Source organism: Euleptes europaea, chromosome 6 (genome assembly GCF_029931775.1).
Source record: "Euleptes europaea isolate rEulEur1 chromosome 6, rEulEur1.hap1, whole genome shotgun sequence".
Lineage (NCBI taxonomy): Eukaryota > Metazoa > Chordata > Lepidosauria > Squamata > Sphaerodactylidae > Euleptes > Euleptes europaea.
Window position 1 is genome coordinate 63,958,163 of NC_079317.1, and position 72,089 is coordinate 64,030,251.

Here is a 72,089-nt window from a genome sequence, read left to right on the forward strand (position 1 = left end):
CTGGCACTCCCAGGAAGAGTAAAACCAGTGTCAGGCTCTGCTCAATGCAGTATCTCCATTGCTATGATTGGAGTCAGAGGCCTGGTCCCTGCCTGAATGCAACAATCTTGCTCAGGTTTTGCAAAACTGATGGGTATGGCTTCTTTTATAGAGTCAATCCATCTCATGTTGGTAGGGTTGCCAACCTCCAGGTAATTGTAAACAAAATAGAATTCTTATACCAATTCAAACTGTATTGTTAAATAACAATATAAGCTTTGATACACATATTTCTACAATTTCCAATATGACAATAAATATTCCTATGTCTAATACAATGATTACTCTACAAAGCCACTATGCTCTGACAACTTGATATAAACGGCTGTAATGATGTCTACAAACCACACTTGTAACTAAAGTCTCCCATCAAATTGCTGAAGTTACCAAATGACTGCCAAGAGTGATATTATAATTTGTTTAATGCAACGTACAAGGAGCTAGATGTAAAAGGTGTGACGTCCCTGAAGTTGAAAATAAGCCAAACACTAGCCTCCATTGCACCTCGCATGCACCAACCAAGTTGTGAGGTATGCGCCTCCTTCTCAATGTTGTATGCACCCCGTGTGTGCCGTTTCTATTGAATGAATTTGCTAATAAAAAATGTAGGGAGGTATACAAAATGATAAGCCTCCTACCAGATGCTGAAAGCACTCAATTCGTACATTTGACAATAGGGCTGTTGAATTAAAAAAAAAATTGGTATAGTTCGGATTTGGCTGAATTTGGCCCGTTTAGATTCGGGATATGCTGAAGTCAGAACTCCCCCACTTCGGGTCCATGCAATTCGGCGGGAATTCTAAGTTCGGGGAAAAAATTCGGCCGAATAAAGCCATTAAAAACACAACTGCGCCTTTCCGTGGCTCTGGGGGGGCATTTTTTGGGGTAGAAATCCCAAACTTTCAGCGGAGCTTCAAAGGACCCTTCTTGCCAGACCCCCCACGTTTTGTAAAGATTGGGTCAGGGGGGGCTGAGATATTGGCCCCGAAAGGGGTCCCCCCACCCTTAATGTGCATCTCTGAGCAGAGCTTGCCGCCCACACACAAAGCTCCCAGCCCCGACAAACAGCTGATGAGAGCAAGGGCAGGGCAGGTGCTAAGAAGTTTGCAAAGCAACACAACTGCAAAGCAACACTGCAAAGCAACACAACTGCAAAGCAACACCTTTGCAAACATGCAAAGGGCGGGGCAGGTGCTAAGAAGTTTGCAAAGCAACACAACTGCAAAGCAACACAACCCTGCAAAGCAACACCTTTGCAACCGTGCAAAGCATGGAAAGGGACAGAGGCAGCTAGCTATGCATAAGGAGCAGGAGGGGGTGGAATTTCCCCTTTTGCATCAGACTGGGACCAGGCAAATGCATTCTTTAAGTCACCATTTGAAAACCGGTTTTGAGCAAGTATAAAATAGACCTAACCGATCTTATGAATGAGGGAAAACCTGAGGACACACTGAAGCCCCCCCCCTCAAACCAGGGAGAGAGAGACTCGAGGGGGCACACACCCCCAGGCAGAATGGGCGAAAGCCTCCTTTGGCTTCCCCCCCCCACCCACAGAAACTGCTCCCTCCCCACACACACACAGACTCTGCTTTCCCCCCCACACACACACACACAGGAGAAAAAGTATACATTAAAGCCCCCAAAGGGGTCTTACTGTGGCTGTCTTCTGTTCCATCAGGAGGGGCTGGGAGGAGGACTGGGTAATCCAAGACGATTCCATTTAAGCACAGGACGTTTTGCCTTGGATTTGCCACTCTGGAGATGCATACGGGATCGGGTGATCCATTCATCCCAATAGGGAAAAGGGGAAAGCCCATATCTCGGGACCCCCTGACCCAATGTTTACAAAACTTGGGGGGTCTCTTAAGAAGGCTTGTCTGAGCCTATGCTGAATGTTTGGGGGCTGCACCCCCAAAAATGTGCCCCCTATAGCCACGGAAAGAGAAAAGGGGGGAGCCCATATTTCTGCCCCCACTGAACCCATCTTTACAAAACTTGGGGGGTCTCTTAAGAAGGCTCGACTGAAGCTATGCTGAAAGTTTGGGGGCTGCACCCCCAAAAAAGCGCCCCCTGCAGCCATGGAAATGGAAATGGGGGAGGGAAAAGGGGTGGAGCCCATATCTCGGGACTCCCTGACCCAATGTTTACAAAACTTGGGGGGTCTCTTAAGAAGGCTCGTCTGAAGCTCCGCTGAAAGTTTGGGGTCTCTACCCCTAAAAATGCGTCCCCTGCAGCCACGGAAAGGAGCAAATGTGCACACGCACCCCCCCCCCACGAGGATTTCTCTCTCTCTCTCTCTGGCCAGGCCGCGCAGCAGCTGATTCCTCCAATACTCAATCCTGACTGATTGGCCAGAAGAAGACCCAGCTTGGCCACCGATTGGCCGGGGGAGAATGCTGCTTACTGATGGTTATGCTGCTGCGCCCTGAATTTGCCGAATTTATTCGTGAACTCCCGAACTCACTGAATTCGGCTCCCCTGTTTTCCCGCCATTTTTGAGTTCGGTTCATCTCAAACTAAAAACTGCTGAATCAGGGGAAATTCGTCTGTTTTTCGGTTCGGACCGAACCGAATCGACAGCCCTACTGGACATATCCCAGTCTGGTGTCTCAGCTGTGACCATTCCGCCTTGAGTGATTCTGCTAGGAGTTTAGCCTCTTAGTACAGTCTAGACCCCTTAAGGTATTGCTCCCAGCTTTGCTGACACACACAAACCCCCTCACCATCTTAAGGTATGCTTCCAAAAGGGGGATTTTTTAAAACAAAATTCTGGATAGCATGCATTTATCTTGCTTTCTCTAAAGTTGGCAGTTTTTTTTTTCATATCAGCAAATATGAAGCTGAAAAGTGAGTTGGCAATTTACACTTCTTTTGTTGTAGTTAAGTAGAAGTAATGTCAAATGATTTTTGTAAACTGCCCAGAAGTGTTGTGCATATTTTCAAGTCCTGGAACTCAGTCCAGAACACAAGATGTGGCTTTGACTTCCTTTGTTTCTGGCAAGGATAAGAGGTGAATTGTTCATTCAAGAGTGGACTAAAGGTTGCTATTTCTCTTTCGAAGCATTGCAAAAATATTTCTTTTCTTTTTAGCTCTTGAAGAATACTGAGGCCATACATGCTTGAGACAAGCCTGGGATCATATGCTTGTGAGAATTTCGGGAAACAGCTGAAGTATATTTGAGAGTAGAAGAACTTGTTATCATCTGTACTGTTGAACCTTGATAGCTGAACTATAAATTCCAACTATTTTTCAATACCAAAAATCCAGATGAGCATTGTTAGTAGAACTTGCAGTTCTCAAAACTTAAGTCCGTATAAATGCAAATTATATTGAATTTTGGTACTTTTCAAAATTTGTCAAATTTTATTTAATATGCAGAACAGATATCATATTTCAATTCAATCTTCTATCAAGTAGGTCCATTTGTTTGTAAAACTGACCATTATTCTCCACAAGAAATTATTGAAGGCAAGATTTTCTTTTGAAATAGTTATCAGATAGAATCATAGTGAGAGAGATCAATGTAGTGGTATCCCCAAAGGTGGCTTGTTCCATTTTTCCAACATGTATAAAGGATTCTTTCACAATTCCTAGCACTATAGATCATTGAATTGAGTAATCCTCCTTATCTTTTGTGTCCTGCAGAGAGAAGGACTAGAACAAAATTGAAGAACTCATTCAATCTCTCTCTCTTACGTACGCGCGCGCACACACGCACACACAGTAATTTTGTCAGAGATCTCTCTCTCTCCCCCCCAATATTCTTGCTTTGCTCTAAACATTTGACTGTTCAAATAAATGGGAGTCAGACAAATGTGAAATATGCACCCTTTGAGGAGGCTCGTTTTACAGGCTGCATTGATTCTCATTAAAAGTGATTTTAAAATCCCATACACTGTGTTGCTGGCTTAATCAGCTACAGGGTGCAATCCACTGTACAACTGCTGAACAGTATTTCAAAGAGTCATGTACAGGCCTGAGTTTAAAAACACACACACAATGCAATCAAAGTGAAATAATCTTTAGAATGGCTTCCATACTTATAGAAATCTACATGCTTCTGTTGAACCTGCTGTACATTCATTAACTGCTCTGAATTTTTCAGCAAAATAATGACTTGTGAGTGCAAAACATGCTCCTCAGATAAAAAGAAACACAGAGAGCAGTTTCATAGCAACTCATATTACCCCAAACCAAATACAATTTCTCCAATGGAGAGATTCAATGGAGCTTTCATGTTCAAAAGCATATGTTTTCAATTAACAAAATTAATTAGTTGAAAGGTAACAGCAGAATGTTCATCTTCATTATATCTGTCTCTGTGTTTCTCAGGGTTCTCCAGCTGACTTCTTATCCAGTAAAATCTGTATGTTCATAAGTGCTTGTTAAGCGGATGGGAAATTTAGTGCCATCCTTGAACATTATTGGTGTTTCACATTATGCTGCATCTCCCAGCTGCAATAGGCAACTAAAAGGGTGATGGAACCAGATGGATTCCCATATATATTAGGACATCAAAGCCATGTGCCTTATCTATTCCTGGCTCAAACAGTTGTGGAATGACTTTTGATATAGTTTGCTAGTGATGGTGCAATTGGGGGGGGAGGAGTTCAGTTCAAACCAGTTCATATTAATGTCTCCAAATGTAGTTTCTGTGAGAAGAGAGACAGCAAGGAAATACTAGTCTATGTGTGAACACTCTGTATCGCTCCAAATATATGCACGCATGCAGTGGCATCAGAAGAAGATTTTTAAAAATCCATAAACCGTACTCTAAAGAGCTGTGAATTATCTAAAGAGCTGGTTGATCTTCAGTCCAGTCCTAAGAACTTAACACTGATACTTCATCACCAATGTCAGTGTGGCACCAGCACCACTTGTTGGTATCCTATGCCTGTTCTGCTGGAGGGAAATATGTGGCAAATACCCTTAAAACAAGTGCTGGGGGTATAACATTTCCATTGGAGTCTATCACAACTCTGTAGTTTTAGCAGAGGGCTGGCTTTGGAATTTTAACATCATCAGGCAACTCTGTCTTCTCCTGAATGCACAGTAGTGAACCTATCTGAAAGAACAATGTTGCATTCACCCCAGGACTTTGAGAGGATGAAGATCACAGTGATCTAATTTGAAGGGGATGACTATACAGTGCCCATCCTTGACACCTGTGAAGATAATGCCACCAGTGATGTCAAGACAAGGAACCAACTTAAAATCATTGCTACCTCTATGTCATCCATTTTATTACTCTAGGTACAGCATCTAGTAATTTTCCACACACACAGGCCCAATTTTCTCTCAAAACACCAGTTGCTGGACTATCAACATCAGACTGAGTTTCAAGGGCCTTTTATATAGGGACGTTTCCTCACGGTCAGCCCCACCAACTGCTTTGGGGCTTCCTTTTGATTATGCATGCCTTTTCCACCCATCAGAGGTTGTCTCACTCTCCCTGCACATTTTCCCCATGTTTTCCAGATGCTGTTTTAGCCAGAATCTGGAAAATGCGGGCAAAATGCGCGGATAGAGCAAGGCAACTTCTGATGGGTGGAAAAGGCATGCATAATCAAAAAGAAGCCCTGAAGCAGTCGGCAGGGGTGACCATGGGGAAATGCCCCTACATAAAAGGCCCAGGTCTCTCTCACACCATCCTTAATTGGACTATGAGAAACATCTGTGGGATGAGATGGGAGGGGTGAGACCACTCATTTCTCCTGGGAACCTTATTCCAGCACAAACCGGTCCAAAGCGCCTAGAGCACTGGTTCCCAACCGGGGGTCCGTGGACCCCCAGGGGTCCGCGAGAACTAAATTAAGGTCCGCGAAACAAAGTTATAAACCCATAATAAATTAATATTTTCAATTAAAAGTTCTCTATTATAAAAATATGTATTCAAATATTATTCGAAGTTTAATGTTTAACTAACAGCTATGATTAAGGTTTATTTTCAAATTCTCGGAATTTTTATTTTGAACCTTGGGGTCCCTGCACCGAACAAAAAAGTCCTAGTGGTCCCTGGTCGAAAAAAAGGTTGGGAACCACTGGCCTAGAGAGTCCTCCCTCTCTACTATGATTGGAAGTTAAGGGCCACCTGTTCATGGCCTGCTTTCCCATAAGTTTCAGTAGTCACTCTGTCGTTCTGAACCAGGCTTTGCTGATCAAGTCCACATGAACACATGAAGCTGCCTTATACTGAATCAGACCCTTGGTCCATCAAAGTCAGTATTGTCTACTCAGACTGGCAGTGGCTCTCCAAGATCTCAGGCAGAGGTCTTTCACATCATCTATTTGCCTAATCCCTTTAACTGTAGATGCTGAGGCTTGAACCTGGGACCTTCTGCATGCCATGCAGATGCTCTACACTGAGCCACATCCCCTCCTCAATAGCTTTAAGAATCAGCTTTTATTATGTAACATCTATAGTAAGTATTTAACTAGCTAGACTTCTTTGTTTTATTGTTGCATATGCCAATGACCTTGTAACTTGCATTTTAATACCTTTTTGACTATTTTCTTTCAATAAAGCTTTTAAGATAATATTGGTGAATTTACTGACCAAACCTAGGACCGCTCAGTCATGATATCAGCAAGAAAACAGGGTCTCTGTTTTCACATATGGCATCTGTATAGAGTATATACTTCAAGCTTTGCCCAGAAAGATAGGTTTGATTATTATCACACATCTGGTAGAATGCAACTATGCACATTTACTCTTGATCAGTCCCTTTGAACCTATCTGTACTCTGCAAGAGTATGACTCCCAGGTGATTTGCAAACTCCATCAACATATCTAATTCTCAATGTGGCCGTATCTGTGGACACTTAAAATCCAGAGATTGGGACCATGGTCAGACAAGAGATATCTTTCTACAAACCTAAGAAAACCCCAGGTTTTCAGGAAAAAAACATTCTGAAATCTAGAAAAAAGAAACACTGGAGTTTGTGTGTGTGTGTGTGTGTGTGTGTAAGGTGCTGTCAGGTCATAGCCAACTTATAGAACCCCCCTGGTGGGGTTTTCAAGACAAGTGATTAAGCAGAGGTGGTTGTCATTGCCTTCCTCTGCAGAGTCTTCCTTCGAGGTCTCCCTTCCAAGTACTGACCCAGTTTAGCTTCCAAGATTTGATGAGATTGGGCTATATACTATGCCATTCCACATCCCTTGTTTTTTGTTTAAAGATTTTAGATTTTTATGCAAACCTGGAGCCCTTTTCTGGTTTGTAGAAAGCTCTATCTTGCCTTTCTGCAGCTCCAGTCACTGGATTTACATATCTTCAGATCTGTCTGACTTTGTATTAGTATGTAGATATGATGATAGGCAACATTTGCTCATCAGTTCTCAAACAAGCTGTGAGAACACATAATGTTCTATGAATCCCTGCAGGATTAACAGACAGTTCAACAGCAGCTGCTGTTGTAATTCCTCACAGGTTGCTGCTTTGGCCTCCTGCTCCAAAAACACAACTGCCATGGCAGCACTGCCAGTCATGCCTCATCCTTTAATTGTCAACGGAGAGCATACTTCTATTTATACAGCAGCTCTGACACGAAGCAAGTGTAGAGCTACTGCAAAAGCAACACAACTGAGTGTATTTTAAAAAGCAAAGCAAGCAATGGGTGCTCAGCTTCTAGTGCTCTTTACATGCTTCTAAAAGTGGCTAACTTGTGACAAGTATGTGATGCTAAAACAGCAGAAATCAGAAATCCAGATATTTCCTTTGCTTTGCTACAGGCTACAGCTAATCACTGGATCGACTCCTTTTCTGCACTTGACGGTTCTCACTGACACATGCTGTCAATCCAAGATTGTGACTGGATTTTCTGAGGTCTTGTGGCGAGTAAATGTTACTTGGAATATAATTTCACTAGGCACTGTCCATACAACTCACTTGGAACATATGGCATGGTAATCACTTATCTGGCCCATATCAAGATAGGCTTGAATTAGAAAGGCCCTGGTAATCTATGACTGATTGGAGAACTCTTGCAGGAAAACAAAAATGACCAAGAGTTCTTCAGCTGTTCATAATCCTCCAGCCGTCTTACTGAGCTTCCAACTCTTCCCAGCCCCAAACATTTCTGACTCCTGCCACCCCACTTACATTGTGACTGCCATCACTATGGCCTGTTGATGGTGGTACCTTGTCATGTGGTTGGTCTACCAATCAGTCACCTTAGGAAGAGTCGGTAGACAGAGAGAGTGCTTTCATCCCTCTGTCTCTTCTCCTTCTCTCCATTTCCTCTGCAGCTCAGATGCTGTTTTGGCAACATCCAAGATACAATTTGGAAATTTAATCTCCAGGATACCTTAAATAAGCAATCCAAGTAATCTGAACTTCAGTGGCAACTCTAATGTAAGAGGTTTTCAGAGGGTAGCTGTGTTGGTCTGTAGTAGAACAGCTAGATTTGAGTCCAGTAGCACCTTAGAGACCAACAGGATTTTGTGGGTATAAGCTTTCGAGAGTCAATACTAGCTTTGGCAGATACGAAAGGAGCTTTGACTCACAAAAGCTTATACCCCCAAAATCTTGTTGGTCTCTAAAGCACTACTGGACTTGAATCTAGCTGTGCTAATGTAAGAAGTATCATTTTGTAGTCCCCACACAGTTCCACTGAGGTTCACCCAAGCACTTTTGTCACTCAGTGATAACACTATCAAGCAGTGACATGTATATAGAGCAAACTTTTCAGGTCAAACACATTTGGAAAATTGCCAAAATTCTCTTTGATGACCTTCTTTTACTAAGCTTTTTTTTTAAAACCCTTACAATCTGTAATGCTTCTTCATTTAACTTATATGGATATTGTTTTATCAGCAACACAAGGCAAGACCCACAAAGGTTCTTATTATAAGTCTCTTTAGCATTCCTTGGCCCCAATCCGAGACCACGTTCAATTAGCACGTTCTCCAGTTATAACTTCATTGTCATTCATCAGCGCCTTCACAACCCATTTTGTTAATGGAAGTTTAATTATGAAATCTCAAAATAGTTGAGTTTTTCTGAGAGGGTAATGAAAAACAGGGATTCCCCACCACCACACACAACTTTATTGCTTTTTCCCAGGAAAGAAAGTGCTCTAAATGGGAACAAAATGTTGAAAGTAGTAGGGCAAAGAATATGTTTCTTTGCTAATCAACACCCTTGAGGCTCTGTTCCTTTGCACCTTTTCATCTGTGTGAGAGACCTGTGATATGGATATGAGAAGCAGTTTGGAATGTCTGAAAGAAAGAACCTCCCCCTATGTTGTGATTAATATTTGATCTCATAGTTAAAAATTTAGAAAAAGATGAGAGTCTAACAACATGGATAGTTCTCCATTTTGCCACCAAAGTGCAGGAACAAGCTGCTCGAGCCTGATAGGTGTTTTTTCTCCATTAGCAAGGTCTTTTTTCTGTCTGACAAGTCTGTGCCATGTATGCAGAGCTTATGTTAACAATAAAACCTCCTTTTCCGTTTGGGAAATGCACAAAAAGAGTCTAAGGGCTACAATAAAAAGGGCAGCTGCAGCAAGTCCAAAAACGGTAGCAACGTTACATATAAAGCTTACATTGTTGAGGGTACTTGCAAATTACAAATGGTTTTCCATTGGTTACAGGGGATGACAGGAAAAAAAGTTCATCTCTTTTATTTTAATTGCGAGAATCTAGACATACTGTATGAAGAATACTAACAATCTCAACACTATTGAGAGGTTCCATAGTGTGATCTTTGCAATGTATCTCAATGGAGAAGCCGGGCTTTAAGCGGGGGTGGGGGGAAGTTCACCGGATAAATTTTTATCTGGATAAAGTGTATCTCTATGGAGGCACGGGGTTGAGTAACCAAAATGAGCTCCATGAGCATCCATGCTTTAGGAGTGAACAGCAGGTCGATTGGAATGAATGAGCATGTGCATTCAAAACCAAATAATTGACGCGGAAGCGTTTAATTTTTTTTATTAAGATTACCCAGTATTGTTGTGGCCATGCTAGAGGCATTTATGCTTGATGTGGGGTATGTGAGTAAATGGAGGGGGGGAGAACAATGCTGCTAATTACTGGCATGGGGAAAATACAACTTCATGACCCTTTGCTAAACTGTGCCTGTATTGAATTGTATATGTGAGAAAGCCAATCATGCATGTGTGCATGCATACTGTTAGGCCAAACTTGCAGCTGTCTAGTGAGTACCCGATCCAATAATAAATCAGTGCATATTTGCAACTGGCGACTATGATGTGATCCAAACACACAGGAGTTTGAGCATCCATACTTGCTGCTGCTGTGGTAGAAAAGTAACCTCAGGCAGAGAATGGCCTTCCACTTGTACCTGATATCCTTGAATTGGAGGTGGTAGGAATTGAGCTCAAGACCATCTGCATGACTACCAGGTGTTCTGCTGCTGAGTCCACAGCCTCTCTCAAGAAACATAGTCCCCAATTGCACTGGAAGAAGAAGAGTTGGTTTTATATGCCAACTTTCTCTACCACTTAAGGAAGAATCAAACCAGCTTACAATCACCTTCCCTTCCCCTCCCCTCCCTACAACAGACACCCTGTGAGGTAGGTGGGGCTGAGAGAGCTCTAAGAGAGCTGTGGCTAGGCCAAGGTCACCCAGCTGGCTTCATGTGGAGGAGTGAGGAAACCAACTCTGCAACATGTTCTTTCTTCTCAAATACCTCTGGAGTGTAGAACTTTTTTTTAGCCACAGCTTGAGACTGATGCACATTTCAGAAGCAGCTTTTCAAAGACGGGCTGGGGGAGAGAGAAAGAAACATGAATATTTCATGTTATTCGTAACACTTAATCAGTAGATTTATTAATCAAGGTTCACATTTTCTACAGTTTCCCTTGGGCTGACAGGTGTGTTCACAGGGATACTAATGAGGGTCAGATTGCGTGTCCCTCATCAGGATGTTCATAAATAATTTTCTCCTGCTCAGCTAAAAATGTTTGCTCTCAATGGCAGAAGCAAGTTGTTGCACATTTCAGACCTGCTGTTCTAGAGGGTGGGATCTAATCATTATAATAGAATCTATCAGGTTTTTTTATACTCAAGCTCATTTCCCTTGCTTAGCTCCAAATAGGCTAGGAGGAATTTTATTGATTCATGCAAAGTTATCTCACCATGACAGTGTATTCACAGTGATATGCCTCTACATTGACAAGATCAGAGTCAACTGAAATACCCAACTTATATTCACCAACTTGTATTTATATGCCTCCATGAGAAAATTGCAAGAATCAAATGTAAGAATGGACACTTACAACATCCTCTGCATACAATTATGAATGGAGCACAGGATTCACATGGGGCTCAAATGAATCTTATACCCTCCCTTTCTTTCCCAGTTTTGCTAGGAATAAGCGCCTGGCAGCCAGTCATTATATGTTAAGAGCTGAAATTCTAGGTCTTTCCCTTCCTTCACTGTGATGCACACAGCCTACTTACTTTATACTTCAAGGGTATGCAGAAGGATGAATCATGCCCCATATATCTTTATATGACCTACATATTCCCAACAATCACTCTTTTTCACTTGATACATGTCCAGTGTTTTAATTGTTGTTTTTATGTCTTTGTATGTATTTTAACTTTAGTTTTAATTGTTTTGATGAATTTGTTGGTTTTAAGGGTTTTAAAATATGACTTCATTATGTCTGTTTTAATTTATCCACCTTGGTGGCTGTTGTGAGAGCAGAAAGGTGGGAGGGGGCATGGCTCAATGGTAGAGCAACTGCTTGGCAAGCAGAAGGTCCCAGGTTCAATCCCTAGCATCTCCAGTTAAAGGGATTAGGCAAGTAGGTTATGTGAAAGACCCCTGCCTGAGACCCTGGAGAGCAGCTGCTGGTCTGAGTAGACAATACTGACTTCGATGGGCCAAGGGTCTGATTCAGTATAAGGCAGCTTCATGGGATATAAATTTTGTAAAATGAAATAAATGCATTAATAAATATACCTATTGGCCATATCATCAAACAATGTGAATCAGAATCATAATGTGGTTAATTTGCAATATCTTATGCAGTAAAAAAAAATTCCCCAAGCAACTGAGATTGACTCTTACAAAGAGTTAGTTCTCATATATATACTCATCACAAGATAACTATATTTGGTGATGTGTAAGCAAATGAGCTATCAGAGATCAAATCCCAAACATGTGTAAGCGAATGGGCTTGCCAATCTCCAGGACTGGTCATGGCAACCCAAACAGATGCGTGCCACCACTGTTCCAGCCGCACATCTAGCCCCTAAACGTTACGGGGAAGGCTTTTGCATGTGAGTGAAACTGACACGGCCGCTCCTGTGTATCCTGAGTCACTAGCAGTTGAGAAACGGAGGCAAGGTCAACCTCTCCAGTGAGCCAGAGGGACTCCATATTTCTCTGACCCAGTATCAAGAAGGCTGTCATTTGCAAGACATGTCCAGTTACGCACGCAATCCTCTTTCCCCACTCCCCTTTGCATCATCAGCAATGATCAACCAGCCATCGACAGACATTGAGACAACAATGAAGAATCGTTATCACACCTTTGTGTTAGCTTGCTAATCTCATCAACCAGAGATGCAGGTTTCTCCTGGGGTTGCACAAGTCACTGGCATTAGAATAGATTTCCAAATTCGAATCTCCCCACCCAGGAAGCCGGCCATTAAGGGCTCTGCCACCTTTTGTTTTACCACCTGGATGATCCAGACAGCCCCCACCCCCTGAAAGAGTATAACTGAATCCTGAAAGTCCATATGATCCCTACCTTAGGACTGGCCTTTTCATACAGACTGCCACTCTCTGCCAGAGTGAGCAGCCATGATGGAGCATGCAGGGGACAACCCCTGCCCTCTTTTTACCCCAGACCACCCCGGCTGCCTTTTTGTCCATTTTTGATCCTATGGAACTCTGGACTACTGGAAAGGTATCGTATATCCCATGAAAATATTCCTGCCACCTGGCAAAAGTCTCTTCCTATTACCTTTTATTCCTAGATTCTCTGTATGTTTGTGTTACACCATTTGAATGAAAGAAAACATAAACACTATTTAATTTGGAATCCTTTTGCCTCTGTCTTGATTTCAAAGGTCACAGTTAATGGGCTCAAGTATACATAGGTTGATCTCGCTATATAAAATATTAGAGTTACCGATCTGCTCAGCTAATTCCCCATTCAAAGAGCATTTCGGGTTAACACATGCTACTTTCATATTCCCCCACATCATCTCAGACACAGTGGTTTTCAGCAGAACCAGTTCATGAATTCAGCTCCAAGGCATCTGATGCTGAGTAATCTATTGCTGAGAAACAATTTATGTGGACCCCAGGCAGATACAGATTGCACAAGATGGACCTTTGCTAAATAATGTAATTACAACAAATGCATTTTGAAGGCTATTTCTCAACCAGATATGGTTTCATAAAGCTATTTGTTATGTTATGCTTGTTTTTTTTGTATTTTACAAAATTTATGTCCTGCCTTTCTGCCCTCATAAGGGCCACCGAGGCAGTTAACAAATTAAAAACCTACAGAATAAAATCACATCTTAAAAAACCATTAAATCACAAAAACACATCATTAAAACAAAACCAGATCTGAAATACATATAAAACATTTAAAATGAAAAAAAATTAAAATTTCGAAGTAAGGAGAGATCACTGAGGAAGCACCAATGAATCAAAAACATCTTCCTCTGCTGACAGAAGATGGCAACAGAATGGGACAAAAGAGCCTCCCTGAGGAGTGTTCCTGAGTTTTGGTGCCATCACTGAGAAGGCCCCCTCCTGGGTGGCCACCCTCCAGATCTCAGAAGGTGGGTATACCTGGAGTAAGGCATCAGCAGATGACTATAGTGGTCAGGCAGGTTCATAAGAGAGTAGGCAGTCCTTCAGGTATGTTGGAACCAAACCATATAGGGCTTTGAAGGTCAACACCAGTATCTTGAATTATGTCTGGAAACAGATTGAGAGCTAGTGTAGATGGGCCAGGACTAGAGTGATAGGGTCCCTACAACCCACTCCAGTCAACATCCTGACTACACCAATCTGCACCAATTGATGTTTCCAAACCCTTTTCAAGGGCACCCCCACATAGAGTGCATTGCAGTAATCGAAGTATATCGCAGTATATATTGGAGATGTTCCTATTTAAATTCCATGACATGTTTCTGCTATTAAAGGAGAAAATTATTTTTAATGCCTCATTTAATGGAAATGAATCAGTCAGTCAGATATACCCAGGATAATAGGAGTGCTGCAATTACAAAGACTGTATCAGGGTGTGTGTGTTTTTTTTAAACACAACTTAATCGGAGCATTCTTTCCTCAGTGTGGATTTTCAATTACCCTGCATTGATGTGGTATGTCATGCATACACATTTTTTTTTTATTGAGGAGAGGATTTCCCCCTCCTCAGGCTGATGAAATGCAATGGATTACAGAATTGTCAGATCTGATATGCAAAAGGTGATTCTTCAAGAGGTTAGTTAACATAAGCTAATTTAGAGTCTCAATGAAAGTTTAATTTTACAGTGTTTATATATGGCATAGTCCAATCAGTGGGACTTATATGATTATTTTGAGGCTGGCTCATATTTAAAAGCAACTTGAGAAGGGACTTTGCCCAGGGGTTACCAAATATAGGCCTTTCAGGCCTTGTGAATTTCTCATATACCATAGCACTGTCAATTATCACATTCTAGAAATGTTGAATTGTAATCCTCACAAATACTCCTTTCTCAAGATAACTGTAGGCATTGAAGTGCATGTTACTAGCTTCTTTATGTAAATAACAAGAAATACCAAGCAGGACCCAAGTGAGGGGCTGAGATTCAGGGGGGGATGTCAGTTGATCTCTAACCCACTGTGGTTGACATACTATGGCATATTTGTGACATTTGAGAAATAGAATATTGACTTCCGGGCGGAGACCGAGCTCGCCAGACGCGAGCTTTTTCACGGCTTCCCAACCGCTTCCGTGGAGACCCCCCCCAGGCCTGGGGGGAGTGGGCCATATAGGAGGGATCCTCCATAAAGCCCCCTGGTCCATTTCCGGGGGTCCAACTGCCAGCAAAACGCCCGATGTGCGTCTGGTGAAGAAGGAAGCAGCTGGGGGTGAGTCCACTGAGACCATGGCGGCCGTCCGCCCAAACCTTCCCTCCCCCCCACTTCCGTTTTTTTTAAGAACTCTTTTAGAACTCTTTTAGAACTACAACAATCTTAGAACCCATCTTAAAATTGAACCAAGTTTGAATACCTGTTGAATACCCGTTGGAGGGGGCTGCATTTGAGCGAAGACAACCGGACAAGAGAAGAGAGGAGGGGGGGGGAATTTCCTGCGGCTGTATATCCCAAGCTGGAAACGGCTGAGACCTTCCCTCTGTGTGTCTGTGCCTGGAATTCATCGCAGGTCTCTGTGCGGCTGCCCTGGTCCTGTTGGCCCACCCGGGTGCGGGTGGGCGGATAGGGACAGAGCGGGCTGTAGGAGACCGGGCAAAGAGGCGGCAGCGGCAGCGTGGTGGCTCAGCGGTGGCTCCGGCCAGATACCTCGGCTTCCTCCCTGCTTTCTTCCTGATCCCCCCCCAAAATCGCAACGCTTTTACAGGATTTAGCTCCGCGCCCCCAGCATCATTTTTTCTTTTTCTTTTCTGCTGTAAGGCTTTTGACTCGGATTGGACTTGGAACAGTTCAAAGGAAAAAAAGGAAAAAAATGGAGTCTGATTGTTAAAATTAACTTTCGTTTCTCCTTCCGAAAGAACCAATGAACGCTTTGCTGCCCTCCTGTGGTTTTTGGATCAACTGCAGTTAACCTCTCCATCCATATACCTGACTGAGACCCTGTTTTTTTTGTTTTTAACTCTTCAATGATAAATTAACTTTTAAAATAAAATATTACTGACAATCATATTTTGAACTCCAAAGGGAGATAGAAAATGAATTGTTATTGACTTTTTTTACACGAATTCACTTAACCTCCTTTTTAAAATATACTGACTAATTTTACTGCTGATATTTAATTAAATCAATTTTATTTTTGAAATCATATAAATTAATTAGGTGATTTGATCAAGTATATTGAGTCCATAGTAAAGTAATTAATTGTCAGATTTAAATATATTTGCTCTTTATGCTTTGTGGGAGGGAGAGTGGAGAGAATAATCACAATTTTTAATGTGTGTAACTTGAATTGACATTCTTTCAGGTTCTTCTTAATTACTATGAGGAAGAGATTTACAAGCTTCGCACATCGACAATCTCAGAAGTTGAAAGGCAAACAATAACAAAATTTTTTAGAAGAATTTGTAGTTTCCGAAGAAGAAGAACAAGAGGTTAACGTTGCAAAATTTAAGCCTACATTAGAGACTCCACAGGACGATAAAAATAAAAGTTCGGTCATGGCCAAAGAAAGTCAGGATTTTTTTCTGCGTACACAGGAGATGATATTCTTCACTACAGAAATATGAAAACTTCACTACAGAAATCAATACAAGACTCGGAGCAGAAGGTGCTTCAAAGTATTTCTAAGGTTGAAGAGAAACGAACTTAATTCTCAAGAAATTGTTAAAATTAAACAGAAGCAAGACGAAATAGAGACTTCAGTAACACAACACACTACAGAGCTTCTGGAACAATCGAAAATAATTCAAGATCTTTCAACCAAAGCTGATGCTCACGAAGTGAAGCTTAGGGACAAAAATATTAAATTTCGCGGGATTCCTGAACACTTTGGGAAAGAGAGCCTAGAATCAGATATCAGGACACTACTCCATGATAATTACGATTTTGAAGACGACGATACTCTTTTGGAATTCTGTTACAGAATAAACTCACTCTACGCCACCAAGTATAAAAAACCAAGAGATATATTGGTGAGATTTGTCCATAAAAGAACCAGAGACCTGCTGCTTAAGACACAAAGAGACGATCCACTGATCTGGGAAGGGAATTCAATACAAATCCTATCTGATCTTCCAAGAAGCGTTTTAACCAAAAGAAAAGAGTATAATGACTTGAAGCAAGAATTGGCTAAGCGACAAATTAGGTTTCGTTGGCTTATTCCATATTCTTTAGAGATCTCTTTGCAGCAAGGGAAAAGAACAATTCACAATCATCTTCAAGCAAAAGATTTACTTGAAGAAATAAAAACTTTGGAAGATACTGCTTCAAAAGATTCCGAAGATACCCCAGAAGAAGGCCCTAGTAAATCTCAACCGACTGAGAAGGCAAAAAAACAACCGCTTGAGAAGCGAGAACTCAGAAAACACAAGAAGACTTCAGAAGGAGACAAATTAGATCAAGCAGCTGCATTGTAGATTTGAATCTTAATTTCATCATGAATCATCTACAGATAACATCACTGAATATTAACGGTCTTAATTCTCCTAATAAAAGAAAGAGAGTTTTTCACAGTTTAAAAAAACAAAAGAAAGACATTGTTTGTCTTCAAGAAACCCATATTAAAAAAATCATGAGAAAATCCTACATATAAATCATCTTGGAACTCCCTATCTCGCATCGGCTCAAGTGAAGAAGAGAGGCCTAGCCACTTACATTAATGAGAAAGTTCTGACAGTAAAAACTCACATAGCAGACCCAGATGGACGCTATCAGATTTTAATCCTTTTTGGATCAGATGGAATTTGTTTTACAATAGCACATATCTATGCCCCGAATGCTGCCAAAGAAACTTTCTATGAAACACTGTTCAAGAATCTTGCAGAATGCCATCAAGGAGAAATTATAATTTTAGGAGATTTCAATGCAGTTGTGAATCCCACGATTGATAAGACCCACAGCAGCACATCCGGGAAGTTGCCGAAGAGTGTTTTCAAACTAATGAAATAATTTAATTTGATTGATATGTGGAGAATGAAAAATCCAAGAACAAAAGATTACACCTTTTATTCAAATCGTCATGGATCACACTCAAGAATTGATATGTGCTGGGCCTCCAGATCAATGATAACAAGTGTGGAGAGGATACACATTGCACCCAGGATACTGTCAGACCATAACCCAATTGAACTGACCTTGCTAAGAGGTAAAATAGGGATCAGAAGATGGCGGTTGAATGATCAAATACTGCGGAATATGCAAACACTTGAACAATGCAAGCATGATCTGAAAGAGTTTTTTACTTTAAATAAGACTGAAGACATGTCTGATTTTGTCATATGGGACGCTAGCAAAGCTTTTATAAGAGGGAAAATGATAGCCCTGAATTCCAAAAAGAAAAAAGATAGACAGAAGAAACTTAAAGAATTACAAGATCAATTAAGAAAACTGGAAAAGATAGTCCAAATTAAGCCAGATAAAACTATCCTACATGATATTAAGATGACCAAGCACCAAATTGAGTTGATAGAAACAGAAGAAATCAAAATAAAAGTCAAATATGCCAAGCAGAGGTTTTTTGAAAGAGCAAACAAACCAGGTCGTTTTTTAGCCAACCAACTTCGACAACAAGAGAAGAAAAGGAAGATAATTGGTGCCAAAGCTAACGGGATAACTTACAACAAACAAGAGGAAATCGAAAAAATATTTGTGGAGTACTACAAGCAACTTTATTTGAAAGATGATCTGCAAGAACATGGACTTTCAACTTATTTAGCAGATGCACAATTACCTAAGTTATTAGAAGAACAAGAGAGTCTTAACCAGAAGATAACAACTCAAGAAATTGTAGATGCCATTAATAATTTGAAACCAGACAAGGCACCTGGTCCGGATGGTATAACACCACAATTCTACAAGTTGTTTGAACAACAACTAACTCTGGTTTTACTCTCTTTATAACGAGGTTGTCGCGCACAGCTTGTCTGGACTTCAGGAGTTTACCTGGTAGCAACTTCACACCACGCAGTTCTGCTATGTACAGTTTATTTACAATATCTACACAGAGTCCTTTGGCTGTTAACATTCACAGCTCTGAGCAACAGCATGCTCCGCCAGCATATATATTTCAGGCAATAGGTAACTCACATTCACTATACAGACTTATATACACATTTATGACCAATCACAGTTCACCTGAGATGAGTCATTCTGGAAATCCCCATTCCTGGCTGTACAAACTGGATCAGACCAGCCTCATCACATGACTTAGCTGTCACTCTGATCAGTATGATCTGTTTAGCAAACTGCAGACTAGGCATAACTTTGACATATGTTGACACGCCTCCCTAGTCAAACGTTTGTTAAACACAGCCACTACTTTAAGTATTGAAACCTTTCAGTATTCAAACATTTCAGTCTCCTGGCTTAGTGCACACCAACCATTCTCATTTCTGGAGACTTGCACCCCTAGGTAATTCTTTATTGGTCCTAGATGTTTCCTGTCCGACCACCTGCGTAAATCCCCTCGCAACTAATCTTGCCTTATATTTAACATTTCCATTTGGCAAGGTTTTGAGTCTGTATATCCAACGGCAACTCAGAGTTTTCTTATCTGCTGGCAATTCAGATAAGGAAAATACTTCATTTGACACCAATGAGTTATATTCCGCCTCCATGGCTTGCAGCCAAGCATTTCTCTCTTCTGAGGCTAAACTTAACACTTCATTGTAATCAGTTGGAACTTTAACATACACATGGTTAGCAGTTACACCATACCTTTGAGGTGTAATACCTTTTGTAGATCTAGAGGACACTCTTGGCACTACTCTCTGATCTGCACTTTGCACACTCTCAGAGTCTGCATGTATTGGTGACTGCACCTCCTGTTTCACTTCTGGCGTATTTTCAGAATTATCATCCATAGGTAACATTGCTGTAGATGGTAATTGGTTTGCATGTATTTTAGGCCAATTAGCATCCTCACAGAATGAAGCTGAATGACTGAAACTTAATGCATTTTGGTTATTTACAAAACGGTAAGATTTCATTCCTGTCTGATACCCCAGGAATGTCAACTTTTTTGCTCTTTCACCACCTTTCCTACGTTGTTTCAGTGGTATATTAACCCATGCTTTACTGCCAAATATCCTGATATGATCCAAACTGGGATCTTTCCCATACAAAGCCTTGTATGGAATATTATTTGTGGCACTTGTCCAAATTCTATTTGAAATATAAGAAGCATTTTTTGCCGCTTCTGCCCAGAACATTTTTGGCAATCCAGCATCAAGTAGCATTGATTTTATCATTGTTTGCAGTACTCCTGCCTTTCTCTCTGCAACACCATTTTCCTGACTCATGGATACATTTGCAATTCTGTGTTCAATACCTTGAGTCTTAAATCAATGAGCCATTTCACCAGACATGTACTCGCCCCCAAAATCACTTTGGAACTTACAAATTTTATGCCCCAATTGCCTTTGCACATTGTTAGCCCACATCTTTATAGTATCACACACCTCTGACTTCTTTGCTATGGGCTACACCCATGTGAACCTTGTGGCATCATCTATCAAAAGAAGAAGATATTTTCTTTTAGATATACTGTCTGGGAAAGGGCCTACCAGATCACTATGTACAAGATATAGAGGGGTTTTTGTCACTCTGTCACTCCTTGGTGCAACTGGGTGTGCTTTAGATTTACTTTGCTTGCACACATCACAATCCAGATATGTTTTGCACCCTTCAGCCTTCTCTTTGCCCAGCATGGCAAGAGTTTTATTCAAGGTACCCCAACCCACATGGCCAAGTTTTCTATGTAGCAAATGTATACACTTATGGTGTGGGTTTTTATTTAACACTGTTTGTGCCTTACCTGCCATGTTCTCTAGCACATACACATTATCCTTCAAATTCCCCACTGCCATAATTTTATCACCTTTGAGAATATTACAGCACTTATTTCTGAAAATCACACTGAATCCAGCAGAATCTAGTGCACTTATACTTAATAAGTTTCTCTCAAGAGAGGGTATACAAAGCACATCATTGAATGTATGGTGTAAACTTCCAAACATTACACTTCCTTCACAGGAAACAGTTGCAGAACGTCCATCTGCCAAACTTACATGACCTAACGCCGATTGATGTGAGTTCATTAGTAGCCTTTCCTCCCTCACAAATATTTGTGAAGCTCCTGAGTCAATTATCCAAGAGTCATTCAGGGAGTCTGGACTCACTCTCACCAGCGTAGCTTGTTGTTTGGTCACAAATTGAGTCCTTTTTCCTTCTTTGTATTTTCTTGCAGCAGGGCAAAATCTTTGAATGTGTCCCTCTTTCCCACATCTGAAACATCTCCTCACAGGTATAGATTTGCTTGCTTCACTGACATTCGCACAGCTGAGGCTTGTATCCTTCCTTATCTCTTGCTTGGCACAGCTCCCGGTCTGGCCGGCTGCCAACTCCTGCTGCATATATCTCGTCTCCTCTGATAATAACCTGCCCGTGATGTACTGCAAGGTCAACTTAGCTGCATCCACAGATTCAAGGGCTGAGATAAGTGGGTCGAAACGCTCCGTCAGGGAACTTAAAACTATAAACACCTGGTCCTGGTCAGAAATCTGTTTTCCCCTCTGAGCCAGCAGTTGAAAATACGTGGCTAAGGTATTCAAATGAGCTCTAACACTCTCATTTGGCTCCATAGTCTTTCTATAAATCCTTCTCATCAGGGAAATAAGGGATCCAGCCGTGTCTTGCACATATACAGCCTTGAGGCTATTCCAGGCATCTTTAGCTGACCCCTGTCCCGCCACATGCACCAACTGGTCATCAGCAACACTTAATATCAACGTGGCCAATGCCTTCTGGTCTTTTAAACTTTCCTCAGGCGTGGGAGCTTGTGGGGGAGAATCTACATACGTCCACAATGACTCACGCTTAAGATAATGCTCCATTCGCAGAGACCACACGGCATAGTTATCTGCAGTCAGTTTATCAACCAGCAGGGCAGAAACAGCTTGCGCCATGATATCTTCTCTCACCGGCAGTAGCTGATTATCTTCCCCTGGTTCCTCTTCCGACTCTTTGTCAGAAACAACTGAACCGTCTTCAGACTGTACATCAAGGTCCTCAGCGTCGCTGGCCTCTGTAGACATCCAAACCGCTCACAGCAGCAACTCACGGCAGTAGCTCACCAACTCCAATAGAACCTCCAGCTCTCAGCGCAGTCTATCTGGGCCCATAACCCTGTCGCGCACAGCTTGTCTGGACTTCAGGAGTTTACCTGGTAGCAACTTCACACCACGCAGTTCTGCTATGTACAGTTTATTTACAATATCTACACAGAGTCCTTTGGCTGTTAACATTCACAGCTCTGAGCAACATCATGCTCCGCCAGCATATATATTTCAGGCAATAGGTAACTCACATTCACTATACAGACTTATATACACATTTATGACCAATCACAGTTCACCTGAGATGAGTCATTCTGGAAATCCCCATTCCTGGCTGTACAAACTGGATCAGACCAGCCTCATCACATGACTTAGCTGTCACTCTGATCAGTATGATCTGTTTAGCAAACTGCAGACTAGGCATAACTTTGACATATGTTGACAGAGGTAATTGAACACGGCAAGATCCCTTCGTCATGGCAGGAAGCACATATTTCTCTGATTCCAAAAGAAGCTGCAGATCAATATCTTCCTCAAGCTTATAGACCAATATCATTACTGAACATTGATTATAAAATTTTTGTCTCTATAATCGCCAAAAGATTTCAAAAATACATTGGTACATCCAGATCAAACTGGTTTCATTCCAAAGAGACTAATGAGAGACAATGTGAGATTGGTTCTTAGTGCAATTAAATATGCAAAGTCAAAATCATTAAAAACTGCAATGATATTTTTAGATGCAGAAAAAGCTTTTGATAACGTTTCTTGGCACTTCATTTCTAAAACATTACAACAAATGGATTGTGGAGAAACTCTTCTTAAAGTTTTCAACACGATATATTCGGTTTAGAGAGCTCATCTTTTGATCAACGGTTCGCTGTCGACAGAATTTAGCATCACAAAAGGCACAAGACAAGGCTGTCCACTTTCTCCACTTCTATTCGACTTATCAATGGAGGTCCTTTCAAACCATATAAGAAATGATCCAAAAATTAAAGGTTTAACAATAGAAAATGAAGAACACAAAATTAAAAGCTATGCAGATGACGTCGTCCTAATCTGTCAAAACCCTGAACAAACACTTCCACATGTTTATAATCATATCATTGAATATGCAAAGTATTCCGGTTATAAACTTAACAAAACGAAGATGAAAATTTTGACTTTTAATTTAACAACAGATGAAGATAAGCATATTGAAGATATCATTGGATGTCGAATTACCAAAGAACCAGTGAAATATTTGGGTGTCAACATATCCTCACAAAACAATACACTTCTAAGGTCAAACTACTTGAAAATTTGGGGAGAAATAGAAAAAGATCTGAGCTTATGGTCTAAAATGAACATCTCATGGATAGGAAGAATATTGACAATAAAGATGAATGTACTTCCCAGACTAAATTTTTTATTTCAATTTTTGCCGATCGACATCCCTGATAGGACATTAGAAAACTGGCAAAAACAAGTTAACCGATTTGTTTGGAATGGAAAAAAACCGAGAATCAGATTTAAAGTGCTTCAAGACAAAAAGAAAAGTGGAGGGCTGGCATTGCCTAATCTTAAATTATACTACCATGCTGCCTGTTTAACTTGGATTACAGAATGGATAAAATATCCTAAAAGCCGGCATGTTATTTTAGAGCGGGTGGACTTGGGACAAGGTTTCCACAAAGTTTTGTGGGACTCCAAAACAAAAATTCAAAAAAACAATGTACCAGAAGATTGCGATGTCAAAACAGCGTTATTGAAAGTGTGGAAAAGATAAAAGAAGAGAATAAGCCCTTCTCCGCCATCCATAATGTCACCAACCGAAGCTTACCACGACAATGTTAAACTGAAACCGGGTGTTTACTTTACTTACAACGACATGATAGAGCCTATGGGAGAAATTAAGACCATGATCAAACTTCAAGAAAAATTTCAAAAGCTGAATTGGTTGACTTACCTACAATTGAGATCCAATTTGCAAAAATACTGTTTATACCCTCAATCATTTCGTGAATTAACAGAATTCGAGCAGTTAATATCCAAAAATGGTTCACATGTATTAGGGAAAATTTATAAGCTTCTCCTGAAATACGATACAGAAGAAGAACAAGTGAAAATAAATATGATAAAGTGGATGCAAAATTTCGGAGAAATTATCAATATGGATTTATGGGAAAAACTTTGCACTTCCGAATTGAAATATACTGTTTGTCAAGAAGTGAAAGAAAATTGGTATAAAACTTTTTACAGATGGTATCTGACTCCTAATATGCTTTCCCAGATGACAACTCCAGGGGAAAAAGGTGCATGTTGGAAATGTCAAGTGACAGACGGCTCTTATTTTCATGTCTGGTGGACATGTCCAAAACTACAACCATACTGGAAAAGAATTCATCGAGAACTACAGTTGATGTTAGATATGAAGTTCACATTCGATCCCAAATTTTATCTACTCAGTATAGTGCCACCAAATTTACCTTCGAAATCGCATGACGTTTTCAAATATGCTACAACAGCTGCTAGAACAGTGTTAGCAAGAACCTGGAAACAAACTCATATACCTGAAATCGATGACTGGAAAGAAAAACTTCTGGAATATGCAAGCATGGCCAAAATGACTTTCGAATTAAATCCTAAACTTAGCGAATCTACTGAGCAATTCGAGGAGAAGTGGGCGTCTTTCTATATTTATATAAAATGTAGCTAATTTAAACGAAGTATGTTTAAACACTTATAATAAACCATGTACCATATTTTTTTACTCCAATTAACTGCCAAGTAGAATATGAATTTTTAGATATTAGAAACCAGCCTGACGCAAGTATAACAAATTAAAGATACTCTGTAATTATGTTTTATTCAGAAATCACCTTATAATACTGTATTGTTTTTATAAATATAACGTTTACCCCTTCCCTTTTTTTCTTCCTGTACCCTTTAATTATATTAAAAAAAGAGAGAAATAGAATATTTTCCTGCCATGATTCATAAGATTTTATTATGTAATAGAATCAAACAATAGGGGGCACTGGGAGGTGTGAGAGGAGGTAGTTGTGAATTTCCTGCATTGTGCAGGGGGTTGAACTAGATGACCCTGGTGGTCCCTTCCAACTCTATGATTCTATTATTCTCTCTTTTTCCCACAGACACACCTCCATCCAGTTGGCTGGTTCCTTCTCACTGCACAAGCTGTCCTGCTGCTTCTCCCTTGCTTTATCATCTCAAGGTGTCCAGTTGCTATAGAAGGGGAGAGAGAAAAAAAGAAGGTAAGGGAAATGGAAGGTTGAGGTAACAGGCATGTTAATAACAATTTAAGTTTGGCCAAAGCAGTAAAGTGGATATGTCTTCTGCGGCCAGTACATCTTGGGAGAAAGAGAAGAAATTGGCAGCACCAAAAAGGGGTCTGGGTAATAATGTTTGCATGTCAGAGAGGCTTGGCGTTGCGCTTAGAGAGGCCATCTTCTCTCCTTATCTCCACAGCTGGCATCTTGGCCTGACACATGAAGAAACTGTGCACTGGAACTCTGGGAAGAACTGGAATGGTTGAACTGGTATATGCAGGATGTGCTTGGCCCTCCTGAGAGGTTGGTGTATGTCCAAGCACCATAGGAATAGTGAGGAAGAGTGACGAGGTGCTACTGAAATGTGACAGTAACATGCAGTACAAACCGCTACCCCTGAGTAGGATGTGTATTGCTTTGTGCACATACAGTTTTACCTGAACAACTGGAAATTTTAAAACTGACAACTCAAATATGAGCTGTTACACGTATTTAGTATGGTGGTCCAATAATCTGCAGTACTTTCTGAAATACTTTTTTCCTATTTTCTACTTAAATCTCAGTGTTACAAGTGATAGGATTAGTAAAATGGAACCCAAACATATATATGCTTTAGCTATTTTTCACTTTTACAAAAATATTGCCTTCTTGGCTCAGCCCCCAACGATTCAAAATTGAGGTCTTTAGGATTACTGGAGATGAGAGCACAGTTCACGGGAAGTTTTATTTCCTTCCTAAGACTTCTTGCGATTGCTGTATCTCTCGGATTAACGGAAATCTGGATTTAGTGTCTGTTGCTGCAGATCGAGAATGCATTCTTAATTAAGGATTTACAAGATAATTGCATTTGATTAAAACATAGTGAGCTCAGTTTCACTTGACTGGTAATTAAAGATTTTTTTTTCCTGGCCGTTCCACTTTCCATTAGCATTTAGTGGTTAATCACTCTGCAGTACACTGGAATTGGATGATTTAATTTAAAACTAAGGGTGAGCTAGGCACTGTACATAAAACCACATTTTCTACCCAGTAGGGTTTACAATCTACATAATACAGATTGTATTATGTGAAGGAGTTGTCAAATGTGAAGGAGTTGTCAAAAGATGAGCAAGGATAGGAGGTGGAGAGGTGAGATTAATGAAAGCACAGGGATGAACCTACATTGTAGGAGGAACCTAAGTGGTTCATGTGGATATGGCATTAGAGAAGAGCTATAAAAGATGGTAGGGAGATACTCTAGAAAAAGAAAAAGAGGTTGTTCGAGGGATGAAGAACAGCACAGACAACTGAAGAAAGTTTAAAAGAATGTTTAATCTTCATTTGGTTGTACAGATGCGCCCGAACACATTCAGCACTCTGGTCATGCAGTTATGTAGGTGCGGATTGGAAAGCATTGGAATGCACCTTGGCACACATAACATAATTTTAAAATCTCTCACAAATATCCCCCCAAAGTCAAAACAGGCCAAAACAGTTATTAGATAGTAAACCCCTCTCTCAGAATTCTGAAATGATATCCTTGCTTGTGACCTGGAGTGCAAAGAGGGAATAAAGAAGGAACAAGTATAGATGAGTACATATGCACTACAGGAAATATAAAGAAAACAAGAGGAGGATGTATCAAAAGCTCTTGTTCAATGTAGGGAGACAGTGGCACAGAGATCATGGTGGCAAACCCCACTGGAACCTCTGTGGATCACTGGGACACATGTAGAGAGCATACACGTGTACGTGTTTATTCATGGCCCTAATCATATGGCAAGAGGCCCATAAATTTGTTTTTGCATGGACTATATATATGGATAGGTTGGGGTATAACTTGCTGCTGCAATCTTGTATTCCCCCCAACCCCCATTCATTCTCCTTCCTTTAAACATCTGAAAAAAATGAGACATATAGGGTCTTAATATTTCATTTAAGAGGAAATAGATATGTCAGAATTGGCCAATGCTCTAGGGGTGAATGATGGAGAATTTGTCAACAGAACAGGAGCTTGAAGATTATATTCAAAGCAATTTGGAGTCAATGAAAAGATTTACATGAGAGAGAGAGAGAGAGAGAGAGAGAGAGAGAGAGAGAGAGAGAGAGAGAGAGAGAGAGAGAGAGAACCATTATGACAGGTGAAAAGCCTCTGAAAGCTAGTGAAGAGGCAGAGCTGAAGCAAGAAACAGCCAGGTGTATATAAAGGGCCATTAGCAGAAGTCTAAGAAAGTAAATGGCCCAGGCAAGCCTGACCTCATCAGATCTAAATACTATGATTAATATTTAGACGGGAGAGCACCAAAGAATACCAGGGTCACTATGCAGAGGCATGCAATGGTAAACCACCTCTGTTAGTCGCTTGCCTTGAAAACCCTAAAGCAGGGGTGGGGAACCTTTTTTCTGCCAAGGGCCATTTGGATATTTATAATATCATTCGGGGGCCATACAAAATTATCAACTTAAAAATTAGCTTGCTATATTTGGTCAAACATTTAGCCAAGAGGCACGACCGGAGACGGCTCCGAGTGTCTGCCACATAGAGCGACTCGCTTTTGAGCTCTGGTGTCCCCAGCTGGGCCCAAGAGATTCAGGCAGGGAAGCATCCTTCTGAGCTAGAGATCTACCAGGACCCACGAAGGGCCAGACCAAATGATTTCGAGGGCCTTATACGGCCCCCGGGCCTGACGTTCCCCACCCCTGCCCTACAGATTCACCATAAGTTGGCTGCGACTTGACTGCTCTTTTCACTACCAATTTTTTAAAAATTTTTAAAAAGAAATATAAAAGATTGAATTTCAAAATGGGCCAATATGTGCTGTGCTGTGTGTTGGTAAAGTGAAAAAGCTAAAGATGAGGATTTTATTAAACAAAGGGGAATTCCGAGCATCTTTGAATGTCAGATTCTTTAATATTGAAGCAAGGGAAATGAATTCAATAGCTGTTTCCAACTAGTTTCAGGACATGATTGGTCATTTGCAATGTAGGGCGGGCCAGGAAGGTATGCAGCAGGGCGGGAAAAGTTCCCGCTGGAGTTACAGAAGCTATGGCTGCTTCTCCAGCTTCCACTCCAGCAGCCATGATGTGGCAGCATGCAGGCTGCCCAGCTGAGACCTTGCCACAACAGACAAGCCCCTGAATCTTTTGCCAGCTCCCCACCCCTCCCCAGCATATGCCGGAAACTGGGCCTCTAGATAATTCTGTGCCTTGCTTTCCAGATGAGGGCAAGTTCTGGGAAACTGTCAGGGGAAGGAGAAGGTGAGTCAGAGGGCTTGGCTAGCAACTTTAGTTTATTTGTGTCCATCCTGATTGGAGTTCTGTCTCTAGTGAGATTACTGAGGTCTGCCTTATCTGATGCAGGAGAGTGCTAAACAAATGCTGAAGAAGTCTGGCTTTTGTCCTTTTGTTTCCAGGTTACACCTGGTTTCCTGTCAAAGGAAAACAGGCAAACAAACCTGAATTTGCCCAGTTGGCTCTGTAGCTTGGCACACAAGACGGATGCCAGGAGATCACATTTTGTCACTGGCTGCATGGTGATGTTCCATCCCTGCACACTTGCTCCAGCCCTGAACACATTGCTTGGTGTACCAGGGTAGCCTAGGGCTGTCAGGTGCCCACAACACATGTTTTGCAATACATACAGAAAGAGAAAGACAAACGTAGCCCAGGTACAAGCCATCTGCTCCTTGCTTGCTGTCAGCAAGATCTTCCACACTACCCTATCTGCCACCTTTCTCACTTAATGGAGATAACATTCTCAGGGATTGCAGCCCTCATCCCTGGAAACCTCTATGCCAAATTTCAGGTAAGTAGAAGAGAGTATTCCTACTATATAGGCATTTAAAATTGTCACTTGCAAAGAAGACATAGGCAGGCGTTAACTGACATATGAGTGAGCTCTTACGGTATTTTCTGGGGCCCTCAACTGATGGGTGAAAAGATCTTTCTAAATATAAAAAATTGGAACACATAGGTGATGGGAGCTAAACCCCCCCTTACTTCCTGTATTGGATCCTGGCCAACAGAGGAATGCTTCAAACACCAGCATAAGATGAAGAATGGGAAAGGGTTTAACTTTCCTCTCCTGTGGACTCTGATTTTTATTTAAAAATAGAGCCCTGTCCTGATTTGTTTAGAAATGAATGGGAGTAACTGCTTCCCCCCCCCCCATAATCTACCAGGGCTAACAGCACCTGAAATGAGAATTTGTGATAGGGAGACAGTGCAGCTGCCTAGTGCCCTTACATACAATACTGACACTGAAATATTTCAGATCTTTGATCAACAGTTTTCTCTCACACAGATGTAGCTTCTGTGCCTCTGTTTCCCCCACCAACTGCCCTGCTTGTCTGCCAGAGGATGCGAGCAAAGTATTTCCCTTGCTTGGCTATAGTGCACTGCCCCAGATAACAAGTACATTGATTGGTGGAAAATGGAAATGGTGAGCACAAAGTCACTAACTGGGATAATTATATTGACAGTTACATTTCCAGTTGGAGAGAACATACATCTAAGATGATCATACTGTGAAATGCAAAGAAACAATGTCAACCAGCTCATTCCTGTCCCCAATGTTTATTGACACTTTTGGAGAATTATAAAAGGTTAGTGAGGCAGGACTGACCTTTGCAGAAGCTATGTTGGTTTTGGTTCTTGTAGGTTGGTTTTGGTTCTTGTAGGCTGACCGTGAAAGCCTTCGACAATATGTTGGTTTTATTCAGCAAGGCTGACCTTCTATATGCTTAATAATTTTATCTTTAATAACTGACCATCAGTTTATCCAGAACAGATATTAAACTAACTATGCTTCTTCCTCTAACCAGGCTGTAATTCCCCCTGAATCTTTTTTTTTTTTTAAATGGGTGTTTCTTTGGCCATTTTTCAGTCCTCTGCAATTTGTTTCTAGAATTTGCTCCCTTTTCCCCACTATTTGCCTCATCTCCACATCCTCCCCTCCTGAAAACGTCTGTTTAGGAACAGGTATCTGTTTAGGAACAGGTATCTGCCTTTAGCAGTGAACACAGATGAGAAGAATACATTTAGCTTCTCAGCAGTCAACTTATCCTCCTTTAGTACTCTTTTAATTCCAATTGTAAGTCGGTTTGATTCTCCTTAAAAGGTAGAGAAAATCGGCTTATAGAAACAACTCCTCTTCTTCTTCTGCTGCTGCTGCTGCTTCTGGTGCTGCTGCTGCTGCTGCACGATCTTTCCCTACCTCTGTCCCAAAACCTCCTGCCGGAGGAGAGGGGGGACCAGGCAACCCTACCCAGGGTTCAGTTTAAAAGATGTTTTGCCATCTCTTTTACATGTGGGTAGCCTAGATCCATCTTGGTTCAAGTGGAGCCATCCCTTTGTACAGGCCTGGCTTGCCCCCAAATGTCCCCCAGTGCCCAACAAATCTTAAACCCTTCTCTCTACACCATAATCTCAGCCATGTATTGAGACTCCATATATTGAGACTCCACAACTGTGCTTGTCTCGCTTGCCCTGTGCATGGAACAGTTATCATTTTAGAGAAAGCTACCTTGAACATCCTGGTTTTTAGTCTCCTACCTAGCAACCTAAATTTGGCTTCCAGGACCTCACAACTACACTTCCCCATGTCACTGGTGCCAACACACACCAGGACAACTGACTCTTCCTCAGTACTATCCACAAAGCTAGATGATAGGTTATGTCCGCACTCTTTGCATCAGGCAGGCAAGTAACTATGTGGTCCACATGCCCATCACAAACATAGCTATCTGCATGCCTAATGTTCAAATCTGCCCGTATCTCCCACCACGACAAGCCTCCCTCTCCTGAGTGGCATATCCTCAGTGCAAGAGGATATCTGTTCATCCACCAAGGAAGAGTTTCATTCTAAGGGATTGCATCCCCTTTCCTCAGAATGATGCCCTCCTTCTGCTATTGCTAGGGTTGCCACATCCCTCTTCGCCACCAGCGGGAGGTTTTTGGGGTGGAGCCTGAGGAGAGTGGGGTTTGGGAAGGGAAGGGAAGGGAAGGGAAGGGGCTTCAATGCCATAGAGTCCAATTGCCAAAGTGGCTGTTTTCTCCAGGTGAACTGATCTCTATCAGCTGGAGATCATTTGTAATAGCAGGAGATCTCCAGCTAATACCTGGAGTTTGGCAACCCTATGCTAGGCCCCCATTATGTGTAACTGGTGAGGAGCCATCACCCTGGGATTGGAATTGCACTATCACATCCCTGAAGGCCTCATCCACCACTCTCTCTGCCTGTCTCAGCTTCTCCAGATGAGCTACCTTTACCTCAATGGAACAAACGCTCCTTGCACTGAGCATGAACCTACAGCTTATTTTATTTATTTTATTGTACTCCGTTTATATCCTGCCCTCCCCCAGAAAACACTGAGCCCAAGGTGGCTTTCGACAATAAAAATAGTCATAATAACTTTACAAGAATTTCAAATGTAACAATTCACAGTGGGTAGCCGTGTTAGTCTGTCTGCAGTAGTAGAAAAGAGCAAGAGTCCAGTAGCACCTTAAAGACTAACAAAAATATTTTCTGGCAGGATATGAGCTTTCGTGAGCCACAGCTCATATCCTGCCAGAAAATATTTTTGTTAGTCTTTAAGGTGCTACTGGACTCTTGCTCTTTTCTACAAATGTAACAATATTCTACATAAAATAACTTTGAGTTAAATATAAAAAAACATGTCTAATTAAAACTCAGCATTTTGTTCCTTCCATCTCTATAGCAATGTGGTGCCCCCAACGTTGTGGTCAAATGTAAATTTCAGGGATGGGATAAAAGTGGGAGGCCCAAAAACGATGGGTTGGGGACCATGTTTATTGGTAGGGTCCAGAAAGGAAGAGGGAGACAGGCGTACATGTGGCATCCCATGCAATGTAGCCACTGTATGAAGAGACTGTTGCTCAGAAAGCTTGAATGCACACCTATAATTAAAAAGGCTGGGCAAGACCTCCACGCATAACCCTGGATGGCTGCTGCTCACTATAGTGCATGGACTATTGGTTTGGCTCAATGTAAGACAGCTCTTTATGCCCTATTAAAGAATGCATAATGTAAGTGTCACTCTGGCAGTCTCTTCAGATTGGTAAAAGGTAACCAGAATACAAGGCTAATAAATCCAGTGATATTTACTCTGTAATACTGTTCCTCTTTCCAGGGTGCACACTTGCTTTGAAGATTGATTATGCTATTTATTGTGCAAGCTTGTAAAATGCAAAGTGATTAGATGTACAGCCATTGCTTAATCCCATCTCTGTCACTCTCTTAGTCAACAGTAACACAGTCCTGCCGGCTTTGCATGTACTTGCACGGAAAGGTCACATTTAGCCATCAGCACTGAAAAACAATCTTGAAGGGCAACTTAACTGCATTATAATGAGGGCTGGGAGCACCTTAACGTTCCAACTTCAATGCGACACGCAAACTTTTCTTTAACAAAAATTCAATATGGCAGAAGCATCATGTCTCAGTGCTCAAAATATAAGTTAATCAAGCCCTCTTGAAATCAATCTGAAATGAGATGCTCCTAAGTTTGCTATCAAATCTGGTATTTTATTACTATACCTTTGATAGTTGTTTTGTGCTTACCATGGATTTGTCAAACTCTGTCCTCTTAATCCAAATATGATCACATATGACACATTCAGTCCTGATGGAAGTGAGTTAGGCTGCAGTTGAAATTACTCCATTTCTGAGAATTTATACAGTTCTTTCTAAGTTCATAACTCTAAGAATTTCTACAGTATGAACATATTGGTTTTATATCAGTTTAATTGTCATGGCTTCCCTCCAAGAATGCTGGGGTATTTTGCTCATCCTGTATCAACTCTCTGAGGAGAGAGTTCCCAATTCAAAGTGGAAATCTGAGCATGAAGGACAGAAACTTACCCTATTATAACAATTTATTTGTTAGCATCGTTCACTGTTGGCATCATTCAGAATCAGATCACAAAAGAAAAATACAACATATGTCACAGTATTCAAAATAAGAATAGCAGTCAATTGAAGCACGCAAAACAAAAAATAAGTTTAAGATTTAGTATGAATCTCCCTTTTTGTATGAAAGACAGACACTATAAAAAAACATGTGAGCAAAATATTTAAAAGTCCTTACAGGGACCCCACTGAGAGCTCACATTCAGCTGACAGCTGCACTAGCTCCAGGTAGAGTACTAGATCAGGTTCAAGGTGCTGGTTTTAACCTTTAAAGCCTTACATGGTCTGGGACCTTCGTATCTGCAGGACCGTTTCTCCCTATACACCCCCCAGAGAGCACTGCACTCATCGAACACCAATTTGGTTGTCCGTGGCCCCAGAAGTGTCCAGCCGTCCTCAACTAGGGCCAAGCTTTTTTGGCCCTGGCCTGGTGGAACTCCCTCTGGTTAGACCAGGCAGGGTCTAACACAGTTCCGCAGGTAGGGTTGCCAGGTCCCTCTTTGCCACCAGCGGGAGGTTTTTTGGGGGGAGCCTGAGGAAGGCGGGGTTTGGGGAGGGGAGGGACTTCAATGCTGTAGAGTCCAATGCCATGGAGTCCAATTGCCAAAACGGCCATTTTCTTCAGGTGAACTGATCTCTATTGGCTGGACAGCAGTTGTAATAGCGGGAAATCTCCAGCTAGTACCTGGCGGTTGGCAAGCCTATGCCTGTAAGACCTAAATGTTCTGCCAGGCCTATGGTTGAGGGCAGCAATGGTTTCTACCATGTATGGCCTCCCCCCTTTTTTCTTTCTTTGTTCCATTGGATCTTTAGAGGGCTTGGATTACTTCCCTCTGGCTGGCTCTGGTCCTGTGGGCAAACACCTACTGTTTTAGTTTTGAATTAATTTTATAAATTTGGATCTTAACGATTTTATTGTTTTAATTGATGTAACCCGCTCTGATCCTTTTTTTTTAAAATTTTTAATTATTTTTATAATAAAACATAAACACACAAAAAAGAAAAATAATAAGAATAATAATACATATAAAAGAAAAAAGAAATACATGTTCAGCGCACTACTTATCCATTAATACAATGTACAATTCACTAAATTCCATCGTGCCCGCTCTGATCCTGACCTTGGCCAGGGATGGAGGGCAGGCTAGAAGTCCAAACAGAAAGAAAGAAATATAAGTATTGAATTGAAGATGAACCTGCTTTCATCCCAGGCACTGCAAACTCTGGGCTTAAATGACAGTGCTGAAGCTGGAGGACATAATATGTGCAAGACAAACAGAGTTGTAAGCACCACCTATGGGTTTTTGCAGTATATCAGTCCCCATGATACACAGACCTACTACACTGTAATAATGGACATTGGGCTAGTGGGATTAAAAAAACAACAACAACATGGACTGGGGTGAACAAACAACCCTAAGGGCAATATGCATGGATTTCTGGGGTTGTTTTTCCCTGGAGAGTTTTTTTATTTATGGAAAGCAAACTGTAAGCGGTCACTAGCTGTTCTTCGGAGACACTGTTTACTACTGTTTAGGTCTTTCACATCACCTACTACCTAATCCTTTTAAATGGAGATGCTGGAGATTGAACTTGGACCTTCTGCATACGAAGCAGATGCCCTCTCATCAAGACACAGCCACTCCCTAGATCATCTGACTCAATTTTGACTTTGTTCTTGTCATTTAACATCTTACAGAACATAGAAAAAAACATTTCTAGGTAACTTGAAGTCTTTATTAACAGAGCTACTAAATAAACACCATAAATATTACTACTTTTTTGGCACCCCCGCAAAAGGAAATCATCAACTTGTTTGATGTGAATAACTAAGAAGACTTCTGACAGTCAGTAAGACAAGCAATATCACTTGAAAGCACAGTTTGAGAGGAATGTACATTTTGCTTGACAGAGCATCAGGAGGTGATGTTTTTATTTTTAAGAAAATCACCCTCAATCAGATTTTAAAATATTTAAAAATCCACAGAAGACTCCTTGTGAATTGAAATACATACACGGTCTCTAAACATTTTGTTGATTGGGGGTGCTTTCCAAATGGAATAATTTCAGGGGAAACAAATAGCAATTGCACAATTGTGAGGAGAAATTAGCATTTTGCTCCAAAGAATGGCAATTAGCAACGATGACAATGTGATTTATACTAATTGAGATTAAGTCAGACAAAACGGCAACATTAGTAATCATTTGAAGTACTGTATTACTCATTATACAGTGCTTTGTAAACATCTCTCTTGAAATTAAAAAGTAATTAGTAGCATTTTAGCCATTTAATTCACTATAATTAGGATTTTTAGAGAAACTACATCCTGGCTGCTGGAAGCTTTTTACTCTTTGATTTGAGAACGTGGTTTTGTTTTGATGTTGGAAACTTTGAGCAATAGTTCTGATCCATCAGTCACAATGCTAAACACAAATAGCATAATCAGAAGAATTATGTAGGCATTTAGTGGAAATGGTCAAAGCTTGACATCTCAATCTATCTTAATCCAATAATGAGTTCTGGCTTGCTCAGCAAAGTGATGTTTCTGAGTTATAATTCCAGAACTAGTCAAATGAGAAAGATGGTACTTCTGATGAACACCAAGACCAGCCTGCAGTATGCCCATCACTAAACTTTAATCCAGCATAGGACAAGACATTCTGGAGTGAGAGCTAAATGAGAAAACACATCATGTGAGCACAAGATATGGCTAGAAAGTGCTCAATGAAAATTTAGTTTTGAATTAAACTTTCCAGAAACCCAAGAAAGAAGATGAGGAAAAATCATCCTGCTTCACTAACAGTGTGTGAGAGATATATCTCTACAGAGGCAAATCAGATCTAGCAAAGGCAAAAACCATCATTATGCCCAGCTTTAAATTTGTCCAAAATGCTCACCTTGTCCATGCCCATTGCTGAACATTCACATTTTGCTGGCAACTAATCTTGTCACCCATCATATGAAAATCCTTTTCCCCCTCCTCTGTTCCTCTCACCAAAATTATTTGTGTTCTGCACCCAGCATCACTTGTGAATACCCGCTGATGGCCAAGAGAATTTTTCAGCATTATATCTGATATGCTTCCTTCATCCGTTCTCAGGAATGGAATAGCTTACCTTACAGATTAGTGTTACTCTTGAGCAGAACTTCTTTATTTCCCTTGCCAACATGAATTTAAACGATCCCTCTAAAGCCAGCAGGGCCCAGTTTAACCCACCTCCCTACCCATTCAAGATGTATGCTGATGTAAGAATAGTCTTTATGGAGTGGTGATTGGAGATCCTGATCCATTATGAAAGTGTATTACACCATCTTTTGGGTCAGATCCCATGTTGGACACTTGGTTCTAGGTACAATTCAAGATGCTGGTGATGAAGTAGAAAACTCTAAGCAGCACTGGTCCACCATTCTTCATGGAAAACATCCATATCCTTGTTTGTTGAGGTCTGTGGCTGATTCTCTGGTTTTGGTTCCATTCTGGAAGAGGCAGATGTGGACAGGGAAGAGTGCAGAGAAAGGCTTTTAACTTCTGTGGCAGCACAACCTTCCCACCCAAAAAAAGTCTGCCAGGGAAAAACAGGGTGTCTAAGACCTACTTACTTGAAACATTTAGATTCATAGGCTTCAACAGAGTTATGCAGTTCAGGAGGTGGCTTATGGCTTATCATATGCTACACAACTCACAACTACACATGCACAGGGGGACTCACCTTTACAAAGTGCTCCACTGCTTAGTGAGGTTCTAAGCACTGTGAGGGGGGAGGAGGGGCTTCAGGGTTCCCTTCTGTACTGTTTTTGCAAGTGGAAACAGCTGCAGCTGAGGGATGTTTCGCCCTTTCCAGGGCTCTACGTGTCCTGCAATCATGTGATCAAGGATATATGGAGTCAAAGGAAGGGCAAACATTCCCCAATTTTCACTTGCAAAAGAAAATAAGAGGTGGCCCTGAAGCCCATCCTTTCCCCTAGCAGCACTCATGGACCGCTTTGTAAAGGTGAATCCCTCTATGCACATGTACCTGTGAGTCATGGTTGGGAATTCCTAATCTGACTGGTATCTCTTGTAATGGATATATAAGCCCTTAGGGAGCAACCCTATGCACATCTACTCAGATGTGGTGTACCAGCATGTAAGAGAACCAGACTCTAATCTGAAGAACTAGTTTTGATTCTCCGCTCCTCCACATGAGCCACAGACTTTAATCTGGAGAACCAGGTTTGATTCCCCACTCCTTCACATGAAGCCTGCTGGGTGATGTTAGCATACGGGCCTGCCTAAATCTCCTGGACTGGACCTGGCAACCCGCTATGCAAGCACATGACTACTTCCCAGCCACGCGCCCACTCCAAATGCTACTGGGCGGTTGCTGCGCGGTCAGTTTGAAACTGATACGGCCGCTCTTGCAAGCTCCGTGCAGCCAGCAGCTAGGAAACAGAAGCAAGGGCCATCTCCAGTGAGCCAGAGAGACTCCATGTTCCTGTGCAACTACTGACCAGACCTCAGCCATGTCATGAGAAGCAGGCTGTCACATAAGTCATTGCCAACCCCCACCCCTGCAACATCCACCGCTTAATGGGCCATCAGCAGCAATCCAGATATCATGATGAGTCATTCCTCCAACCCAGCCGCAGCAACCCCAGGACGTTTGCACAGATCGCTCCCATTGTTCCTGAATGCTAATCTCATCAGCAGAGAAGTTCCAGTTGCAAAAGCCATTGGAATTAGAATAGATTTCCAAATTCTCACTATTCCACCCCAAACCACAGATTAAGTCTGTTGTCACCTTTTTGCCACCTGGGAACCTAGGAGGGGTGAAACCCTTCTCCCCTCCCCCAGAAATACAGTATAACTGGGTTGCTCCCATCCCATCCCATTCCCTCTCTCTCCCTTGGGCCTTCCCCTCCATACTGCCTGGCACTCTGCCAGAGGGGGTGTTCATGCTTGGACACCTAGCCCCCCCCCCGTCCCCTTTTTATCCCCCAAAGCTGCATTGAATTCAGGATGGACAACTACTCTGCAAGAGAGGTGCAGTATATTTCCTCCTCTGCCTGCCACATGGCAAAAGTCTCTTTATTCCTCTCTTTATTTCCTAGATTCTCTGTATGTGTGTATGCATAATTGAATGCTTGAATATATAAACACTATTTAATTTGGAATCCTTTGTGTCTGTCTTTATTCAAGGTCTCATTAAACAGATTCTGGTAGAGTTGAGTACGAACCCGCTATATAAATACATAGTTACCGATTGCTCAGCTAATTTCCCCATATAAAGGAGCAATTCGGGTAACAGTGACCTTGGGCTAGTTCTCTCAGAACTCTCTCAGTTCCACCTATTTCACAAAGTGCCTGTTGTGAGAGGGAAAGGGAAGGCAATTGTAAGCTGCTTTGAGACGCCCTATGGTGGGGAAAAGGCAGGTACAAAAACCACTTATTCTTATTCTTCTTCCTCCTCCTTCTCCTCCCCGCCCCCATGTTATACAAGATGGCTTACTTTCAGGAAAGGGTACTTAAGATTGCAGCCATACTATATTACAGTTTTATGTTGTGATTTCCATTGGTCAAACATAACTTCATTCTATTTTATTTCATTGATTTTTGTAAACAGTCTTTAGACCTTGTTAGCTGAATATGTTGAACAGATGTATGAGTAAATAACGGAATGATCCAGAGAAGCACCACTGATTTCAATGAGAGAGCTGAATGTGAGTTTTTCTCACGGACTTCAACAGGATTTCGAATTGCTTCACTTTGGCTGATTCATGCTCTATATTGTTCTCTTAGTGTTAACAACAGTAGAAGAAATCTGGGCCAGTTTAACAAAATCAGAAACTATGATGGAATTCCTCTTGTTTTATTTTGTTTTCACACATACCAACCCTCACTATTTCTGTTGAGACTTATGACACCATTGCCACTAATTATGACAGATCCCTTATTTTCTATAAAATATATGTCATTCCAAAGGCTTTTTGAAATACAACTTAAAAATAGTGGGTTTTGGTCTCTTTTGGAGGGATTTATAAGTCAGGTTAGCAAAGCTTCATAACAGGAATGTAGCTTGTACAGAATAACAGAACTGAGGAACTTGAAATGGTTATGTTTAAGTGATATATTGTAATTCCAAATGTATCAAGGTGGTTCATATACAAGTGTTTAAACTTTTAGCTTCTATTGAGAGTGATTTCTCTTGGTAGATACCAAGTTTGTTTCTTAAACTTAAGCTTCTTTTACACAATGATTCTTTAGTTGAAGGAGTTAGGAATGTTAACAAACTTCCCCAGTTTCTCTCTCAAACTGGCCTAGGATCACTCCTTTCACCAGAGCTATTTCCCATTAAACTCTTAGGGATCACTCTGTCAACCTTAGAGCTATTTCCCTAGATAACTTGTCATGGATCTTTCCTAATTAAAAAACCAAATCTGTTCCTTTTCATTCCAAAGGAGAATCCTCCACCAGACAGCTTGCAGCTTAAACTGCTGTCTTCAGGCACTGCCTGTTAACTTCTCTCTCAGTCAGCTGTTGGTTCTCAACTGTCAGCACTCTCCAACTGCCACTCTCAGAATTTTATTAGAATTCCCTGTCAATCAAGGGGTTCTATGACCAGGACAACTCTTTAGAATGCATCTACCCATCACAGATACTTTAACCACTTGAGAATAGTGATATATTTTTGCTGAGCTAAGTGTGCACTGAAAAGGAAACTTCAGCCAATTGTGATTCCCTATCCATTGTCCCTATATGATGACTATGTTTGCAACTGCATGTCTATCACACTAATTTTTAGATGGTTCCCTAAAATATCTTATGGGTACAATCTCAAAATATAATGGAGAAAAAATGAGTATATTTTTTCCTTCCTGCAAACTGGGCACCAATCCATACTATATCCAAAAACTGAAAAAATTAATTTGTATTAGCATAACTTTGTCAAGGCATATTGTGATTAATTGAAGCAAAAGCAATGTAATGTTGAATCAAATTGTCAAAGGTGACAACCCGTGGACAAATGATTTGGTAGTAATATAATTTTATTGGAAAGAACGTCTAGTATAAAATGCAGTGATGACAAGCGTTATACTCTTCCCTTCAGCAAAGTTCAGAAACTCTGACTAGGTCAAGACAAGCCTGGCTAGAATTTCTAGAGTGAATTCTATGAGACAGCTGAATTTACCTCAGGAATCAAAACTGACACAATTTCACATCCCTAGATCTGTAACTGACTTGAAACAAGAAAACCACACAATAATAGATGAACTCTATCTTCTTTACATTCTGAATCAGAACCCTTAATGAGAACTTATCCTGGTTCAGCTACAGGGCTTTTTCATAGTGACACAATGACAATGAGAAGTAAAAATAGATTTGGATACAGCTTGGATAATGTATGTGGTAGTTAGCATACTGTTAGTACACTGCAATTAATGGAGGATGCAGGACTATTTTAACTGACATAATTTGGTCTGCAGATCAAGGGCCCAATTGTCAGTACTTTCTTGTATAATTCTTGTACTTTTTCTCTGTTAAAACTACAGTTGTGCTGCATATTTGGCCATTTTGATTACAAGCCAAAGGTACTGCTACTCCTTTCAGGGAGTCAAAATGGTTCCCGGACATCTATTCATTGTTCTTTTTTCTCTATCTAGTGTTTCTGCTTGTGCCCCCCATTTGTCTTTTGCTCCCCCCCCCCGGGTTAATCTTATAGCGCATTCCTGAGCCATAGGGTTGCCAGGTCCCTCTTCGCAACTGGCGGGAGATTTTGGGGGCGGAACCTGAGGAGAGCGGGATTTGGGGAGGGGAGGGACTTCAATGCCATAGAGTTCAATTATCAAAGCGGCCATTTTTCTCCAGGTGATCTGATCTCTATCGGCTGGAGATCAGTTGAATTAGCAGATCTCCTGCTACTACCTGTCACTTGGCAACCCTACTGAGCCAGGTCAGGACAAAAGGCCTTTGGAGCCTGGTGAAGGCCTGGGCCAGAGCAAGGGCCCACAGTGCTGGTGTCTGGGCAGTGTACGTCGGCATTTGTGGCCCAGGGCTGGCGTGTAGGCTTGGACACCGGTCATCAGCCGCTGCCGCAGCAGTGCCAAGCCCAGATGCCGACAGAGCTTTCCGCCGGTGTCCGGACACCGGCAAAGGCCACGGCAGCATCCCAGGAGGTCTTCCTGGGGAGTCCCGTTGTCCCGGGAGGCGTTCCCGGTGTGTCACGGCACCGGCCTGGGGGCGGGGCCGCTGTTAGGCGGCCTCCTAAGCCGTTACTGCTTGGGAATGCCCCCTATGCGGGTTGCATGGATTTTGGCGCCGCAAGGAGGTTTCAGCCGGGCCGAAACCTCCTTTGGAGGCAGCTCTGCTGCATTGCCTCCAAACAGCAGCGCAAGCATTCCGCTCTGGAATGCATGGTTAGAGTGATCCTCTCACAGTCTGAGATCAAAGTGAATAGGAGGCATTATGAAACCAGATGGCTAGTCTCATTTAGCTATGTAGCATGTCACTGCATGTAAACAACGCCAATCAAGACCTGGTGCTACATTTTGTGGACTAACAGTGCCCTCACTCTGAATAGCTGAACACTATCATCCTGATTTACAGCAGTCCCTGAAAGAATGGCACCTTTTGCTTCTGCTGAAGTCTGCTGAAACTACCCCTTTTCCTTCTCCCAACACTCCTGCACCTGCTTCTGTGTTGAACACAGTAGTCACTGACAATGTAATATTGAAATGATCACTACACCATGGCATGGATGGGGAGTGCGGTAAGGAGGCAGGCTTATTTAGGGTTTTAATGGTCCTGTACATCAAGCTGTCCCTTTGCATTACAGAAGAAATGCCTGCACCTAATTGTCAACACATTCATTAAACAAAGGTTCAACGTTGCTCTGGCATATCTATGTAAGAGTGCCAAGCACATTTAGCACCTGCCAAATAGGCATAAATGGGCTCATAATAAATACATACTCAGTCCAATGACTCTGAAGACCTGGCAACCCACATGAGGAGCTAAGGATTAACAGCATAAAACAGAGCTTGTTTCTTTTGTTAATGCCTTTGTTGGAAAATGTTATTCCATTTAATTAGAAGACATAGAAACAAATGGGTGATTTGCAGTTATGGGTGTGCAAAAGTAAAACAGGTGCTGATTACATCCTGTAGCTGCACGCTAGGGATGGCAACCCTACGGCAAAGTTGACACAAGGAGAGTTACTGCTTGGCTTGTTAGTTGCTCTGTATAAAAATACCCTTCCTTCCATGCTGCTTTTGATACCCTTCCTTACTCCTCCATGAGCTGGAAACAGTATGGTGGTGGATATTCCTCCTTCAATTTCTCATTCCTATCTTGCTTGGGCAACTACACTGCTGCTTAGCTCCCAACCACATGCAGACAGCGACTCCTGCTGCCCTTGCTGAGCCTGGCCTGACTACCTTAAACCTACCAAACTGTGAACTCTCTACAAGCATGTAAGCTATTTCCTCCCTGTTTTCTCTGCCCAAATACTCAGCTACTAAGAAGAGATATGCTCTAGCCAGACAACTAGGTGGCTGTGAACTTCATTTTTGGCCCATATGCAACTGCGTCTTTGCACTTTATACTCCTTGCCCCAGACAAAATTGCATACCATTCTTTGGCCATTCATCTTCTGTAACCACAGGCCTATGCAATCTTTGTTCTATATGTAGGGTTGCCAACCTCCAGGTGCTATAGAGATATATACATATGTTCCTAGTCATAGGCCTGACTGAAGGGAATGATAATTCACTTGTAACTTGACATCTAAGTCACATCATTCTCAGTCCAGAAGAAGCAGTCGGAGCCAGTGTAGGTAAACTGTCCTTTTGTTTTTCACTGAGATCTGTTGACTGCAGAGACTGGTAGAACCCATAAGAAAAGTTCCAAGGGGACTCAAGGAATCCTTTCCCATGTTGACAGCTGTCTAGGTCTTACTTTCTTCCTCCTCTCCATTTTACTTCTGAGGAGAGGGTTTGAAGGCCTTTCCTTATTCCGTCCAGTCTCCAAAGTACCCATTCCTTCCTTTTCCCCATCTTACCTCAGAAGGCATGGCTTCTGGCCAATACAGATGTCAATTTAAAGGGAAGAGGACTCCTTAGAGACTAGTTCCTGAATGAAGCTACAAAGAGTAGGAATAATGTTGCTGGGACTTCTATGGGCGGATGATGTTCTTTTCCTGTGAAGCCTCACTCTTCATGACCCCAGCCCTTCCACAACCTCATTCATGTGGTTGGTGTCTGGTTCAGTTTGACCTGTGATAGTCTACTGGTCGCTGATGGTGCAATTGGAATAGCAAGGGCATCAGCAATGGCCCCCTGCAAGTTAAGGCTTGTGGATAAGAAGAACATGGACATGATCAGACAAACTAAAGTAAACTCATTCTTTGGTTTAGGTTTGTACTTTATGTTGTGCTGAGCTTAATTCCAGAAGCTCTCTGTAAATTGGCATGTATTACAAGATTGCCCGTGAATTGTTTTTCTTTACTGATTGTAAAATAAACTAGCTACACTTCACGATGCAGGGAAGGTAATTACACTGTATTTAAATTACAGTTATGGTATCATTCTAAAGTGCAATTCATAGAATTAACCTTCTGTTTAGGATTTTGCAGAAACTACACGTACCACGTGTACCAATTCAGAGTAATTGCAAGTTAATGTATTAAGTATGACACTACGGGGGTAATTATAAGCAATTCTCTCATTTAGTTAACCTTCTTGTTTCATGAATTAGTAGTGGAAATTACAGAGAAGAAACAAAAGCTCTTACAATATAAATAATATTGCTCATTTAAGACCCCCTTCCAAAAAGACATGTGTCACAATCCAGCTCTAGTTGTGTTTTAAAAAGGCATTGATTAATGCTAGGATAAGAAAAGGAATGCTTCTCAGAAATGTGCATTTGCATGCACATCTATTGGAAAGAAGGCAATGTACAAAAAATGGCATCCACATTCAGATGTGCATTCTAATTTGCTTTTGGGTACATTCCATCCAGCACATACACATATGGTAAACTGTGGGGTTAGGGTATCAAGGTTTTTTTCTCTCCTTTAATTCAACATATGGATCACTTCAGGAAAGAGTGACAAGTTATCAAATATCAGTTCTGAGTACGGGGATGTATGAATCTGCCCTTTCCCATTTCTTTTCACTTTTGTTCGTATGTTGTCATTGTGAACCTTTCAGATCAGCCCATTTTGTTGTTTGTCTAACGAATGTGTTTTTTTCTTTAAACAATTTTTTGGCATCTAAAACATAGAACACATTTTTTAAAAGCATAGATTTTACTGGGGGGAAAGTGACACAAATGGAAAATGGCACAAAAGTAAAGACCTGGGTTTAGTCGCACAAGGGAGAAACAAAAATGAAACAGGGATTTTGGGGATATATTAATCAGAATTTGGCTCCATCCTTATCTGAGAACTGGTGGATTTAAAGGTCACTTTAGGCTTAAAGAGAGCCAGCATGGTGTAGTGGTTAAGAGCAGTGGTTTGGAGCGGCAGACTCTAATCTGGAGAGCCAGGTTTGATTTCCCACTCCTCCTGATGAAGGCAGCTGGGTGACCTTGGGCCAGTCACACAGTCTCAGCCCCACCTACCTCACAGGGTGTCTGTTTTGGGGAGGGGAAGGGAAGATGATTGTAAGCCGGTTTGATTCTTCCTTGATTGGTAGAGGAAAGTCGGCATATAAAAACCAACTCTTCTTTTTCTTCTTAATGTCTCTTATGCATTCTTATATAACCTTAGAATGTATATGTGCACTTGTACATATTTGTAAAACTGCAAAAAAGTAAGCTTGGTATGTATGTATTGATGTATCAAGATTCTTTTTATGTGCTGTTTTATCAATGTGCAGGATCACATGTATACATTGAAAACATCAGAAAAAAATTCTTGATTAAATCAAACCAATGTGGCTCTTTTTGCAATGTTTTATCTATGTGTGCATTAGGTAGGAAAAAGACACGGAAAAATGTTATGGAAGTTCTGTGCAGGTCCAAATATATGAGGATCAATGCATTGGACAGTGCAATAGGTCCCAGTGGAGCAAGGCTGTGGTGAGTGAGGGACAGCAAGCCATTTGTCCATCATGGGGGTAATATTGTACTTCAAAACATGCTGAATAATGCACTTTCAGTGCACTTTGCAGCTGGATTTTACTGTGTGAAACAACAAAATCCACTTGCAAATGATCGCTAAAGTATATTGAATATGGATGGAAAGTGCATTGTTCAGCATGTGTGAAAGTGCTGCAACTTCAGAGACAATAGTACAAGAAATGAAAATTAGACCCATGGATAGACTCTCTCATCATTTTCAACTTTCTCATAAACTATGGTCTGTTTTCAGCCTTAGAGGTCTAGACAACCAATGATTGTTTACAGAATGGGCATAGGGAACATTTCTTACCATTTTTGTTCATTCATTCATTTACTATTATCATTGGTCAGCCAACAACAAAGTAACACTATAAAGCAAATAAGTGAATTTTATAAAGTGCAAAGTGAATAAATATATACAGCATATACAAAGGGAGTACAACCAGATACAAAATTTACAATAACAATCCAATAAATATGACTTATCAAGAGGATGCCAAGGATCCTGATTCAACGGGTAAGTTCAAGTAATCAACCAATTAAAGTATCATTTGATATTAGAATTTTTTGAATCATTCAAATTCTTTTTAGGTTGCAGTTATTGGAACAAAGCCACAGGAAAAAGATGTCAGACGTGTTGTCTAGATCGGGACCACGTTTCGCATATGGCTTCTTCGGTGACCTGTATCTGTGTATCAAAAATGCATGTATTCAACTAATAAATCAACATTTATAATAGACATTAAAACATTATTTAATCAATAATAAAAAGACTATGCAAGCATAAATATTCTTACCAATAATAGATATAAGTATAAGTGCCTTAGTAGGTGTTGTCTCATAGGGACCGCAAAGATTTGTATCCAGGTCTCCAAAAGGACAGAATAGTCAAGGAAAGATAAGGATGGTATTTAAAAGTAAAAAGGATTTGGCTCTTAAATGATCGCAGCTGTAGCAGACAGGCTCAGAAAAAACTCAGAAAAAAAGGGTTCTTAAAGTGATGCTATCCTAAAAAACAGGAATAATCTAATTCATTGTTTAGACCATTGGGAGACAATGTTCCCATAAGGAAAATAAGTTTAGTCTCCATTTGGTGCAATATTTTTTGGATATTTTGCGAGTCATAGGGTCGACCACGGAATTGCCATAAAACACAAAAGGAGAAATCCCTATCTCCATGTCCTTTTTCCAAAAAATGGGCAGTGAGCGGGGCTTCTAAATTTCTGGAGCGAATTCTAGAAGAATGTTCAGAGATCCTGATCCTCACGGGACGTATGGTGCTGCCAATGTATTTTAAACCACATTTACATTCCACGCAATAAACAACATTTTTTGAAGCACAATTAAAGAAATTTTTTAGAAAAAAACGGAAACCAGTGGTAGTAGATGTGAGCTCTTTAACTGTAAGGCATAAATTACACACTGAGCACGTACCACAACGATGATGTCCTATTGCTGGCGGCAAAAGTAAAGAAGTGGAAAAAGAAGGCTGGGGAGAAATGTCAGTGTGAACCAGGAAGTCACGCATGGATCGTGGGCGGCGTAATCCGCATAGAGGTGGATTTTTACAGCCAGGTAAGGTTTCTACTAGGTGCCAATGTCTTTTGATTATGTTATTGATCAGATGAGCCTTGGAGCTATGTTGTAAGGACCAAGTAATGTTAGTAGAAGATGTAGGTGGTTTTGATCTTAAAAGTTCCTGTCTGTCTTTCAGATCTGCTCTGGTTTTGGCTGACTGTAAGACGTGGGGTGGATATCCTTTGGCTGACAATGCATTGTTTAAAGAAGCAGCTGTATAGTGATAGTCTGTTGAAAGAGTTGAATTCCTCTTTATTCTTAAAAAATGACTGTAAGGAAGGTTGTTAATTAAGTGTGGTGGATGAAAAGAAGAAAAATCAAGTCCTGCATGCTTAGTTAAGGGTTTGGTATAGGGTTTTACTGCCAGAGTAGACCCAGCAGTAACAAACACTTCCAAATCCAGAAATGGAATGGAAGTCTTACTGAACGTACCAGTAAAAGTAAGGTGAGTATGAAGAGTATTAACCCATTCTAAAAACTGTTTGTAGGCAGCCACTGACTTGAAATTAAAGAACAAATCATCAACAAAACGTTTATAAATAAGAATGTCATCTGAAAAGGGATTGTTTTGGAATATGAACTTTTTTTCGAAGTAAATCATAAAAATATTGGCTATTGAAGGAGCGCAAGCTGCACCCATACTGACTCCATTAACTTGTAAATAAAATTGATCTTTATACCTGAAGTAATTATGCTCAAATAATATATCCAAAAGTTGCAGCAAAAATTGGGTAGGCGGTGAGGGGTCATTTCTAGAGTCTAAAAGATCTTGGATAATATTGCGCGCTTCATTAAGGGGTATATTCGTATACAAAGATACGACATCTAAGGTAGCAAAGATACTATCAGATGGAATAGATTTGTTTTCCAGTTGAAAAATAAAATCTCGAGAATCTAGAAGAAACGAAGAGGTAGAAGAAGCATAAGGTTTTAAATAATAATCTAGGAACTGGGCAATAGGTTCTAGAAGTGATCCTGAGCCGGAAATAATCGGACGGCCAGGGGGAGGGCGAGTAGTTTTATGCACTTTGGGTAAAGTGTAAAATACAGGTGTTCTAGGAAATTTATTCTGTAGGAATTCAGCAGTTTGTGATGTGATGTAGCCAGCTGCAAGACCTTCATAGACAGTTGTTCTAATAATTAATTCTATAGCTTTAACAGGGTTAGTAGAAATGGGACGATAGAAAGCAGAATTGGAAAGCTGTCGCAAATTTTCATTGTCATAATCACAGTAATTTAAAATAACAATAGATCCACCCTTATCTGCCTCCTTTATGACAATGGATTTATCTTTATTTAATTGATCAACAATCATTTCTTGGGCCGGAGTGAAATTTATTGAAGTGGGAATATGTCTCTTTTCCATCAAAGACACATCCCGAAGAACTAAATGTTGAAAGGTCTGAATGAGATGATTGGGGTTAGCAGGAATGAATGTGGAAGGACATTTAAAAGGTTGCCTCGCAACTGATGAACCCTGAAAAAAATCCTTTAGTTTTAATTGTCGGAATAATTTAAACAGGTCTACTCGGGTGTAAAAAGATGAATACTTTGGAGTAGGTGCAAAGCCAAGCCCCAAATTCAATACTTCTAATTCAGCTTTAGAAAGAGGTCTGTCAGATAAATTAAGGACTAAGTTCTCTCGTTTTGATTCCTCCCGCCTCGTGGGCGGGAGCCTGGGGGTCTGTAGTTCTTTGGTCGTCCTCCAGTTCGCAAAAAATAAGGTTTTCTGTTGTAAGAAGTATTAGAAAAGGATGAACCTGCACTAGAGGAGCTATATGAATCAAAATCACGGTCATTATTGGAAGGAGGTGGCTGATAGAAATTCCTTCTGGAGGAAGAATGAGAGGGACTTGACTGCTTGTATTCCCAATAATATATTTTCTTTTGTGCATAATCATTTTTGTCCCTAGAAAACTTTTGCATTTTCATGGATTTTATATTCTGCACATATTCAGCAAGGTCTTTTTCTAAGTTATCCAAATATTTTTTATAATCATCTGCAGAAGTTTTTATACGCAAATCATCCTTAGCTTTTTTAATATCATCCTCCATTTTGTTGGAATCACTGGAGGCTTGTTGGATGATTAATAACATCAGGTCCATTGAACAGCGATTCAAAATAGCAGCCCACCGTTCCTTAAAAGAAGAACTTTCAATGAATAAAGCAGGAGCCTTTTGAATTCTAAGACCCCTAGGAATTAGTTCTGATTAACAATAATCGGCTAATGAGGCAGCATGCAAATCAAGTCTAGTTTTTTTCTTGACCAAATTCCATAAAGTGGTACCATCTATATCCTGGGTATAAGTGGACAAATTACATAATGAAGGCATAGTCTTTAAAATATTTTCTTTTTCAACATTACTAAATGTAAACATATCGAGTTTGTGAGCCATAATGGTAAACCACAAGAAAAGAAGGCTCAGTGCTGTAAGGATAATTGGAGCAACCCAAAACAGCACTATAACACTATAAAGCAAATAAGTGAATTTTATAAAGTGCAAAGTGAATAAATATATACAGCATATACAAAGGGAGTACAACCAGATACAAAATTTACAATAATTCTTAAGAATTTGAATGATTCAAAAAATTCTAATATCAAATGATACTTTAATTGGTTGATTACTTGAACTTACCTGTTGAATCAGGATCCTTGGCATCCTCTTGATAAGTCATATTTATTGGATTGTTATTGTAAATTTTGTATCTGGTTGTACTCCCTTTGTATATGCTGTATATATTTATTCACTTTGCACTTTATAAAATTCACTTATTTGCTTTATAGTGTTATAGTGCTGTTTTGGGTTGCTCCAATTATCCTTACAGCACTGAGCCTTCTTTTCTTGTGGTAACAACAAAGTAACAGCATCTTACAATTTTACATATTCTGACCAGATAGGATACTGAATCTCAGATTCCCAACCCAATGGAACCCTCTGCTGAAAAAACTCCATTGTTTTGCAGAATGCATGGGGTGAAACACTTTTCAGGATGCACATCTAACATTTATGATCTTATTGAGGTAAGCTCCAAAGGTAAGCTCCAAAGGTTCCCTATAGCTCCTAGGAATTCAGTTTTGAAACAATTAGGACAGAACCAGTAAGGCTTTGACAATGTTGTAATCTTTACCTGTGCTTTTACATTCAGTCCCAAAGGCAAACTACAAACAAAATTGGAGTGTAAGAGCAACAAGAACTAAATTGGTTCCTTCCCATCATATCTTGCTGTAGTCAATTATTTTATCATTTTCTTGCTAACTCAGCTGACTTCTGATATTGGAGCCTAACTGGTAGAAAACATGCTTCAATCAGTTAAGCCAGGTGAAAAAAAAGATTGGGAGGAACAGCATAAGTGCCCCTTTGTCCCCTATTTTGTTTAATAGACCACCCTCTGCTTTCACTGTAAATGGACTAGTCCAAACCAGGTTCTCTGTTGCTGCAGTTGTTCTTAAATATAACAGATATCTGAGAGATCTCAGATCCTAAACTAGCAATTCTTTCTCTTACAGAGAGATGACCTGATAATCCATCACCCCTGATCCCTCTTGCATGTCATGTGTGTTCCCCCCCCCTTAATTCATTGAGGAGAAGGGGGAAGCCTGTGCCTCGAACACTTTTCCAGTGCCTGGAAATCTGCCTTTCTTTCAATGTAACTAAGTCTTTGGGGTATTTTTCACGGTGGATTTTGCTTCGGTTTCGAATTGGAGCAAACAATAAACCGATTTAAATAGCTTTTTCATGGCAGCACAGATTCTCCCCCCATCCCGAGGCATTTTCAGTTTTTCACGGGAGAAACAGCGCACTTCTCTGCGCTGCTTACGTCTGCTGCCGCTCATGACTCACCGCTCCAAATCCGCCTAATCCCACCCACTCTTCCCATGATCCTGTGTGTGTGTGTTGGGGGGGGGCATCCTGAGAGCAGCAAATCCAAGCCAAAAATCCCGTCACCCTTCTGAAGAGAGGCAGCCAGTCTGCTCTGGGTCTCCCTCCAGCCGGTGCAATCCTATGTGTGTGTGTGTTGGGGGGGTATCCTGAGAGCGGCAAATCCAAGCCAAAACCCCCATCACCCTTCTGAAGAGGGGCAGCCAGTCTGCTCTGTGTCTCCCTCCAGCCGGTGCGATCCTATGTGTGTGTGTGTGTGTGTGTGTTGGGGGGGGGCATCCTGAGAGCGGCAAATCCAAGCCAAAACTCCCATCACTCTTCTGAAAAGGGGCAGCCAGTCTGCTCTGGGTCTCCCTCCAGCCGGTGCGATACTATGTGTGTGTGTGTTGGGGGGGGGGTATCCTGAGAGCGGCAAATCCAAGCCAAAATCCCCATCACCCTTCTGAAGAGGGGGAGCCAGTCTGCTCTGGGTCTCCCTCCAGCCGGTGCGATACTATGTGTGTGTGTGTTGGGGGGGCATCCTGAGAGCAGCAAAACCAAGCCAAAACCCCCATCACTCTTCTGAAGAGGGGCAGCCAGTCTGCTTTGGGTCTCCCTCCTGCCGGTGCGATGCTGTTAGAGTGGCAACTCCCCCAGCCAATCACCGTTCTTGGGGGAGGAGAAATTAGACGTCCTGGGGAGCGAAGCAAACATTTTTTCATGGGCATCCGAGCAACAAAACACTTTTCTACTGGAAAGTACGGCTCAGAAATGGTTTGGATTGCCTCTCTTTTAACCCGGCTTATTTTGCTCAGTGGGGGAAAACACGGATCTGCAGTGAATAACCAAAATTTGCCTCTGACGCAAATCAGCATTGAAACAGCAGCAAATCTCTGTGAAGAATACCCCTTTGTCTCTGTCCAAGACAGGTGGTCTGGCTACATATCACAACCTCCATCTTCTCCCCACCAGAGCTTTCTATCAAGGGGAGGAGGGAAATCATAATTTCGCCCTGGTGAAACAATTTAGATACTTGGGCCTGAATTTCCAATTCAACAGCAATTGGACAATTCACAGGAACTATGCTGTGTCCTCAGCTAAATGTAATAATGAAGCCATAATTTGTTTATTTTATGTCTGTGGTGGCCAATTAGTTCCTGCTGCCTTACGAGTGTTTAAGACTAAATCCATCTCCCAATTCCTATATGGAGTTCCTATTTGGGTAAGTGCCTTTAATAAGGACATTGAGAGGATTCAGTCCGCTTTCTTATGTCATATTCTTGGTGTCCCCAATTGCGTAGGGTATGCAGCTCAGTGCCTTGAGACGGGACAGGGGTTTTTGGAGACTAGGGCTTGGATCCAGACCATTAAGTTCTGGTTACGTCAGCACTTTCTAACTGAATATCCTGGTTATATTCCTGCACTGCTGGGAGATTCTTACATAAGCCAGTGGTCGAAATTAATTATCAGGAAAATCAAGTCTGTTGGTATCCCATTTGATTCTCTTTTGATGCTTGGGAAAGAGCAAGCATTTAGATTGATATGTCAGCGCCTACTAGATATAGAAATGCAGACCCTAACCTCCCTAGCGAATAGACACTGTTCCCCCATGTTTCATGGTATTACTCTGGCTTATGGAGCTGCAGTTTCCTACTTGTCTTATTTAGAGTCACCGGACATTCACAGAGCTTTCATGCTCGCTAGACTTAACATTCTTCCCTCAGCTATTCTACAAGGAAGATACAAAGGAATCCCTTTTATTGATAGGCATTGTCCATGTAAGACTGGGGATCCTGAACATTTAACCCACGTGCTGTTGTACTGCCAGCTTTACATGAGGCCGAGGAATACTTATATTAAACCCCTACTGCCTAGTGATCAGAGTCTTTCAGATCAGCAGTCGGTGATGTACCTTTTATCTGATAGAAACCCTACTGTCACCCAACAAGTAGCTAGTTTTCTCCTGTCTGCACAAAGGATTCACGAGCAGTTTGTACGTACTTCTAAATAATGTCCTTTTAATGTAATCTGTTTTAACCAATTTTGTAATTCTGTTTATTGTATGCTGATGTAAATGCCTAATAAAGGTAATGATGATGATGAATTTCATCCTGTCTGTTCTGCCTGCCTGCCAGCAGATAAAAGCAAAACCATCCCCTTGCCTAGCCTTCACAGCCCCACTCATAAAAATAGTTTAAGCAGTTAGAAGGCTCTTGCTCATATAGCATTTGAAAGCCTTCCCAAAGCCACTGAGACTTTGGAATGATCAATGAAGAGTGAAAATACTATGTATAGAAACAACCATCAGGACAACTCGATTTAGCTGAAATATCAGTTAACTATTCTGGCTGGGTGATGTTCTTGTCAAGAACAGTTCTGCTATTTTCTGTTTCTGTGCTTCCCACCTCGCGCCCCCCAAAATGGAATCAGATTGTGAAGTGTAAGAGTTATTGCCATGTCAGAAGATTTTCTATCACTCCCAAATGCTGGAAATTATTCTGTTTAGATTTGGAGCATTTATTATCAGTCGAGCTCATTCTGACTTTTGTTTACATTTTGTTAGTAAAATTCAGACTACATATCCATATTCACAAGTTTTGCAAGAATCATATAACTGTCAGCTAAAGCTAGAAGAAATTTTTATCATTTATCCTCTTTAGAAGCTCTGCATTGTTCATGGTATAGTGTGTGCGTGTGTATGTGTGCGGCATTCACTTCTCTCTACTCTGTTTAATGCTGTAGAGTTGATTCCTCTCCAAGGGATGAGATGCTTCTAATTAAACCCTGGAGCTCAACGTTTAAGGGTCACAAGGGAGGTTTGTGTGTTACCCTTCCAAAGCTACAACAGCTCTGACAGTATGAATGACTTTATTTTACTTCTATACCAGGGCCTGAGGGAGGGTAGATAGTTTATCAACTGATGAGAGCTGTGCTAGGCTTCTCACTTGTTTTCATGTGTTACATTAATTAGAACCATAGGACCAGCCTTGCTATTACCCTCAGCCAGCCAATCCGAATGCCTAATAATAACCTGAAATGTACAAAGTGAAAGCCGGTGAAATAAATGCTGTAGGTGACATATGAAACAATGCATTTCAGTTTTTTTCATAATGTATATTCATTTCCCCTCCCCTCTGCTTTCCTGTTGCTTGTTGTAAGTCAGGAAGGCAGGTTGCAGAATCTCTATTACACTAGCAATATCTGAGAGCCAGCGTGGTGTAGTGTTTAAGTGCAGCAGACTGTAATCTGGAGAACTGGGTTTGATTCCCCACTCCTCCACATGAAGCCTGCTGGGTGACCTTGGGCCAGTCACAGTTCTCTCAGAACTCTCTCAGCTCCACCTAACTCACAAGGTGTTTATTATGGGGAGGGGAAAGGATTGTGACTCCCTGCAGTAGAGAAAAGCAGGGTATAAAAACCAACTCTTCTTCTTCGTCTGAGTATACTCATTGATAGTTGAGCATTCTAAACTTGCTCCAATAGACTATGCAAATATAGGTTGTCTTTTAAAGGAAATGGATTGGATCCTTTATAAAACCCAGTTAGAATTGCAGCTGTTTATTTACTTTTCAGCTGGGCTGTATTATTTAAAAGAGAATTACAGATAATAAAAAAGAACACCTTGTTATGATTGAGGAAAAAGGGGAAAAACAGGCTTGATTTTTCAGCTTTAGTAAAGAGAAAGATGTTCCTTAGATTAAATTATCTGGAGTAAACGTGGGATTCTTTAGCGGGAAAAGATCAATAGGAGATCATGATGGAAGTTTATAAATTTATTAGTGATACTGACATTTTGAAAAGGGCAAAACTAGTATAGAATATAAATGTATAATAGATAAACAACAGGCTTAATTGGGAATGTTTTATTCAATGTATAATTAAATAGTGGAACTCATTGACACATGATCTTGTGATGACCACAAGTGAAAATAACTTTTAAAGAAGGATTAACGTAGTACTGAAATAAAGCAACAGGTTGTTTATGCATGGCGGTTTTACCTGAGGTTCATTGCTTGCTGGACCCACACTTTCCTGTTGTGAATCTATGCACCAACAGTCTCCAAGCTCAAATCTAGAAACATTGGAGTCCCTGCTCCTTGAAACGCCGCTTTGTTATTGGCTGTAGTGCTTACTGTGAGAAAAGCCCCCACCCCCATGGAAACCCAAGTGCAGTGAAAAAAAGCATTTTAAAAAATGGAGCTCTCTAAAAGAAACGGGAGAGGGGAAGAAACCCAAGCCTCATTTTTTAAATCCTTTCTTCTGCTCAGAAAGAACATCAAGGAAGCAGGAAGCATTTGAATCCCTGCCCCTTGACACGCTGCTTTGTAATTGGCTGTAGTTCTTTCTGTGAGAGAAATGTCACTCCTCCAAACTTCCATGTCCAGTGCTTTGCCTTATGCATGGGGATTTCACCCAGGGTAATCTCAGAAGAGATTGAAGAATCGGGTTAATAGAGGAACAGGAAGTCCCATGATTTGTGAGGGCTGGCCACGAGGTCATCTCTAATGGACGGAAAACTCATGCATAACTCCAAGGAACAACCGAGACAGACCAGGAGCAAACATGAATGAATAGTGAAAGTACCTATTCATAAACGACCACAATCTTCATTGGACTAGATAGCCTGTATGGCTCCTTCCAACTCTATGATTCTATGATTTTCAGAGACAGCAGTGTATTCCTAACTACCATCATCATATTTAATAGCAAAGCACTGGTTCCCACACTGATAGCAAAACCAACACTGTTGGGTCAGCTATTTGAAAAGACTAATTTTAGGGTGACCCCCCCCCCAAACTTGCCTGTGATGCACGGACATGCAAGGCATTGCAAAAAGCAAATTGCCAGAGTTCAGGCAGCATTTTGGATTGCAACCCAAAATGGCATGCAATAACTAGCAGTGGCCACTGGCAAAGCAGCAACAGCTAGGACCAGAAAGAGGAGCAGGTGATGCTGGCTAGCAGGAGAAGGAGGTGATCCGGAGAGACAAGCCAGAGCCAGCTGGAAGGAGGGAAAGCCAGAGTTTTCTGAAGCAGCTGGCTGGTCAATTTCAGCGGGCAGAACACTGAACAATCACACTAGGGCAATAAAGCAATGACTGTTTGCAAAGCACTATGATAGTGCTGCCATAAGAACACTCTGTTGTCATACTAGTCTTTTGTATATTCCAGTCCTCATCCTTGTGAAGAAAAAAGTGTGACTACTTTTGTGGTGTGGTGACTTGTGTGTTTTACTTGAGTGTGGTTCAAATATACAGGTGGATCAAGGGTTGCATCTGTTATGAATGTATAATGCCTTAGACAAAACCTGCTTCTTCTCTTCTTCTTCCTCTTTTTTGTGTATCCAAAGTGTGGTTTTATGAGTGAGCATAAACCTCCTGTTTTCTTCTCTTTTCAAGGAAGACAAATTGAACTAGTTTACTTGAATAATTTTGTGTGCTGATATGCAAGACGAGTTATGGTTGTGCTTTGTATAGGACTTCCCCTGACAAGAGATTCATGCATACGCATAAAACCACACTTTGGATTGCAAGGTGCAAAAATCACATGGAACAGTTGGTATTTAATGCCCTCTTGAGGTGCATCATTATGATAAACTTGGACATAATGATCCAATTTGAGCAATATCCTACAAGATGTGAGAGAAAGGCTTGTGTTAGTCTTCCCACCCTGATCTTCTCTAGATACAGGCAAAGACAGATTTTTAGAACAATATAATGAATTCTCTCAAAGCAAATGACAGTTGAACAGAGTAGCTCTAGGAGATTTGCTCCAATTACATGACCCTGACCTCTTCTTTTCAATCTACCATTCAAAGAACATGGTGTTTGGTCAGCCTGCCACGGTGATCTAAGACTGAAGCCCAATAAATTAGTCACATCTTTAGCCGGTATGGTGATATATTACTTTTGAAAGCATTATTTGCAGTCTTAACAATTACCTCAGAAAGACTGCACTTCTTTCTTTATATCCCTTCCTCAAAACAGAAGAACTGTCAACATTTATAATGCTCAACCTCACCTGGGTTTAACTCAGTTCCTGTTAACGTTAACCTACCTTTGTAGTCCTATGAAGCAGATGAGATGTTAGAATTTGGGTGCCAGTCTTTCAAAGCAACCAGGTTTGATCCTGCTAAGGGGGCATTTTTCACGGTAGATTTTGCTTCTCTTTTGCCGTGCAACAAAAAAAACCCTGATTTAAATTATTTTTTCATGGCAGCGGACCTTCCCCCCCAATCTTTAAGTGGTTTTGTTTTTTCACGGGAAAAACTGCCCAGTATTCTGCACCGCTTACCTCTGTCCCCTTGTCTTTCCCCTTTCATTCTGTTCATGACTCACCGCCCCCCCTCAACCCAATCCCGCCCACTTTGCCCATGATGCTGCTTTGCTCCATCTGGCCTCTAGATGTCGCTCGCTCGCTGGTGATGCGACAACACTCTCCCGGACGTTCACGGGCACTGACACGAAATGGTTGCATCCCCCCCCCAATTCCCTTAGTATAGCAGTCGGTAGGTGCACGTTTACAGGTGGTTGCATGTTGCTGCCAACCACTCTCCTCTTGCTCTACAAATTGTAAGCAGAACGGAAAACAGCAATGCAGACCTACATTTGAAAAGTCAGTTTTATTGATTTTTGCATGTCCTCATCGCAGTTTATATGTTATTAATGACAGTGTCAGTTTACAAACATCGTGGTTCATTTAGTAATTTCACTGTTGCTGAAACGTTATACCTACTGCAATGTTACATTCAATGTGGTTGTTCTAGCCTGCTCGTGAATTGAGGCAATTCTGTTTCCTGTGTGACATAAGTGTCATGAATTCCCTGGCCTGCCCATTTTTGATCTTGCCATGGTTTCCACAGGTACATAGGAGAGGGGTGTTCATGGACACTGGTACCAACTGGTAGTGGTCATAAATCTCCCACCGGTGGCAAACAGGGACCTAGCAACCCTAGCAAAGCCAATCTCAAAACATCCAGCTTGCAAGCAAGACATTTATCATTGCTGCTACCTTCCTCAGACAAAGTGGAAGCAGGCTGCCTCTGCAAGCTGGCAGCCCCTGCTTCATGCGAGCCAGCAGTCCACTCTCTGTACAAAGCGGGCAGGGTCCCCTACTGCCACAGGGCAAGGGGGCAAGAGCCACACAGGAGCCAAGATGACCCTGCTCTTTCCTTCCCCCTCTCTATTGGGGGGGGGGCATGGGCAGGCTGTGGCATGATCATAAAGTCAAGGCTAGGGTTGCCAGGTTTGCAGCCACCACCTGGAGGGTCAATCCAAAAATAGGGTCAATCCAAAATAGGCACCTCCGTGCTAGTACCAAATGGTTAGAAAAAACTGCAACAGAGTCTCCAAATACAAAAGTAGCAAAAAATTCTTATTGGCGCTTACATAAAATTGACAATAACAGAACAGAGTGACTAATATACATAAGGACTATTGAAGATATATACAGTATAAAACATACTGTGTACATCTTCAATAGTCCTTATGTATATTTGTCACTCTGTTCTGTTATTGTCAATTTTGTGTAAGCACCAATAAGAAATTTTTGCTACTTTTGTATTTGGAGACTCCGTTGCAGTTTTTTCTAACCACCTGGAGGGTGGCAACCACTCCACCTTGAGGGTAGCAACCCCTAGGAGAGGTTATGCAGAGGAAATGAAGTTGGTGTTTCTCTGCAGGCTGGAGCCGAGTGGCTTCTCAGAGGCATGGTTGCCAGCTCTGGGTAGGGAAAACCCGGGCAATTTGGGGGGTGGAACCTGAAGAGGCCAGGGCCGCCAACCTCCATGTACTAGCAGGAGATCTCCTGCTACTACAACTGATCTCTACCCAAATCCTGCCCTCCTAAGGCTTCTCACTACAAAAATCTCCAGGTATTTCCCAACCTGGCGCAGGCAACCCGACCCACAAATAGAGTTGCCAATCTCTAGGCACTAGCTGGAGATCTCCTGCTATTACAAGCGGGTGTGTGAGGCCGGGTGCATGTGTGTGGGGACACCAGAAAGGCTTCACCCCGATCAGCCCGGCGCTTGCCTGTGCCCGTTTGTGCACGGGCGGTTTTGCCTTGGGTTTGCTGATCAATAGATGCACATTTTCCCCATCTGAACTCTCAAAACTCAAAAAGAAGCCCCCATGCAGTTTGGAGAATTCGGATGGGGAAAATGTGCATCTATTGAGCAGCAAATCCACAGCAAAACGTCCTATGCATAAACGTCCTATGCATAAATGGCCAGCAACTTGGCTGGCGATGCGTGCAAGGCGCAGGGCAGCTCGGCGTGCGCGTGGCTCCCTCCCCAGATCTTATTCCGGCTTGAGGAGGAGAAGCCGCCACCCCCCCTTCCTCCCTCGTTCCTTCCTGGGCTGGCTGCATGGAGAAGCCCCGAGAGAGCCTGGCTCCCCCTCCAGTTTCACACATGCCTCCAGCTCGCCCCGCGCCGCCTGGCTACACCCAAATCCTGCCCTCCTAAGGCTTCCCCCTACAAAAATCTCCAGGTATTTCCCAACTTGGAGCAGGCAACCCGATCCACAAATAGAGTTGCCAATCTCCAGGCACTAGCTGGAGGTCTCCTGCTATTACAAGTGATCTCCAGCCAATAGAGATCAGTTCCCCTGGATAAAATGACTGCTCTGGCAATTGGATTCTATGGCACTGAAGTCCCACCCCATCCCAAACCCTTCCCTCCTCAGGCTCCATCAAAAAACAACAACAACCCACCGGTGGTAAAGAGGGTCCTGGCAACCCCAGGCTTTGTGTGGAGGAGTGGGGAAACAAAGCAGGGAGAGAGGGAAGGCATGAAAGGAAGGAAAGAAGGAGGCTTTCCCCCCACACAAACACCTACACATGCCTTCCCCCCCTCCACACACAGACACATGCACGCACACACGCGATGGCGGGGTAGCCTTCTGGGTCCCCCCCCAGCACACACACACTTTCACCGGACCGGCCGCACTAGCAGCAAGGAGAACCCATGAGAGAGCCCGCCCCCCTCCACACTTTTACACACACCTCCAGCTCTGCCATGCTGCCCGGCTCCAAGAAGCCATTATGGCTCTCTTGGTGCTTCTCCATGCTGCCGGCCTGGGAAGGAAGGAGGAGAGAAGGAGGGAAGAGGCACGGAGGAAGGGGGAAGGTGGTCATGTGACCTGATTGATTGATGCTATTGGCTAGACTTCCCCAGCGGGTCTTTTGAAACAAAGGAAAGAAATGATGATAATCACCCATCGCTGACCAAGCCCGATGCAGTGGAACGCAGTGAGAAGACTGAGTAAGGAAGCGCCACCTCAAAAGGGGCGGTGTCCTCAACAAAGCACACAACTCCCACAGCCAATCACTATTCTTGGGGGAGGAGAAAGTAGACGTCACGGGCAGGGGCAGCGAAACCGAAGCAAACAATTCTTCATTGGCCTCTGAGCCACAAAACACGCACGAACAGGAAAGAATGGCTCAAAAGTAGTTTGATTTGCCACAGTTATAATGTGGCTTTTATTGCTCAATCCGGAAAAATTCGGAGCTGCCATGAATAATCCAAAATTTGCACTGACACAAATCAGATTTTAAACTGCAGCAAAGCTCCGTGAAAAATGTCCCAAGGTGTTCCTGAGTAAACTGAAACATCCATTTCCTATTTGGAAACTACTTGTAGAATGAAGGGGCCAGAAACTCACACACCCCTACAGTATTCTGAAGAAGGTTATATTGCTTTGGAGTTTTAAAAGGCAGGTTATGTCTCATTTGTGTTCAGCCTATTCTTTCATACCTCTCTGGGTATTTTTTTTAAAAAACACACCTTTTCACTATTATAGGAACTATCTGATGAGTCTATACCTTGCAAATGTTTTAAATGTAAAAAAAAAAAAAAAAAACATCTCTGCGTGCATAGCAACTCCCTGCAGTTTCGCTAAATGGTCTTGCCAAACTATCCATGTGATCCTCATCAGGATTCGTAACAGGACCTACCCATAAAATATTCCATAATAAAGAAATTTAAAATGAAGTGTCCTTGGGAGACCATTGAGTCTCCAAAACCTCATTAAATGGTTATTCATACAATATGCTTCCTAGCCAACAACTTCATTGGTAGGATTCGTCTCAAATGATAAGTGATAAATCTTGGTGAATATTTCATGACTCTCTCTGGAAATTAACGTTTAAATGACATCTTCCACATACAGCCTATAAAATCAGAATTCAAAGACAATTCCAGGGCAGACTATGTAATAAAGCTCCTTATGGTATCCTTCAAAAAGCCTCAGTAGATTAAACATGTTATAGACTTCTGGGCATCCCTAGACGAATGGGAGACTCTTCATGTACCAGTTTAATGCATTTTCCTTCCTCTCAGCTTTCTCATTCCATTTCTGAGCCTCAGTTATGTCTGAGACACCCTCCCCAAATGAAGACACAAGACACCCATATTTGGGTTTAACTAGTTTATATCAATGACTGATCTGTGTCCTAATCTATTCCTCTAACTGAAGGGTGGGCTGAGCTAGGTGGCCTTTCATGGCTACCCATCACCTGGGCAACACAATCCTCGCTCCGAACACAACCAGAAATTTATTGCCAGCTTTGTTTATTCTTACATGCATGTGAACTGTGCTGAGAAGGCCAAGATTCATCTCTCTCCCTCAATATGTCACACAGACAACTAAGCTCAGCACCCAGGGCCTTCCCTCACAATCCACCACACCATACAACCCACCCTGCTGTACAACAAATGACATCATCTGATGCCTCAGGGTGTTCGCCAATTCACCCTATCTACATTGACCCACCCTGTTCATGCTATCCCTTGTTATGGTCTATCCAGCCAAAGGACCATGCCTATTAATCCCAACAACTCAGAATATAACATGAAGCAGATGAAAAATTCCTTGAAACTCCAGTCATAGCAGACCCCCCAAATCCAGCTTGGTCCTGGCTAATACCATGTTCTTTCTAGGGAGGAAGAGTCTGTTAGCAGTACACAGAAAATATCTGCATGAAAGAAGAGCCTTTTCATGGCCCTCCCAAGCCTGCTCCTCATAGGCTAGGAAATTAGCAGCCCAGCCAAACCTGTTTTATAGGGCTGGAACAAGAGCATGTCTGTCCCTATTGCCACAAATGGACTTGACAAGTATGAGGTGAGGTGAGGTGAGGGGGAGAAATGCTTCAAATTTGCTAGGCAATCATACAAAATCATCTAACGAAATCTTCTGTCTGGTCTGTATTTTCTGTGAGCTGACAAAACAACTTGAATGTGCCTTAACTAAAGGTGATAAAATGTATACACCTATGAAGCTGCAAACTTGAGTCAGTCCACTGCTCTATCATGGTCAGTACTGTCTACTTTGACTGGCTGCAGCTGCCAACGTCACAGGCAGAGGTCTTTTAGATCACCTGCTACCTAAATAAATAACTGAAGTTCCCAGGGATTGAACATAGGAATTCTGTATACAAAGCGGATGCTCTGCCACTGTGCCATGGTCTTTTCCATTCCCATTGTACCTTAGAGAGTAATGTTTTAGGTGATACTGGGAAGGCAATTGCCTATGAAGACCAGCCAACACAGTCAGCTAGATCCAGGAGGTATATTCAATTAAGCAGCAAAAGAAATGTTTCCATTCATTAATTTGGTATATTTACAGGCTGCTGATTTGGTTATGAATTTCTAGTACCAAAGCTTTATCACAAAGCTTTGATATATTCTACTGAGCCATACAAAACGTGTATTTTGCTTTGTCATCCCTCCCTACTCACTCAGAATGATGAGAAAGATGTAAACTACATGCTGCATTCCTCATAAAGTACGCATCTAATCTTTGCAGTCATGACTCAGGGGTCTGGGGCATATACTGATAAGAGTAATACAGTGTTATGTATCTTGGAAACACCAGTGATAGATGCTGGAAAATGAATTTCCTTCACCTTTTCCTGCATTTTTATTTTAGGAGGCAGTGTGGGCTCAAGAAAACACTCTCATGTGATACTATTGTCTTCTCTGAATCACTGTGTATTTTAAAAAGAACATAATAGAAACACTCTTATGCAGAAGCTGCAGATGGCTGTCTTTTTCACAAGGCACTGTCTCAACTAAGTCTGCTTATTGCCAGCTGAATTCCATCTGTTTCAAACAGCAGAGCTGTTATAAGGGCAGCAGCGTCTTTTTTCTCCCTTTACCTTTTTGTTTGCTTGTTTGTTTACCATCCAGTCTAGAGAAGTCTGCCTAGTAAACTTCGGGATGTGACCGACGTCACCCCATGGGTCAGGAATGACCTGGTGCTTGCACAGGGGACCTTTACCTTTTAACTTTTTAATAAAGGTATAATTGAATGCTACTTCCTAGGGGGCTGGCATGGCTACAGGAACATTTTGCTTGCAGTGGGAAAGCTTTGAATACCCATAAGTAAAGGGGTATGTGTAGGGGTATTTTTTTTTTGGGGGGGGAGTATTACTCCCCACTGAAATTCTAATTTTAAGGTGAAAATCAGACCTAGAGTACATTAGCACTACTACATAATGGCACTTCAGAGTCCCTTAACATTGTTTGTGCTCAGCAGTGTAAATAGTTAAAATACTAACAGCAGTCAGGGTTCTGGTATCTAAAGGGAAGCCACTAACATATCAATGGCTCCAATAACCACCAGCCCCTGTGAAAGGCTAGAACCAAGATGCCTGCACCAATTGAGGCTGATCATTAGTCTGTTATGTGCATTCAAAGTCAAACATGTTGTCATCACCAATATATGTCTTCCTTGTTGGATAAGCTACTGTGGAACAACCACACCATTTAAAGGTGTTTTTTTAAAGAACCCCTTCAAAGTTCAAAAAATAATATTAGCTTATTGGTTATCTCTTCTGGGAACTACTTGATAAAACAATAAAATACCTGTGGATCTGCTCTCTTGATTTCCTGTTTCAACACGCAAGAGTAAATACATTGATCTTGCCCTTGACGTAATTCTTAGAATGACTCAACATCACCATGACAGCATGTGATCAAAGTTATCTAGAGCCACTAAGGGTATCAATATACTTCTGATCCTATATTACCTGCACATCTTCTGCTCACTGAGCTAGAATTTTTTTAAATACTTACCTGCCACATCTGACTGGAAGATGAACACTTAAAAATAGTCATTTAGTGTGACATTAGTTTGGCTTAAGCCTGTCCTTTATGAATACACCTGCTGAAAATACCCACTGTGCAAGGGGAGGAAGAGAGAAGAGATAGACATTCTCATTACAAGATGGATTTCATCAGTGCATCCATCAGTGCACTTGCATGCCTTTTGAGTATTTGCATAAATTATTTGATAATTAGTAGCTTTAATTGCTTGCTGGCACTAAGAATTATTCTGGCCATCCTGCTCTGCATTCTCAGTCACAACTATTACATTTATGTCACTGGAGTTCATTTCAGAGCTATGTTTAGCATCCATTTTCTTTCACTTTGATTATGGGGAGATTCATATAACAGCACCGCATGATGGTTGCTTATAACCTCCCTGCTGCATTGACAAGGAATGCTGATCATCTTTCGTTTCAGGTGGGTCTGCAGTTGGTCTGCAGTAGAAGAGCAAGACTTGAGTCCAGGAGCACCTTAAAGACCAACAAGATTTCCAGAGTAAGAGCTTTCGAGAGTTAAAACTCCCTTCATCAGATGAAGAAGAGAAGAAGAATTGGTTTTTATATGCCGGCTTTCTCTACCACTTAAGGAGGAATCAAACTACAAGAACCAACAAACTTTGACTCTTAAAAGAATCATAGGCCTTTTATGCATGGCTGTTTCCCTTGCCATCACCTCTCCGATGAATTCGGGTCTTTCCTTTGATTATGCATGCTGTTTCCAACCGCCAGAGGTCCCCTTGCTCTCCCCCTGTGTTTCCCTGCATTTTGTCCATGTTTTCAGAGACTTGTTTTATCTTGAATTTGAAAACATTTGAAAGCAAAATGCGGGACAATTCTTTTGAATTATTGTTCTTTGGGTTATTGATTAGTTAATTATTTGTTTATATTCCTCTTTGGTTATAAGACCCTCCTTCCACTTCCTAAATGACTCTTTTTTATTTCTCAAATCTTTAAAAAGCTGTCTATGGAGCCACTCTGGCCTCTTTAGGCTCCTCCCATTTTTCCTTCTCATAGGAATGGTTGGTACAATCGTGTATATATCACTCACTACCTCATATCTTGATTAGTCAGTTCTTAATGAGTTGCAGCTATGTGAACTTATTTTAAATACAGACAATGACTTGCATCCAAAGTTCAGTTTCTGTTAATGAAAGGCACTTCAGTCAGCTGAACATTTCCCCCTCCACCTTTCCTGCCTTCTCCCTCCCACTGACTCACCCCAAATTTTTTTCCTGTTCCACAGGAGCTGCATTTCAGGCACATCAATGCACTGTAGTGGGAAGAGGAAAGTAGAAAAGTTATATTCTGGTGACTGAAGTACTGCAAATTTAATGGAAAATTTAGGCTGGATCCAACCTAATAGCTTTTGAAGAAGGAGCTGTTGTGTGGCTCCTTAAAGGCTAAGAAATCTATTGCATCAAAAGTTGTTGTGGACTAGATTCTATTTCCTCATATGCAGGGATGGACTAGTCATTAAAGGTGCTGGAAAAATCACAGTGAGTTGAGGTATTTGGGGGGCCACCTCCCCACTGGGCCCACCCCATCACAAGCAAGGGGACAGCCCTCACCCTGCATAAGGTGGACATGATCTGCCATTGCCACACGCTAGAGGCCCTAGCCCTGCATAAAGTGGAGAAGACACCCACATCACCAGACCCCACATGGTGAAGGATGCACTTTGTGAAGGATGCACCTAGCCTGGCCCAGCACAGTGAAGAATGCTCCCAGCCCAGCCTCACCTTGAGTGGTAAGGACATGCGCAGCCAAGCTGCATGTTGTGCAGGACTAGCTTGGCAGGCTGTATGTGGGAGGCAGGTCTAAGAGAAGCCCTTTTCCAGGTCTGTGTTTTCCTCCCAAACCTCTGGTCAGATGCATGGTGTGCCCTTACACACTGGTATAGAGATACACTGGACTCAAAAGGCAATGAAATAAAAAGAACATTGTGAGATCGCTATTCAAAACCCAAGTATATGCAATATATCTTCAGTGTCATTCACAACGTCAGGGGTAAGTGATAACACAATCTTTCTAGATTTGCTAAAATAATTTAATACCTATGTATGAGAGAACCCATAACTGGAATGCGTTCTAATTGGATAGTGTCAAGCTTCCTGGTGAATTCTAATTCAGCATCTTCATCATGATGTAGTTCACTTCTGAAGTTTTCTTTTAGGAAGTCACATAATATTCTGGCAGACAGAGATATTCTCTAGTGGCTTTTCTAAATGTTGCAACTTTTATGTTAGATTTATGTCCATTTATTATTTTACATAGAGAGTAACATCTTTGTTCTATACAGGCAGATAAGGGCATTGTTGGCAGAAAATTGCTTCTATCTGGAAGAAGGGCAGATTAATGCCTGAATATGTCTGGGTTTGTTGCAGGTTCTGGAGCTTAGGCTAGTGCTTCTGTTGAATGACCCATTGTCGCTAATGAGTGCCTACTTTACACTAGCAGGTTTCTGTAAACAAGAATGGCCCTATCAGCCATGGCTTGAAAGACGCATAATTGTTCAGATGACAATAATTCTTCAGAAGAATAAGAACTTAAGAACAGCCATGTTGGATCGGACCAAGGCCCATCAAGTCCAGCAGCCTGTTCACACAGCGGCCAACCAAGTGCCTCTAGGAAGCCCACAAACAAGACAACTGCAGCAGCATTGTCCTGCCTGTCTTCCACATAGGGTTGCCAACCTCCAGGTGGTGGCTGGAGATCCCCTGCTATTACAACTGATCTCCAGATGAGAGATCAGTTCCCCTGGAGAAAATGGCCACTTTGGCAATAGGACTCTATAGCATTGAAGTCCCCCCCCTCTCCAAACCCTGCCCTCCTTAGGCTCCACCCCCCCAAGATCTCCAGGTATTTCCCAACCTGGAGCTGGCAACCATAGAACCATAGCTCCTAATATAATAGGTGCTCTTCTAATCCTGGAGATGATGACATTTTGGCTGAACAGAGATAAAAGCATTATGATTAAGGAGATTTGAACTAATGTGAAAGTTCTGTGTTGCTCAAACTATAATGATGATGAACATGCATGGGTGAACCAATCACAAATTATTTCACTAAACTTTCCCTCTTTTCAAGATCAAGCTTTAATCAACCATATAATGTTGTCTTTCAAACTGAAGCTATACTGATTCACCTTCCCTATAAACCTTTACATTTCCCAAAGAGAACCTAGTTCAAAGTCTTCAGATGGTTACCTTTTCAACAACTGGACTCTCAACAAAGCCTTCATGAACACATGAACCTGCCTTATACTGAATCAAACCCTTGGTCTATCAAAGTCAGTATTGTCTACTCAGACTGGCAGTGGCTCTCCAGTGTCTCAGGTAGAGGTCTTTCACATCACCTACTTGCCTAGTCCCTTTAACTGGAGATGTTGGGGATTGAACCTGGGACCTTCTGCATGACAAGCAGGTGCTCTACCACTGAGCCACAGCCCCTCCCCTTCTTCCCCTGCATTGTTCTTAGGCTCTGGAGCTTATCTGGAGCCTTCACCTGTTCTCAAGACTTCTCTCAGCTGCTTTCAAAGTGTTGCTTTAGACTACATGAAAACCAATCCTTGAAATTCTGTAAATACATAAATCAATCTAAATTGTGCACCGAAAGCACTATAGACATGATTTAATTATAAGAAGCAGCCCTCCATAAAACCAGGAGGCCACCACTGATATCTCTTTAGAACAAAGTATGTTCCCTCAACTATGAACGTCTTTTCATGCACTACTCAGTATATGGCTGGGTCAGAACACAAAGAATGGTCAAGGAAATGATGGTTGTTGACTGGTAATAATCATTAGTTCTTTTTGCCTTTTTAAAGAAATGCAATCAGTCATATACACCTAAATTGTGCAGATCAGGGGCCAGTTTGATGTAACAGCTTGAGTTATATTAATAAATCCTTTTTACATTGCCCTCCTGAGTTTATAATGCCAGCAACGCCCTGCCTGAGGTGCAGTCGCAAGCTTTTAAAACTATGCAATTGACTGCATAATTCTCTTCATTATTATTCTGATGTTATTATTATTATTCATGTCCTATTAGCTTCTTCACTTTGAGCTAATATGACATTTCAGCGCTATGGGAAATCAATGGGGCAAAAATTTCTCATGCTACCACAAACATTTACTGTTGATTTAAGTACAAAAACTAAATACCACTCAGACAATATGGATAAAGAGATTAGAAGATGAGGGGGAGATCCATTATTGGGAATCTACTCAGTCTTTTTTTTTTTTTTTTTAAGTTGTATGCAGGAAAGAAAGAAAAATGTCTTTATTGAATGTCTGTTGCCCAAGTGAAAGTTGTTTCCAACATAATTAGCTGAGGCCTCACTTCTGATAATGGTTCCAAACTTCAGATTTAATTAGAGCGTAATTGCTGTTTTAAATTGTTTTCTTCTTCAGAGTTTGCTGTCTCTGCATCTCTGCCCTCCTATTTGGCTGAATCATTTTGTATAAAAACTATTTCATTCAATATAGATCGTTATTAATTGTCCCTACAAAATAGGATGATGATGATGATTAGAGTATTTACCTCTGCAACTTTAGTATGCGAGGAGGGGGTGGCCCTTCACAAGCTCTCTGAATATTTACAGGGGCTTATATTCATTGCTAGGGTTGCCAGCTCCAGTTTGGGAAATACCTGGAGATTTTGGGGGTGGAGCCTGAGGAGGTGGGGTTTGGGGAGGGGAAGTACTTCAATAGGGTGTAATGCTATAGAGTTCTCCTTCCAAAGTGGCCCTTTTCTCCAGGTGAATTGATCTTTATCACCCGGAGATTAGTTGTAATAGCAGATCTCCAGCCACCACCTGGAGACTGGAGCAACCCAAAACAGCACAATGACAAATTTCTTATGCAAAGAATAAGTGAGTTTTATAATAGTGAAAAAGTGCAAAAGATATACAAATATGTACAAAATGAAAGTACAAGATACAAATTTACAATATGCAATCCAATAAATATGACAATTGAAAGGATATCACAGATCCTAATTAAACAGGTAAGTCAAAATACACGACCCATTAAGGTGTCTTTTAATATAAAGTCTCTGGTAATTCCAAAAATTGCTTTTAGGTTGCAAGCAACTGCATGCAACACAACTGGAATAAAGCCACAGAGGGAAGATGCCAGGACGTGTCGTCTAGATCGGAACCACGTTTCGCTTATGGCTTCATCAGCTACCTGTACCGATACTGTTCAATCCCCCTGCCTGCTGTTGCTTAGCGTATTGTTCTCCCTCTTGGCCTTGCTTCTTCAAATCTTTTATAACTAATTTTTCAATAACAATCTTTCTCTTCCATGCACCTTTCTGGCTGCCTGAGTGTCACTCAGGCAGCCAGAAAGGTGCATGGAAGAGAAAGATTGTTATTGAAAAATTAGTTATAAAGGATTTGAAGAAGCAAGGCCAAGAGGGAGAACAATACGCTAAGCAACAGCAGGCAGGGGGATTGAACAATATCGGTACAGGTAGCTGATGAAGCCATAAGCGAAACGTGGTTCCGATCTAGACGACACGTCCTGGCATCTTCCCTCTGTGGCTTTATTCCAGTTGTGTTGCATGCAGTTGCTTGCAACCTAAAAGCAATTTTTGGAATTACCAGAGACTTTATATTAAAAGACACCTTAATGGGTCGTGTATTTTGGCTTACCTGTTTAATTAGGATCTGTGATATCCTTTCAATTGTCATATTTATTGGATTGCGTAAATTTGTATCTTGTTGTACCTTCATTTTGTACATATTTTGCACTTTTTCACTATTATAAAACTCACTTATTCTTTGCATAAGAAATTTATCATTGTGCTGTTTTGGGTTGCTCCAATTTACCCTTACAGCACTGAGCCTTATTTTTGTGGTGGACCACCTGGAGATGGCAACCCTACTCATTGCTATGTGTATTCTGCAATACCTTCAGACCAAATTCTGTACTAGTGTGACCAAATATGTAAATTGTTGATCTAAAATCTTGACAACAAAATGCAACTCAATATGGTTAAGGGTGTATGGTGAGGTACACCAACACACTACCATAAAATTGTAGATGTGAGGTACTCATATCCTGCTTTCTCTGAGGGAATGATTGTACTTTCAGGGAGCCTACATAACAATGTGTTCTGACTCATGTAAAGTCCTGTGGTGCACTGTGCCCTTGTCTTCAGACAGTGTTAGTCCTCACCCCGTTGCACTATAGGCTCAGGGGTGTTCTCATGGAATATGCAGTCTCAAGTAGGGGGAGTGCTAGTAATGCAGGTTCTCCATTACCAAGTTACCCTCTTAAGTGAAATGGAAGTAGACAAACATCGCAGAGAAAAGAGAACAATGCATTTAAAGGCACAAATAAATGAGATATAGGAGATCTGTAATCTAATCTCCCATCTCTGAAAATTGTATTGCAGCTGCTGGGAGAGGGGGAAAGTGAACTGAACATTATTATTATTTTTTAACCACGATGGACAGCAGATCTTGGTGGTGATTTATATCAGGCAAACAGAAGGGGGGGAAGGGATAATATACCATGCTCAATCCTAGGATCCCAATTCAATATGGGTCCTCCTGCAGACTGCACTAAAAACAGTTTAACATGATGAGTGATCAGATCAGAGATGAACATCTCATCTGCTGGTGCCTTGAACAAAGTGTTATTAAATGCTTTCTAATAAAAGGGGAACTCCATACCGCTCCAAACAAAAAGACAAGTGATAGTTTTTAGGAACATCTAGATTCAAGTCCAGTAGCACCTTAAAGACCAACAAGATTTTTAGGGTATAAGCTTTCCAAAGTCAAATCTTCCTTAGATACAAAGGGAGCTTTGGGTTTAGAAAGCATATATCCCCAAAATCTTGTTGGTCTCTTTATTTCATGAATAAATTCCATGAGATGCTTAATCCAGAAAATCAGGTTTATTCAGAAAAGTCAACAGGTTTCAGAAGCCTAAAAGTCAAAAGGACTCTAATGCAGGCGACAGGCAGAAACAGAACATAAGTAGCAAAACGAAGACAGATAACAGGGCACCATAGTAACCGCCCCCCCCCCCCGAGACCAAAGGAGACCAACGGGGCACTTGGTGCTTCTCACGGCGCGAAGTCTAAACAGGGCATCAGGCGAGACCTTGAACGAGGAACCCAACAGCAGCTGCTCGCAACCACGGCATACCATTCCCAGGACCTGCTCCTGACACCTTGCACATAAATAGTTGGTGGAGTGTATTAAGCATTTTAAACAACAAGTACCATCAAAGCATTAAGGGTAAACAACAAGTACCATCAAAACATTAAGGGTAATGAATTTTCAGAGACTGGGGTTCAGATTCAAAATATGAACTCCAGAGTTTATAAATCCCTGAACCATTAAAAGCTGAGTTAAACCTCACCATGCACCATTAATGAGATAATGCAAGCAGACACTGCAGAAGAGAGGAAGAATAATTTTCTCTGCCACAATGGCTGGCTTGCTCTGTGTCCATGAAGCAGCAATGAGAAGAAGGAGGATCAGAGCTTGTGTGATGGGCAAAAACTACCAGCAACTATCAGAGGCACATAATTGTGAGCAGAGTACAGCAGTTTTGATCAGGCAGTCTCTCCCTCGATTCCTCACAGTTTGCAGCAAGGCCAACTGACTACCAGTACTTCTGCACAAAATAACTTCAGCCTGCTACTGCAGACAGCCCAAGGCAAATTTATCAGCTCATTGCCCAAATGCCTGCTTGCATGCCCACACAGCAGGGACAAAGAATAGTAGTGGTGTGCTCCAAGTAAAATTTCATTATAATTTCAGATCCAGAATTCAGAAGGTGGGGTTACCATGATTGCTGATTTTCAAGTAGGACATTACTGGTTTGGGACTCAAATGCATGTGGTTTTTACGGATTCAGGAGTTGGGACATCATTTTCAATGGGGGGACCAATTTGAGGACCTGGGACAGCTGTTTTTAAAGATAGTGGCACCAAATATGCACAGACCCTATGTTTAAAGCAGTTTGAGCAAAGAGTTCAGTTTTACAGAGCCCTGAAGTAGGTGCCTCTTGGTGTAGGCACACTTTTCTCCACTGATTCCTGTTAAAGAAAAATGGTGCTGGCTGTCAGCATAAAAAAAAAACCCTGTTTGCATTCATTTCATTTTCATACTCTTACAGTGACTAACAAAAATATATATTTCTGCTGAAAACTCTGTATTTGCCATCCTTCCTTCTTGGGTTCTGTTTGTTTTCTTTCATAAAGTGAGAAGAAGGAATGAG